Source organism: Humulus lupulus, chromosome 2, assembly GCF_963169125.1.
Source record: "Humulus lupulus chromosome 2, drHumLupu1.1, whole genome shotgun sequence".
In the NCBI taxonomy this organism is placed as follows: Eukaryota; Viridiplantae; Streptophyta; class Magnoliopsida; order Rosales; family Cannabaceae; genus Humulus; species Humulus lupulus.
This window is the reverse complement of record NC_084794.1, coordinates 261,699,084-261,771,172: the sequence shown is the minus strand read 5'-3', so window position 1 is coordinate 261,771,172 and position 72,089 is coordinate 261,699,084. Positions and strand designations below refer to the sequence as shown.

The following is a 72,089-nucleotide window of genomic DNA, read 5'->3' as shown; positions in this document are numbered from 1 at the left end:
ACCTGCTTCAATCTATTAGGACACAACCTTTGAATGCGGTCTTCTTTGTGGCAATGATAGCATTTGATGGTGCTTGACTTTCTTGATATAGCTTTTGATCTAGACCTTCCTAATTTCCCATGTTTCTGATGTTCCTTCTTCTATAATCTTCCCTAACAGTGAGACCTTCACCGTTACTTTGTATATTAGCATACTTTCTTTGAATCAATTCTCTTGAATTCAACGCAGGTTCTATTTCATATAGAGTTAAAGAATCTCTTCCATACAACAAGGTTTCTTTGAAGTTCTCATAGGACTTTGGAAGAGAACTCAGTAAAATCAATGATTGGTCCTCATCTTCGATTGACACTCCAATATTTCGAGATCAAGAATTCAACTTACTGAGCTCATCAAGTTATTCATTAATTCATTTCTCATCATTCATCTTGAATGAGTATAGAGCCTGCTTTAGATATAGCCTATTAACTAGGGACTTCTTCATGTACAGCCCTTCAAGCTTCTCCCATACCCCAGACGTAGTTGTCTCCATCGAGATTTTCCTCAGAACCTTATCACCAAGATTCAAGATTATTGCACTATGAGCCTTGTTCACCGTGTCTTTCTTTTCCTTTGCAGTCAAGGTTTATGGAAAACCTTTCTCACTCAAAAGTGCCTCTAACAAGCCTTGATGAACAAGCAACGCCTTCATCTTGATCCTCCATAACCCAAAGTCATTTTGACTAGTAAACTTCTTAACATCATACTTTGTGGATGCCATTGATGCAACGGTAACCTGGCTTAGGTACCAGTTTGTTGTGAAAGATCAATACTTCTCAGCTCAAAAGAACAGAACTCATACAACCCAAGAACCACCAAGAATAAGTTAGATCAAAACTAGTTTAACACAACAGAGAACACTAATAAGAATAACACCAAGATTTTAACGAGGTTCAGTCCAAGTGCAATAACTTACATCCTCTGGGAGAAAAACATTTCTCTTTATTCCTTTGAGCTTCAAGTTACAAACAATACAAGCTACAATCTTCCTCAAAGATCTCTCTCTCTATCTCGCTCTATTTCTCTCTAGTGTACTCAAAGAATTATAGAAAACTTACAATTATAAAATGAACTAGAGAGCCTATATATAGCTTAAGGACAAATAATTAACATAATTGTCATACATGTTACCTAATTACATAATGGCACTTGGCAAATTTTTTTAATCATACTCTACAGTAACTTTACTTATTGAGCTTTACCTCATAGTTGTCTTATGTTGCAGGTAAAGTTCTAGATTAGTAGATGGATGGGTGAGCTGGACCATAGTCCTGACCTTGGTGATGTAGATATGGATATTTTGATCATGTGGGAGGTAGGGATGTGCAAAAAATCCAAAAAACCAAATAAACCACTCAAACCAACTGCCTGAACACCGAAAAAACCGAAACCGACGAAACCAAAAATCGTTGAAACTACCTTGGCAAAAACCGACATTAAATCAGCCAATTTTATAAGTTGGTCACAAACCGACCGCACAAACCGAAACCGACCTAATATGCTTAGGTTCCAAATTTGTGGATGTACATTATAACCATGTGTTTTGGTTTTCAAATCTTTAAGTTAACAAATTAAATGAATCAATTTTATATTAAAGAAAAAGCTAAAAAAATGGATTCCAATAAACTACATTTATTTAAATTAAATTTCCTTAAAAATTATTTAAAAAATTACAAAAAATCAAGTTAGGTTTGGGCGGTTTTAACCGACCGAACCACGCTATAAATCGGTCGGTTTTTGGATCGCACCAATCCGACCTGAAAACCAAAATCTGGATTTTAGAATAAAAAAAAACCGCTCAAACCGACCGATGCTTAGCCCTAGTGGGAGGGTCTAACTTTCTAGTTTTGATGCTTGTATTTAGTTACTCAGTGTAGACATTTATTTAGTATGATTTTGGTGTGCTTTTGTTCTGAAGTGTTGCCACAGACACTCTATGTATATGAAATAAAAAGATAAGAATACTATGAGGTCTTGTGTTTTAAATTAAAGTTCAAATTAACCTAAAATTTTACTGGTGAATTAGAATTAACTCAAAGAGGTAACTCATCATTATATGAGAGTCTATCATATTTATGATTTTAGTAAGGCAACATGAGGGCGCTACATTTCATTCATTTGTTTGGTTGCAATTTAAAACTTTCTAATTGTAACGACCCAAAACATACAAGACCAAAAATCATGCGGAAATTTAAAACTTTCACTTTAACTCATCATACAAAAAATCCATATAATTTTTTTTTTAAAAAAGGTCGTGTAAGCAAACTTTTAGTTTAGCAGACAAAAAGACAAATACTCCTCCACAGAGTTATAATAAAGTAATCATCCTAAAAGTAATTACGAGCTTTCAACTTTTTCTTTTCAAAATGGTGATCCATCAAAAACCTCCCCAGGTCAAGCCACATGTACATATCCGCAAGCAGACTCTGGCGCTCACTGATACACTTTTCCTTTGCACTTACCTACAATATGAACAACTAGATAAGCGACAATGCATAGTAAGAATAGCCTTACATACAAGTATACTAAAACCTAGTAACGAGTCGACCTAAGGTAGATATAGCTACCTGTTACTAGGGTATTGGATAAGTTCCAACCCTATCATATAATTTCACAAGTAATAATCATAACAGAAAATTCCAAGAACATTTAATATATATAACACATATCATATTATCCTACACTCAGAAAATTCCCTTAACATTCAAGATATATATAACACATACCATAACTAATTAATAGATTAACAACAATGGATCTGGGCCTCAACCCGGTTCCACCATTAATGTCTTGGCTCCAACTCGGACTATATTACCATTGTCCTGGATCCAACCCGGACTATATATTTTTACCATGTCCTGGCTCCAACCCGGACTATATTTTTACCATGTTCTGGCTCCGACCCGAACTTTAGCTTATCGTGTCCTGGCTCCAACCTGGACTATATTATGCTAAGGTTCTGGCTCCAACCCGAACCTACTTACCATTTAGCCGCAAAATGCAAAAGCATTGTAAGAGTAGGTATTAAGCATACCTTAGTCTTAACGACCCAAACAAAACTAGTGTAATCTACTACTACAAGCACACACTAGTATATTCATATGATAGCCAAGAAGGGAAAGGCTAACTTACTTGGAGTCCTTATGTAACGCCCTAAACTCCAGGGATCGTTACGGTGTGCCTTGTAAACAGTGCTAAACTCGCTAATCGAGTCATTTGGCCAAAATCGTGTACTAAGTATGATTAGCGGTTTAGGGATTAAAAATCTTGGTTAAGATGTAACGTTTCATTAGAATGTTTAATATATATATGTTGGGATCCCAAAATTATAATTTCAGAGTCTACTACAAGAAAATATTTACAACAGGTTGTTCTATGCGGCAAAACAGGGTTTAACCCTAGTTCCTTCTCAACCTCGGCCGTGGTGGACGAGCAGCTGCATATGTACACCTCATCACCTAAGCTCTCCAACTCAAGGATGGTCCAGCTTTCTTTTGCCTTTACCTGCACCACATAGCACCCATGAGCCGAAGCCCAGTAAGAAAACACAATAAAGCACGGTATAATATCAGCAATGATCGTAATAATCATCCAGGACTCTCAGTCCAAACAAATAGGTGACAGTCGCAACAGTCACAAAAGTGGGTACAGCCCCCTCTAGCCATGTGACGTTAGGGTCACTCGGGCTTAACTGATAAGAGAACCTTCATAAGTTTGAACAGGATAGGTGCATGATGAATAGTCACCAACATAACCTTCCCCATGACTTACAGTCATAACCTTGGAACAACGTTCCCTAGCCATGTGAAAAACAGTCACCGGGCCATATGCCCTGGCTCTAAATAACTAGTCTCAGACTAGCCAAGCGCTTATAAGTTCATTGACCTTAGGGTCGGTCCAGCGTTAATACCCCATATGAGTCATTCATTGCTGATATCGATTAGATCTAATCTTCATTTGGCTCGGCGTTCATGATGCTATGCCATTTCTGACTCTTAGGTCAGTAAAACACGACCAGTGTTCAACCCATTGTGAACTTGACTAGTAAATCACAGCTTCACACATGGATCTAACACCATTGCCGATTCTGGCTAATAAGTCAGTGCCACACACAAGTAAGCCATGCCACCAAACATATATCACATATCCAATATCCATAAGCAAGGTATTCAACATGCTTACTTAACATGTACTAGTACAATTAGGACTATGCACGAATACAGAGGCTCAAGCTCTGAACAATATCATACTCAATATGTAAAGCATGTCCTAATCACATGTTTCTTGTGCATCATATGCATTATATTTAACAATCCAACATGCACCAATAATAGCCATGCATGTCACATATACACAGGGTGCAGTTTTCTTACCTTGGGTTCGAGAAAGAATTAGTAAAAGAATGACCCTTGAGAACGATCAACCCTTTGATCCTTTAGTGGTCACCTAGTCATAACCAAATATAGAATCCCATCAATAAAATAAATTATAAAAAGGTTTATAATCTAAAACCACACTCCCGGGATCCATCTCGCACTCTCGGGAATCTTAATATACTCAAACTGGGCAAAGGAACCAAACCCCAATCCTTAAAAGTCATTCCGAGCCCTAAAATAGGCTTGCTGAAAAATGACCCAGCGCTGCAGCCCTATTAAATGGCGCTGCTGCGCTATTTCCAAGTCAGAGAGCCCTGCCTAGCGCTGCTGCGCCAATTACAGACCAGAAACTTTCTGGTTCTTCTTCCTTGCGATTTCTCTTAAAACAAACCCTCCAAATCAATCTCAAACATCACCCAAACATCCAATTCAACCCTAAATCATCATCTATATCACACCCTCATCAAAACCCACTCAAACTTACACAAAAACTTCTATGAATTCCCACCACTAACACCTCAAATTCTCAACTGAAAACCATAAGGAAAAACAGAGTATTGCTTATATTCAAGGATGAAATCTTACCTCAAGCTGGTTTTGGGTCCTCTTCAATGGACGAACTAAGTTCCTAAGCTCCCACCTTTGATTTCCTAGCTTGGTTCTTCAATTTGAGGTCAAAAATCAGAAAAGGAAAAGAAGAGAAGGAGAGGTACGGGAGAGAAAGAGATGAGGATGATGATGCTCTGTTTTGGTCTGAAGGTTTCTACAGCCTTGAGTTGATATAAATCTTAGGGGTGAAAAGACCATTTTGCCCCTAGGTTAAATAAAGGCTTCTAAAGACTCCCAAGGGTATAATCGTCCTTTCCCGCCTATCTCGTTAATTATAATTAACACCCTCTAATTCCCGCTACTCTCAATATTCTCAAATACCAATAATTCATATCCCGTTACCCTTTAATTCCCGACAACGTTCTAATCACCAAATTACCCCGAGACTCACTTCGAGCCCCGAACTTAAACCCGTTATGACTAAACCGAAAACTTGCATTCCATGATCGTCTCATGCCGAATGGCTCGAACCAATCCACATATAATGTGGTATTATTTATAGTTCACCCACATGCATGAAAATACACAATCACGCCCTCAACGGGCCAAATTACCGAAATGCCCTTATAATTAAAATTGAACCCATATGCATGCATTTACCATCATATAATAATATAATTCACATAAACATTCATATAATCATTGAATATCATAATAAATCAATTATGGCCCTCACGACCTCCTAATCAAGGTCCTAAACCCTATTAGGAAATTTGGGGCATTACACCTTAGTTCCCAGCTCAATCCTTAATACCGCTATTCGTTTTTCCCTTTGGCGGCTACTGTAATTAGTACAGTGTACTCATATTGAACTATGGCATTTACTTATAGCTAATATTCTACAATAGCTGCATGCAATAAACTCTCAAAGACTCTATATTGTAGTCTCTTATACACTTCATAGTGTATAAGGTCGGGTTTTCTTTTTAGTCTTTAAGTTATCGTAGGAAAATCAGTCTCACGGTAACATGCTCTCCATATCGTGTGTTTTAATATATATTTTTTTTGTTGAAAAGGGAATATATTGAAACTCAACAAAACAAGTACAAAACAAGATCACAAGGAGCACCAACAGACAAAACAAATTACAAATGACTTATCATCTCTAACACAGCCTTCTCTTTTTTCCCATATTTCTTCCTAGAAAGACTTAACAATCTAGTTTTCAAGCAAGATTTAATCAAGTGATCTACTCTAGAAACTGACAAAGCAGAATATCTAAAAATACATGAGTTACGATTAAGCCAAATAAAATAGACTGATGCCGCAAGAGCTGCTGCTGCAATTTTTTGCACTAGACCTTTCAGTCTCCCAACCATCCAAGAGGTCCAGTCATCGAATTTGGGAGGCCAAATGTCTTCTCCCAGCCAAGAAGCGACCCTGAGCATAACTTGTTGAGAGTAGACACAGTAAAAAAAAAAAGGGCATGAGTAGATCCTCTCTGGGTGAAATGGGTTGATGTTCTTTATCTCAAAGGGTAGAGTTATTGGGAGTACAATCTCAAGGCTGATATGAGCTTGTATTGAAGGAAGTTAGTTAATCTGAAAATTTTCTTATCTCTTGCTTATCTTGAGGCTGCGGTTACCAATAGGAAGCTCAATCTGAGTTTGTTGTATAATAAGTTGCTGAAACAGGAGAAGGTTAACTTAGCTAATGTTGTTTGGTGTAATCTCTCTATTCCTAAACACAGGTTTATTTTATGGCAATCTATCCTCAGTCATTTGCTCACTCAAGATAAACTTGTTCAATGCCATATTTTTCTTGACTCTACTTTGTGCCCTGTTTGTGAGCTTGAGTTGGTGTGTTTTAATATTTCTTCAAGAAAGAATTATCTTATTTGATCATTTGGTACTCTGGTTCTAAAAAAAAGGAGTTAACAAAATCGCATCTTTAGAAAAATACCATAATTTTCATCCTTTTATGAAGTTCACCATTTCCTTTCATAATACAAAAATACTCCTTTTAGAATCTTTAATTATTATTATTTTTTAAAAGTCACCCTTTGTTTATAAAGATCCTTTTTAAGCTAAAGTTCTATTTTTACCAAGTTTAATGATAATCTAAAACCTCTTTTGTGGTATTTTTGAAAAGAAGGACAATTGGACCCTTAATTTATTAAAATGGTAAAAATAATATTTTATTTAACTCAAGCTGATTTTGGATTGGTTAAACCTCCAAATCCTTAGTTACCTTTGTAAAAGAACAATTTTTCCCATTTCCAAAATTTTACTTTCACTATTTGATTTAAAGTGACAAAATCCCATTTTTAAACTTTTGCCATAAGTTGAGCATTTTGGCGAAATCCCATTAACTATCATTCACGTATTCTGTGTCACAAGGATGGGAACTAGGCGAAAATCTCGCGTCAAAACTCGTTTGAGGTTAGGAGAACTAACCTCCCCAAAATCACTTTTTGTTATGGTCAGAAATTACTACTTTTCAAATTTTAGGGCAAACATAGAAAATCTGTTTCTCTTAAACCGTGACACAATTTTCTGTTAACATTTACAAGAGTCCTGATACATATCTTAACTAACTTCTTTCAAAATTTCATAATTTTTAGGATATTAAAACTCATTCAAATAATTAAAGCAATATGGGCAGTGCTTGTTGCCCATAAGTTTTTTTCTAGATTTTAGGGAAAACTTTGAAAATTTGTTTCTCTTAAATCATAACTTATTTTCCTCTAAAATTTTACAGGAACCCTTATACATGTATCAAATAACATCCTACCAAATTTCATATACTTGAGATTACTAAAACCTGTTCAAAAGATAAAGAAATTTGGGCACTGCATGCCACCTAGAATTTTTCCAAATTTGCATCACAATGCCAAAAAGTGCATAACTTGGGCTTAAAAAAAATTACATTTTTGTGATTTTCCAAAGCCTAACATCAAGTACTCTCAAAGAACTACACAACTCCACAAATTATTTTCACAAATAGATGCAATAGGGTGCAATCTGACCCGTTGGAAGCCAGACCACGAATTTTGGCAGGATGTATTTTTACTCACACTTAACCACAACAAGCATTTCTAGCATAAACTCTAGTCGCATACATGCATGCAATTCATCATATCACACAATCTCATTCGTATGCATAAAATAGGCTCCAAAAACTATTGAAATACCCTATACAACCAGATCTACAAAAATCATCACAAAACTCAAAGAAACAACCATAGATTTCTACATTTTGAAGCCTGAGCATGAAGATGTATTCCTTAGCTCTTCAAAAACTTCCCTTTGTGCTCTACACTCTCAAAACTGAGCCCCAAGTCCCACATGCAGATTTTTAAGAAAGGATTAGGGTAGGAAGAACTTAGATGAGGGACCAGAACATGCAAACTTACAAAAATTACCTTGCTTTATTTGATCACAAAGGTGCTCAATCTTTGAGATCCAACTAGTAAAAGCTTCTCTTGAACCCTAGAACACAAGATCAATGACATGCATTGTTATTAGATTACATGCATGCACAAGGAAACCCCCTAGGGTTTCGGGTTTGAAGGGAAAGAGAAGGAAATGCGGAAGGAGTTTTATACTTACACTAGACAATGATTTCTTCTTCCTTATCCAATGGAGAAGAGGAGTACTAGCTTTCTAGGATTTGAATTTTTGCAGCAATGGAGGATAGAGAGGGAGAGTGTATCCGTTTTGGGAGAGAGGGAGAGCTAGAGAGAGAGCATTAGAAGAGAAAATGATTAAGCTTTAACTTGTGTAAAAAGGTAAGAGACTTTTCTCATTCCTTAAATTTTGGGGAATGTGACCTTGCTTATGAGAGCCCTAGGGCCTACCCCTAGACCATGTCGCTGTTGGGAAAACTTATACATGATCTTGTTTATTTTCATGTAGATCTTATATTAAACGAATTAATATAAGAAAACCTAAAACATGTTTCTAAAAATGAATTCAAACAGAAATAATGATAAGAACACTTACATTATATGCAGCGGAATGATAGAGTCATTCCTTCCGTTTCTCTAACCCTTGTATCCTTTCTATTGCAGAGTATTACCAAGAAACTGAATCGTTCTTCAATTTTCTTCACAGCCTTCCAAAATATCCTTAGAATCACCTAGACTAGGGTGGGAAATTCTCAACACATGAGATAGATACAGAGAGAAGAAGAGAAAAGAAAAATGAGGCTTAGAAAATGACTTATGTTTGTAGAGAGAATCTAAAACCTACTAGATCTTCTGATCTTCTCAGATGCTTCTGTCTGTCATCTCTCACTTGGCACTCCTTTTATAGACTCAATTAGGCCATTTAATTTAATTAAAAAATCAATAAAATAATAGATAATATCAGCCCTAGGTAAAATTATCATGGGCTTTAGGCCCGTGAAATTTCCCATTTAATTATAAGCTCGTTGGACTTAAAATTAAGGCATGTATTATTTTCTATTGATTTAATTAATTAAATAATTATTTAAATCCTTTTATCAAATTAATTATTTATAATTGGAACATTCATTTAAATTTATTTATTAATTTAGATATCAATTTATCTTAATTAATAAATCTGTCATAATTTCTCTTTTCTTCTCTAAATTACATAACCCTGTGAAACTATCCAAAACTGACCTGGTCAACTTTGATAATTCTAATTGATAATTAAATCAACTAATTGAGACTATCCAGATGATTTTATCCAAGGTACAGTGGGGACCATGGACCTATGAAATCAAGCTCCAATAAGGTATCCTAAATCTAACAAATAAATTTACTAACTTATTAAATCCTCATGACTCTACTAAATACTCGGAATTGCACTCTTGAATTCATAGAACACTCTATAACAAATATAGATACGTTATTAATTATTCATTGTTACAACCATAATTTTCACTCAATCCTCTATAGATGGTCTATAATGAGATGGGACTAAAATACCATTTTATCCCTCATTGTATTTTATCCGTAAAATACTTAGTTCCTTGTAAATGATATTTCAATAAACTAATATTAAATACTGAAATGAGATCTCTATCATTTAGCACCTTGAACCAAACTAAAAGGAAACCATCGTTTCACTTCTTCATCAGAAGCTATAGATGTTCATATCTATGATTAACACTCTCACTCAATTATACTACCGAGTTCCCAAGATGTAAGTATGGGCTAGTCCGTAGGGTAAGCTGGTAACGAACAAGTCAAAGAACTCAAATAATACAATCAATTAGAATACTAACTACTTAGAATTGAGATTGAATTGACTTATGGTCAACTATATGATATAACTAGAATATATAATAATGGTATGCTTACTTATCCTATCTACTGTCAATATCGGTCCAGTCCGATGTAACATATACATCTGATCTTATCTTCTTTGCTAATATTCTGGAAAGAACATAATACTGCGATGTGTAAGTAAATCATATCATATATTGGCAAGTCAATGTAAATCTTGTGCACTGACTAATCTTAGGACTAACTTATTTTGAACATATAATCATATTTATATTCCACTGTGATTACGTCACTATAAATATGATTAGCTATATGCTCGAGATTTAATAGAAGTTTATATTAAACAAATAATCAAGAAAATAAAACATGTGAGCAAGGTGAATGACCAAGTCAAAAAATGATTTCTATTCTTTTATTGATCATAAAATGAGATTACAAAGAAATTGAGTTTTAATTAGGGCATAAAACCCCAACAACCACCCACATCTCTCTCACTTCCCTTTTGAAATTACCTTTGTGCATCCTAATTTCAGCACGAGTCTTTTATTCAGCTCGTGTACAACTGGCAAGTAAAGGCACGAAAAAAAAATGGCCAATGAATCCGTGTATTCTCCACAAAGACAGCATGGTCCCCAAGGTGATGGCACGAGCCAGGGTGTATAAAGCGATAAGTACGAACTTATAATACGTATAAGGCATAGCATCAATGGCGCAAGCTCATGGTTTATTCAGCTAGGGGCACGCTAAAGACCTAGCGTGTCCTTGGATCCCTGAAAATCCTGACACGTTAGATAACCGTGCATGGCCAGACATGGCATGTCCGCGGATCCCTGAGGATCCAGGATCAGTTTTATTTCCTGATCAGACCATGCCTTAGGATAAATTGGAATATTTATAATAAGTGTAATACATATAAAAATAGGTGTTAAGTCACGTGATGACCCCAAGACCTGTCCAAGGATTTTCTCTATAAATACTGAGATCTTGGATAGAGGGAGGGGGAATTATTCAGCAATACTAAAACTCTGTCAAAATTAAGAGAGAAAAACAGTAATAACATAGACTTGTGGACCAAGTTGATTTAAACCACTGAACCACGTAAAAAGATGAGTGTTCTTGGGAATTTCCTTTCGAGAATTCTTGAGAGTCCTTTTCTTATTACGGTTTATCATTAAGCACTAATTCATCCCAGTTATTTTCTTAATTCATTGTTGGTAAAAAATTGCGTCAATAGTTTGGTGCTTTCATTGAGAGATGCAGATTAGTGCTTTCATCAAAATCCCAATCAAAGTGCATCATGGTGGTCACTCGATCGAAGCACGGCAATGAGATGGAACAGCCTGGTGGGCAGGAGGCTCACCATGCTGCTACTTTCAGTGAGCATAGCCCTAAAATCCAAGAACGACCGGGAAAGAAATCGATGGGCCACGGTGACATTGGGAGTTCGTCGTCATTGTCGCCGAATCCGAACCTAGATTACTTGACTGCGGCAGAACTGGAAAACATGCAGTTAAGAAGCCATTTGGCCAAAGCAAACAAGCAAATCGAGGAGGTTTTGGCTCGTCTACCCCCTCTTGCAACTGACATTAATATCGGAAAGAAGCAAAGTGGGTCTCATGAGTCCTGCAGGAATGAACGATCCAAACCAAGTCAGTTCAGCAAAACTGCCACCCCAAGTTCTGCGCCCATGGCACAAGATCACCAAAATGCTTAGCCTAATGGCCCTCCCAGAGGTCGTCGACAAGTCAGCTGGTCGGTTAGGACCTCGACCCCAAGTTCAGTACCACTGTCGTATGCGCCTGGAAATGCCCATGGCAACCCATGGGGAAAGTCTGGGGCAAGCTAGCAAAGACAGCACGTTTCAGCCAACCCTCCTACGTCACGATCAGATCACCAGACGTAGAGAGTTAGAAATGGTGGAGCAAAACGACCGCGGGCTAATTTGGTTTGTCCTGATGGGACAAGAATTGCCTCGCTAGTCAGGCATCCCCCATCACCCATAAGACATCCAACACCACCTCGTTCTATGCGAAATGTTCCTGCTTATGGGGACAGCAGGAGAAATCCTCCTCCCACTGCCCCTACTCATGCCTTGTGGACGCGCATCAATGATCCAGTTCCTCAGCCTCAACCACGAGCACTGATTTTCCCTAATGGGAGTTATTGGACGGGGAGCCATCGAAGTGGCAGGTCCAATGCGGACCTGAGAAATCACCTGAGTTCGACTCAGAGCCCTCGGTTCGATCCACAGCCTGATTTGCGAGATCGCCTAAACTCACAGAGGAGAAATTCAGTCCAAAATGAAGGAGCCAGTTACACTCGTCAAGAAGGAGGTCCTATTGAAGTACATGATAACGAGAATGTCCCACCAAACCAAGCTCGAACTTGGAGGGACAACAACCCGCCGAACACGTACAGTAGGACGAGAGCTATTGAACAACCCTAGAATAACCAAGGAATCAATGACCAAACTCTCGAAAAGTTAGCCCAGATGGATGAGTTGATGAAAAGACTCCTATCAGAAAAGGAAAAAGATGAATATGATTTAGGGGATGAGCTTGAGCTTTTCGCCCCAAACATTGCGACAATTGCATACCCGTCGGGTTTCAGGATGCCCCATTTATCAAAATTTGATGGAGATGGAGATCCGTCTAACCACTTGGAGATGTTCAACACCTTGATGATGGCCCACAACATCAGGCCCGAGCTAAGGTGCCTAATATTCCCCTCGAATCTGATTGGGGCGGCTAGGCAATGGTTCAAAAAGTACAAAAAACACTCTATCAGCTCGTGGAAGAATTTCTCAGCTGATTTCAAGAGAGCTTTCAGAGCTTCTCAGGCAGCTCGGATTAAGGTCGACTCCCTTGCAAATGTATAGCAGCAGCCCAGAGAACCTTTGAAAGCATACCTGAGTAGGTTTTCCAATGTTGTCGCACGAGCTAGAGACGCCGACGAGAGTTCTAGGCTCATGGCAATGAGGATGGGAATCCTTGTGGGAGGCGACCTATGGTAGGAACTACAGAGAAAGGGAGTTAACACTGTGGATGAGTTCCTGAACCGAGCTCAAAGGTGGATTAACCTAGAAGAGGCACGAGCTTCTGTTGTAGGAACCAGCCAAGCCCATGTTCAACCCGTTGGAGCGGCAACAAATGTGGCTGGTGCTACAGCTCAAACCGTTGCCCAGAATAACCAAGGGGGTAATAAAATAAAGGGAAATGGTGAGGGCGACCAGAGTGGGTTAAAGAAAAACAAATTTGTGGAGAAGTTTAAACCAGTCTATGTAACCTATACCGACCTCATGGATACTAGAGAGCGCATCTTCTTGGCAAATTCTGGTCACCTTCAGTGGAAGAAACCGGAGTCGTTAAAGAATTAAAGGGCGAAGAGAGATCCCTCGAAATTATGTTGAAACCACAATGATATCGGTCGTAATACTGATGACTACAGACAACTAAAGGAAGAGATCAAGACTCTCATCAGGGCAGGACCCTTGGCTCAATACGCCCGGAATCGAGTGACTTCCAAACAGCCCGCTGGACAAAACATTCCATCAGCTCCGGAGGCTCCATTGAATCAAAATGAAGCTCAAGTGATTCAAGACAACCCTCCTCCGATAACGGGAGGAGATATAACAACCATTTCTAGAGGTCCTCATTTGGCAGGCACGAGCAGAGGTACCCAGAAGAGGTATATCAACGAGCTATAATCCCATAACGGAGTGGAATTTTTTCCGGGGTCACGACCATCAAAGCATCAGTGATTGGAGAAGCAACCAATCACTTTTATGGAGGAATATGCCAGTCATGTCTAGTTCCCACATAACGACATTCTGGCCGTAACAGTCCAGCTCGCCAACCGGAGAGTTAGGAGGACACTAGTAGATAAAGGGAGTTCTGTGAATGTACTCTTTAGGTCCACCTTAGAAAAAATGGGGTTGTCTGTAACAGACCTGAAGGCAACTTCCATGATTTTGTATGGATTCTCTGGTGAGGGGTCAGCGGCCATTTGGACAATCAAGTTAGTGGTAATGTTGGGTGAAGGTCCACGAACTGTCTCCAAGCTCCTGGAATTCGTGGTCATCGATTATCCAGCGACCTATAATGCGATCTTGGGCCAACCTGCGCTGATGGAATTTGAATCCATAACCTCTATCCGTCACCTAACAATTAAACTCCCCTCCTCTACGGGAACATGCACTATTAGGGGCGATCAGCTCGCTGCCAGAGAATTATATAGCATTTCAACTAAGGGAAAATCACAACCAGGCAGTAGGCAATGACAGTAAGCGACAGAGGCGAGGAGTCCCCAGAGACGGAAGCTGCTTCCGGGACAGAAGAACCTCAAAAAGCCAAGGATAGATACATCACCCTAAGTGATGATATCGACCCCCGAATAGGCGAGGACAAGTCAGAGCTTCAGGCTATCGAGGAGCTCGAGGAGGTAAATATAGATCCCAAGGATGCCTCGAGAATTGTTAAGATTGGGAAAAATCTCGATGATGGTAGAAAAAAGGAGCTTGTAAAATTCTTGCAGGAGAATCTAGATGTATTCACCTGGTCTCATGAGGACATGGTGGGGATCAGCCCGAGCGTGATCATGCACACCCTGAATTTGGATAAAAGTGTGCCCGCCAGGTCCCAAAAACAGAGGCGTCTGGGAACAGTCCGAGCTGAGGCATTGGAGGAAGAAGTAGCTCGGTTATTAAAGTGCGGGTTCATTCGTGAAGCAAAATATCTGATCTGGGTCGCGAATCCTGTCCTAGTCCCGAAGCCAAATAGAAAGTGGCGGACCTGCATCAATTTCTCTGACCTGAACAAAGCTTGTCCTAAGGATTGTTTTCCATTGCTGAGAATTGATCAGTTGGTAGATGCCATCGCAGGGCACGAGCTTATGTCCTTCATGGATGCGTATTCTGGATGTAACCAGATCGCAAGGAATCCTACGGACCAGGAGCATACTAGCTTTATGACTCCAACAAATGTATATTTTTATAAAGTTTTGCCCTTCAGACTAAAGAACGTCGGGGCTACCTACCAACGGTTAGTTAACAGAATGTTCATTGGCCAGATCGGAAAAAATATGGAAGTGTATGTCGACGACATGCTAGTCAAATCCAAGACTGCCGACGACCATGTGTTCGACCTAAATGAATGTTTTGAGATCCTGTGGAAATACAATATGAAGTTGAATCCCCAGAAGTGTACTTTTGGTGTGGCGTCGGGAAATTTTCTTGGATTCATAGTCAATACAAGGGGGATAGAGGCAAATCCAGATAAAGTCAGGTCGCTATTGGAAATGCCTTCGCCCAGATCGTGTAAAGAAGTCCAGAGCCTGACTGGAAGGGTGGCAACCCTAAATCGGTTAATTTCAAAATCCGCTGACAAGTGCTTGCCATTCTATAACTTGCTTCGAGGAAATAAGAAATTTGAATGGACTGAGAAGTGCGAACATGCATTTCTCGATCTAAAAACACATTTGGTCGAGCCCTCAGTATTGTCTAAGCCAATGGTAGGGGAGCCCCTATTCCTTTATTTGGTTGTGACAGAAAGTGCAGCCAGTGCCGTGTTGGTTTGGGAAGAAGACCGGGTTCAAAAACTGGTGTATTATATAAGCAAAAGACTTCTCGGAGCTGAATCACGGTATCCCCTCATGGAAAAGATGGCGTTTTTCCTGATATTAGCCTCCAGGAAACTTAGGACGTACTTCCAGACCCATTCAATCCACGTCATGACCGACTAACCTCTAAGACAGGTATTGCAAAAACAAGAAGCGTCGGGACGTCTCTTAAAATAGGCAGTCAAACTCAGCCAGTTCGTGATACTGTACGTACCACGGATCTCGATCAAAAGCCAGACCCTTGCTGATTTCATGGCTGAATGCACTGGATTTCAAGAGGATCTTTTGAAAGAACCGGTGAAGGAGTTGTGGAGAATATTCGTGGACGGCTCCTCTAACGAGAACGGGTCCAAAGCTGGGATGATATTGATCTCTCCAGAGGGGCATCGATTCCATACTGCGCTACGATTCAAATTCGAATCATCAAACAACGAAGCCAAATACGAGGCTTTGTTAGCTGAGCTTAGAGTGGAAAAGGAATTGAAGGCAAGGGTCGTCCAGTGTTATAGTGATTCCCAGCTCGTGGTCAATCAAGTGTTAGGGGAATACCAAGCGCGGGGTACCAAGATGGCAGTTTACCTAGCCAAGGTGAAGAAAGAGCTATCAGAATTTGAGTGTGGCATCGTCGAGCAGATCCCTCGTGAGCAGAACGCTAACGCAGATGCTTTGGCGAGGCTCACCACCTCCAAGGAAGCTGAGACTTTGAACGTAGTACTGGTGGAATTCTTGGAAAGTCCAAGCGTGAAAGGAAACGCGATGGAGGTCGAGATGATTGACACTAGGCCGACCTGGATGACCCCCATGATGGAGTATCTTACAACAGGGAATCTACCTGAAGAGAGAAAAGACGCGAGAAGGATACTCTATCAAGCTCCAAGATATGTAATAGTGGATGGAATATTGTATCGACATAGCCATTCCTTGCCTCTTCTACGGTGTGTTCTGCCGGAGGAGGCTAAAACCATTCTACAAGAGGTTCATGAAGGCTTCTGTGGGGATCATGCTGGAGGGCAAAACCTAGCCTTAAAAATATTAAGGCAGGGTTAGTTTTGGCCCACTTTAACAAAAGATTATATCTCCCATGTTCAGAAGTGCGACAAATGCCAACGCTTCGCCACAGTCGCACGAGCTTCGCCAGTCGAGCTAACGATGATCTCATCCCCATGGCCATTTGCAGTATGGGGAATTGATTTGATAGGAGCTTTACCTACAGGAAAAGGAGGATTTCGTTATGCAGTGGTGGCCATTGATTATTTCACGAAGTGGGTAGAGGTCGAGCCTCTGGCAACCATCACCTCAAAGAGAGTCCTCGATTTTGTGGTTAAGAGTATTGTGTGCCAGTTTGGGCTTCCCAAGAAGATCATGTTAGATAATGGAACTCAGTTCCACAGTGATATATTCACTGGGTTCTGTGAAAAGCATGGCATAATTAAAAGTTTCTCTTTGGTTGCGTACCCACAGACCAATGGCCAGGTCGAGGCTATGAATAAGACCCTCAAAGCGAGTCTTAAGAAAAGGTTAAATGAGGCTAAGGGAGTCTGGCCTGAGTAGCTCTCGCAGGTACTATGGGCGTACCGGACTTCCCACCGGACCTCCATGGGACACACCCCTTTCTCCCTGACTTTCGGAAGTGAGGTCGTCCTTCTCGTCGAAACAAAAGTAGCCACGCACAGGCTACAGACATTCAGCCAAGAGCATAATGAGGAGTTTCTTAATGCGTCTCTCGACTTGATTGATGAGAAACGAGAGGATTCAAAACTACAGCTCGCACATTACCAACAGAAAATCACTCGTTATTTTAATTCCAAGGTCAGAAGACGTAGATTTTGTTTGGGCGACCTGGTTCTCCGAAGGATCTTTTTGGCAAACAAGGACCCTAAAGACAGCGCTTTAGGTCCGAACTGGGAAGGGCCCTATCAGATTGTGGAAGTCATGCGTGAAGGAACTTTCAAATTAGCCCGACTTAGTGGAGAAACAATCCCACGGACCTGGAATGCCATGCACCTAAAGAAGTATTATCAATAGTGATACCATCCATCTATGTAAGGCTTAGTTATAAAAGCCATTTGACTGAGAAATGAAGGGATCGTCATGTGTTTCTTGTTTTTCGTATAGATTTAAGCTTTTCCCTTCGCAAGATTATTTATATATTAGTTCATGTGATAACATATGTCTAAGTAACCGAGAAAGTTCACATTCTGGTTACTTGGGGGCATATAACCCGAGATAGATTAAAATTAGATATACAAATTAAGGATGAGTTTGAAATACTTAAAATCCTGGATATAACTAGGTACAAAACTATCCTGGATACAACCAGGTCCTAAACTTAGAAGTTGGTAAAATTGATTAATCGAAGTTTTTCTTTTAAGAAAACACGAGGTGTCAATAAACCTAGCACGAACTAAGTTTAAATCATTTAAAATCCTGGATATGACCAGGTCCAAAATTTAGAAGTTAGCAAAATTGAAAATTCGATGGATTTCCTAGAAGCTCGAGATATTAGTAAACCTAACGTGAACTAAGTTCGAAATATTTAAAATCCCAAATATAACCGGGTCCGAGGCCTAACACTTAACAGGTATGATATAAATTAACACATCAGGTTCGAATGTAACCAAATTCAAAATATATATCCCGATCTAATAGTCGAGTCCTAAAATCTCGAATGTGAAAATATAAGAAAGCATAAACATGAGAGAATTAAGGAAAAGATTAAAATTAGATATACGAATTAAAAAAAAATTATCGAGGAGAAAAAAACCTTGAACTGGCCCGAAGGCGATCGTTTACAAACACATAAAAAAAACAACAGATTGGAGCTCCGCATCAGACTCCTCTAGGACGCTTCGAGGAGGTGACCTCCTCAACCTCCTGCTCACCCACAACAGAGGCTTCCCCCGTCTCCGATGGCTCTTGTAGGATCCAAGCCTTGAATTTCTCAAGATAGGGATCCCACAGCTCGGATGCCATGAAAGAAAAGTTGTCATCTTGGTTGAATGCCCAGCAATGGTACAACATATCTTCCATGGAGGACAGGGAGGCCGCCTTCTCCTCATTCACCGCAGCCTCGGCCTCTTGCAGCTTTGCCTTGGCCTCAGCGACCTCGACCTGAAGAGTGGCCAAGGTGGCTTTCGCGGCCTGCTCACTTTCTTGGGACGATGCAAGGGTGGCCTTGGCATCGTGCTCGCCTTTTTCCGCGACTGCAAGGGCAGCTTTGGCAGCCTGCTCACCCTCTTAAGTTGTGGTCAGGGCGGTCTTTACGTCCTGGAGCTCGTTTTGGAGCTCATCATTCCTAGCTCGAGCTCAGGCTATGCTGCGGTGCTGAGCCAGGGTCGCCTACAAAGTACAAAGGGGATAGTTAGGCGCACACTGGGGGAAAAATTGAAAAGGAAAAATTTCACTAACTTAAAGGAGAAGATCTTACAGTGAGGGTCATCCCCAGAGCTGACTCCAGGACGTTCTTCGGGCTGTGCTCCTCAATCATCCTGAGGTCCCTTAGGTTAGCCTTGTAGACATGCTCCACCATGTGGTTAGCAGTCTCATAAAGGGTCCCCCTGAAGGTGTCGGGGGTTTTCTCCAGGTCATGGGGATCCATGGGAATACGAATGGTGGTGGCAAGGGTAGCAGGAACTAGGGGATTGGCTTGTATGACTTGATCCCGAGTAGGTGCAAACCGAGGAGGAGGGGGAATCCTTTTCTCCATCACGGTGGAGGCCAGAGCTGCTGATCTTGTACCTTTCCCCTTAGCAGGGGACTTGGATGTGGTTCCTGCCACATGAGGCATTTTCTTCGTACGTCGGGGCCTCTTCATGACAAGACCCGAGCTGGACTTCCCGCCCTAGAAAGCGGTGCGGAGATCCGAGTCACTCCATTTCTTCATCTAAAAAGAATTAGAAGGGAGTTAGAACATGGATAAGTCAGAAATTTGCAAATATATATATATATACGTTATAATAAAAAGTCCTACCCTCCGGGCTGGGGGAGGAGCCTATTATCACGACCTCTAGCCTCAGGACTACTTGGGGAGATGGGGAACCTAAGTCTACAATTTCCTGAATTAGGGGAGGTTCAGGCTCACGTTCTATTTCGGGGTTGGACTCCTCTACGTCCTGCCTAAGTCCAGAGGCAAGGGTGCCCTAGAGCATAGAGGGCCACGACCTAAGATTGGTCCTATACACTTTAAAAAGACCGACCTAAAGGATAAGGTATTATCTACGACAACGGTACCCTTAGGATAGCCCATGCCATGGCGTAACACTAAGTGGTCCACGCACTGGAGCATGGTTATATTACGGTCGGGATCATTAGGGTGGCGATGGATGAGCTGGTTTGGATTAAACCTAACTAACCTAAGGTCAGTGACAGCCCTATCTAATTCCCTATAGGGGTATGGGTTACCTTGGCCGGAGGGGTCGGCTACTGCCCCCGATGAAGCTCGCTCTAACTTAGGGTCCCGAGCAGCCTCGGGAGCCCGCCTCTTCCGCACGAGAGGTTCTTCGTCTTCTTCTTGCTCCTCACCTTCAACGGCCTTGGTTTCCCCTTCATGGGTAGGCAGGAGCTCACAGGCCACCAGGAGAATAGCTCGTGTTCTTCTCAAGGCCAGAGTCTGGCCTTTAGCGATTAACTTACACGCTAGCATTGTGTCATTGATCACGAGCTGGAAATAGTCCTTCTCACTAGGCAGAAGCCTAGACAGCGTATCGTATTGATCCCTGAGGGTCACATATTTTTCCGTCCTCGTGAATATGGCTCCACAAAAATAATACTCAATTAGTATATACACGAGGCGTAGGTCCAGACACAAAGAGAATGATTTCACGAGCTAAGAAAGGAAATGAGACTTACGAGGATGGTTAAAGTATCAATGTTCACAGTTGCGGAACCCATTCAACGTAAATAATTGATCTTTATAGTCATTGGGGTGGCTGGGGAGCTCGATGACCGAGCGAGATCGAGAATCGGGTTAAGTAATAAAACCCATCACCCCGCCCTCGTTGCTCCGGGCTGGCCTTGAGGCAGAAAAAATAAAGGATGTCCGCCGGAGTAGGGACCTCACACTCGTGCTTTAGAAAAAGATACTGCAACCCCACCAATAGTCGGTATGAGTTCGGGGGGAGATGGAATGGCGCCAACTTCACGTAGTTGAGGAAGTCGGCGAAGTACTGGTCCAGAGGAAGGAAGGCCCCTGCCTTCAGGTGCTCATCGCTCCAGGCCACGAAGTCATCCTTGAAGTCATCCTAGAGAGGGGCGCAACTCCTTTCCCCTTCATACGGAGGTCGGGCGATGAGGTCCCCGGACCCGACCTCAATGTTGTGGGACAACATTATCTTATTGACCCTTCCTTAGGTCGTGATCTTGGAAACGATCGTCTCCGCCTCGTAGAAAGCATTGGGATCCACCAAGATCTCCCTCTCCACCATGGGGCCGAAGTGGGGAAGGGGAGACTCAGAGGCGATCTCCTTCCCCTTTCTGATTTGCTGGGCAGAGGGACCAAGAGCGTCTTTCTTTGGTACATTCTTCTTTGGTGCGCTTTTCTTGGGCGCCATTAGATCGCCTAACTAACAAGAAGGATGAATCACTTAGTAGGCAACCTAATATTTTATAAAGATTATGACACGAATGAGTGGGAAAGAAGGGTATCCGTGATATACGAGCTGAGTTGGTCTCAGCCTGTTGCATCATCACACGCGTTACCCTATGCTACGCGCCTCGATTTTTCAACAGACCCCCGATATTTCGGGATCCGTGTGCAAAGAATCCGACCACTACTGACCTTGGGAGGCGGTTTAGAGAAAAGACCACCCAAGGAGCATGTTCCCTAAGCAATCTAGTTTTTGAACCCTAACCTTTCATCTTCTACATCTCAAATGGGTATTTCCTAAAAGACTTACAATGAACTCCCAAATCTACCCAGAAAATGCCCAATTTCATGATATCATTATTTTGGGAGGGGTTCTAAAACCTTCTCTATAAGCCTAAGGTTGGAGCCTATATGCCAAAAAGGTCAAGGAAACACCCTAATAGTGACTACGGAGAAGCATAAGTGGACATGGTAAATAGAACTCAGAAGTCGATAAAAAATAGAGAAGAGTTTTAGGTGAAATAATAAAACTTACAATGTGGACATCGGTGAGAGAAGTGTATTCCACAAGGATGGGAGTGCTCACTCCTGAGTAGTAGTATGACTTGGTGTTGAGAAGATCTCGCAACAAAGAGTTTCGGGGGTTTTCTTTTCTCTGAGAAAGAAGGAGGTTTGAAGATGCAAAAGATGGAAGACAGAGAAAATTTTCGAATAAAAGGTGATGAACTGTAGGAATTCTCTATCCCTTTTATACGTAAATGACATAAATCAATGTGAGCCACCCGATTTGGCCAGTGCAAAATCCGAGGGTTGCGGTTCGAAAGACGAAACGACGGCAAAAAGTTGACAAGATAATTATTGTAGTCCTCAGAACCCGAACAGATGCCAATTATAGTGTTCCATGTGTCCAGTACTCGAGTAGTGGGCAAACATGGGTAATTGCAATGGAAGTCTAAAAGTCCCTACTGTGTAGATCAGAAGATGACATCATAAAACACGAGCAGGGGCTTGGGGGACAAATGTTCACCCTAATTTCAGCACTAGTCTTTTATTCAGCTTGTGTACAACTGGCAAGTAAAGGCACGGAGCACGGTCCCCAAGGTGATGGCACGAGCTGGGGTGTATAAAGCGATAAGCACGAACTTATAATACGTATAAGGCATAGCATCAATGGCATGAGCTCATAGTGTATTCAGCTCGGGGCATACTAAAGACCTGGCGTGTCCTTGGATCCCTAAAAACCTGGACACGTTATATAATCGTGCATGGCCAGACATGGCATGTCCGCGGATCCCTGAAAGCCCGGACACGTAATATAATCATGCATGGTCAGACAGGGCATGTCCGCATATCCCTGAGGATCCAGGATCAATTTTATTTCCTGTTCAAACCATACCTTAGGATAAATTGGATTATTTATAATAAGTGTAATACAGATAAAAATAGGTGTTAAGTGATGACCCCAAGACCTGTCCAAGGATTTTCTCTATAAATACTGAGATCTTGGATAGAGGGAGGGGGAATAATTCGGTAATACTAAAACTCTGTCAAAATTCAGAGAGAAAAACAGTAATAATATAGACTCGTGGACTAGGTGGATTTTAACCACTAAACCACGTAAAAAAGAAGAGTGTTCTTGGGAATTTCCTTTCCAGAATTCTTGAGAGTCCTTTTCTTATTACGGTTTATCATTAAGCACTAATTCATCCCAGTTATTTTCTTAATTCACTGTTAGCGAAAAACCGCTTCAACAACCTATATGCTCTTGCTTAAGTTACCTCACACATAAAGAACTCAAGGGCCCTATGGTAATTTTGTGCTCTTAATTTTTCCTTAATTTTTAACCTATATTTTTTAAATCTCCAAGCATAATTAAAAAAAATTAATTTGTGACCAAAAAAATAAAATTTGTCACAATATCACATATTTTTGGCAATTTATCTCATATTAACCAAAATGCCCTTAAAGGCCCGAGCAAGAAATTTTCATTCTTAAGCCTGGTTGATTGGAATTCAAACCTCAATCAATTCTCATAAAATTTATTGGCTCGACTATAAAGTCCCAGTTGCCAAAAATATTTTTATGCCATAGTATTCCCCATTTTATTTAAAACCGAGAATTTTCTACCACTAGGGTTTACCCCTTGGTCCGAGACCAATCTTTCTTTGCATAAGCCTAGACCCTTTACCAGATCATCACAACGGCTATAAAAATTCACGAAATAACACAATTTCATATAATATCATTTATCAAAATAATATTCCACATAATTCTTCACCGACTCGAATCGGCTACTAACGTGTGTTCAAAACACGGGACGTCACACTAAGGGGATGGCTTTTTCACTATTTTGGTAGAATAATTAACCATTACAAAAGTGAGAAGAAAGACTAGTGCAATGCATAGTAAAAAAATAATTTTTATTCTATTTCATTCTTATTCTCATTTGGGCAAACTTCTTGGCTGCAACCCTAGCCACTCCTTTTCTCTCTCATTTTCCTAAAAGTTGTGGGGTTTTGTTGTGTTTGCTGGAGTGTCTCTGGCAAAAATATGCATGCCTCTGGTTGAGAGGGCCTTGTTTCTATGCTTGCATGGTGTCCAACGAAATTCTTGACTTGAGAGGAATTCTTGCCTCCTTCAGGCAGCGGTTCCTCAAGTGGCAATTCAGTCTTCCTCCTTTTTGTAGGTTCTCGTTTCCGGTGGGTAGACTGCAACTTTCCCAGCATGGTTTGTCTAAGCAAGAGAAGATCTCTGTGCAGACGGGTTTTGAGTTATTCTTCGTTCTCAGTTGTGCGTGATGGGACGTCGTTCTCTTTGCCCAAATCTTGTTTCGACTCATGTGATTTTCTTCAATGACTTTGGTGTTATTGTTGCTTTTGGGAGAATTCATTTGGATATGGTGGATCTCAGGGTTATGTCAGAATGAGTGAAGGGTCGTTCCACTATTGGGGGTTCTCCACCATTTTTAAGATACCTTACCTTTGTTTTAGATTTGTTCTTTGTTATTCTAATTCAACTATGTTTTTGCTTTGTTTGGTTGTTGTTATGTGTTTTTGGATTGTTCTCTTATGCGGGATTGGCAATAAGTACCCTAAATTTATTTTCAAATAATTTGGCTTATGTTAACGACTATGGTTTGGTGTATTTACTGTTGTATGATGGTCTATTAGCATTTGTGCTGCTTGTTTGCCCTTCGAGGAAGTGATTTGCCATTAGACTTGGTCCTTTGTTAAATGAAATCTGGGTCTTACTTTTGAAAAGGAAAAAAAATCACTCCTTGGCTGCCTGTGGGACATGAATTTGCTCCTATCTTCAAAGAAAATCGTTAATATCAGCATAGGTTGATTACTCTCTCAAAAAAAAAAAATAAAAAATTGGCTGGCATTACCATGTACCATCCTTGCTATCAGTTACCTGGATAAGCCTTTGAAGATGCTTAATAGGGTTGAACATGTAGGCCTCCCCAGACTCTTTGGCTTTTGTCACTTTCTCGGAAAAGAGGGACAAGACAATACAATACCATCTTGTTCATAGAAACCAAGTAATTTCCACTAGCTTCTAATTATTTAAAAAAAAAAAAAAAAACCTAAACCATTCAAAACTAGAAATAATTCATGCAAATTTGTCAAGGAAATGAATACAAGTAAAATTTAAGGCTACACTCCATCAACTTAACCATTCATCTAAGAAATGAGGAGATGAAGAGATCACAAACAAAGTTTTGAAATTTGTACATCGTTTCTTACAGAAATTTATTGTGGTAAAACATACAGCATTACTTGTACATTCTACTACAACAACTAAATGGATGGTGGATCATCAACATCCAACCACCTCCCGTGAGAACTTCCTTATGAGTTATGGCTCTCCAAATTTTATTTCCATTTCATTCATCTACATCATACTTAGATTAGTGGAACAAAGGCTACAGCTGAAGGAGACCATTTTGTTCCCCTTAAGGCCATATCTAGAGCCAGAAACCGTGTGATAAGTAACATTAGCAACGCTGCACTAGAGATTAGTGAAGATGTATTTATGTATGTAGAAAAACCAACGGCTTTCGCCACCACTCAACTGCACTTCTAACCCACATCCTGTTCACAAGCCGAATTACGAGTCAGTATTTTTCTCTCTTCAATTCTTCAACTCATGGTAGCTGCATTAGATTTTTAAGGAAACTTAAAAGGTGCGAAAAGGGTACCTCTTAAATTATATGTCCAAGGAGATGTGAAGCAGCTTCATGAACACCTCTAAATTGAGTCACTGTAGTAAATGGTGATAAAGAACAATTCCACAGTCAAAAATACAGTTTTAAGAGGCCCACCGCCATATCATACAGAACATATAGAAACAGAAAAGCATAAACAAAGTTTGAGAGACCCACCACTTCCAGGGGCCTTAGACATGTCGGTGATGGAACAACAATGGCTGGACTTCGATTCATTGAAACATGATAATGACAGGATTGTAGATCTGAGAAATCATTTCTTACCGAGCGATAGACTTCTGACCCTGTGGTGGCAGATGTCTCCAAAGTTCCTTTCCCTTTTCTTAATGCAGATCTACCGTTGATCCCACTTGATCCATCTGCAGAACCAGTTGCTGACTAAAGCAAACAGAACAAGAATTAGCTATTCAAGCCAGCAAATGGAAAGAGACAGGATAACAATGCTCCAACAACTGATTATTCGCTTTTTAAAATTTTTACACTCATGGAATAGACAAGTAACTACTCGGCAATTAGTGTGAATATTACACAATTTCTTATTCTGTATATAATAAAAAAAGAACAATTGTTGTCCAATACATCAGTAGACTGTGCCACTTGCCATCTTGTGGGAAGAAGGCAACTAATCAGATTTAAATGAAACTATACATATACATATACGAGGTCAAAACAGCACCTCATAAAGAGAAATCATTTAAACAGGGTCCAATTCATAGCATTAGTCCCCAAAGTGAAACCCTGAATTTGTAGGCCATCATAGAAAATGGACCAGAGAGCATTATAATGACATACAAACAAATCAAAGTAAGTCATGGACTCAACCCAGGGCAGATAAAAACAGAAGGCATCAAAGTACGCGACCAAATAAAATTTACATAAGTCATACATTCAAGCCTTTGATGTGAACAATGATGATTGTTATATCATCTGTCCGACTTTCATGTTCCAACCATAGCTTGTAAGACTCTCCAGCAATGGCAGCACAAGCATCCCGAGGATCTGTATATCTCGCCGCCTAAGCAAGGAATGTGATGAGGAAAACTTAAATTTCAATGAGAGAAACATGTAGATACAATTCGAAACCAAAAAACTAAAACATTACCAGTTGAACAAGAACAAATGAGACAAACCCAAAGAACAGACAGGCACACAATAGAATTTCAAAGCTCAGGCAAGAAACTTCAGCTATGCATATCATAGAATCACACTATCCCTGTAGACTAATATAACCCGAACATAATAGTCAAAACCTAAACTCTACAGACGCCAACAAAGTTGTCAAATTGACTTATTGTTACTCCCAACCTAAAATGATTCAACGAGTTCATTTCATTTCGAGACATTACTCATAAGTCATAACCCACATATGATATGCTCATATAACCTCACATTAAAATGGCAATTATAAATGGAAGTACTGATAAGGAGCCTCCTAGTGCAGTTACATATATCCTCTAGATCCAGATGCCATACATATACGTGGATGTGTATCTTGTTATGATCTTTACTTCTTTTGAAACTAGCTCCCTGCCTAACCCTGCAATATTTTGGGACCAGAATACTATGGCAATGCTATGTAGGTGCCTAAGGTAGGGACTTGAATCTTTTTGAGCTACCCTCGGGTTTGTTATGATCTTTACTTGAACAGAAAACCAACTGGATAATCGAAAGGAAAACGCTTATAATGGATTCACCGGAATTAAATTAGGGAATTTGGCATATACCATGTTTACAACAGCTTGACTTGAAAGGAACTCGAACACTCCATCACTTGCAACTATAAAGAAGAGATGATTTGGTGTTAGCTGAACCTTTGACACCTCTGGATCAGCTACAACACCAATTCTCTCCGCCGTACTATCCCCCACACTCCTTGTAAACGCAGTCCCGGGATACATTCCATTCTGAACCCACAGCCTCGGCGGATCACCGCCTTCGCTCTCTTCATTTCCCCAACTCTGAATATCAGGATCCTTAAGCCCTTCCACTTGGTCAACACTCAGAACCCTCGCTCCACAGAGCTTCACTCTTTCATACTCGTCTCTCCTAAATGGAGTCTGATCATAAGACAAGTCCTCCGCAATAATTTGATTCCCGTCTTTAACAGCGATAACAGCTCTCGAATCACCCACATTGGCGACGAAAAGGGTGTCGCCGATGACAAGCACGGTGATCGCCGTGGTACCGCTCATTGAATCGTCTATATCGCTGTTGTTGTGTAACTCGTTGTTGGTCGTTTCAAAAGCCGAATTGAAAGCTTTTTCAGGATCATCTAGCAATGCGGGATCGTCTGATAGTAATTCGACTACCTTGTCCTTGACGAAATTGGAGCACTGAGCACCAAATTGACCGTGCCCATCAAATACACTAAAGAAATGGACATTTGGATCACCTTGAAGCTGCGTTTTGATGGAGTAACAGTCTTGGTTTTCTTTATCAAGTGAGTCTGGGTAGTAACCTCGTTGAGTGAGAGCAGAGTACTCTAAATGGAAGTTATGAGAAGGAACAAGAACAGTCTCTAATGATCTCTGTGCGAGCATGTGTTTTCTCTGAGCACCGTACGGATCAGCTTCCGTGAAGTCTCTAGGATCGTCGTTAGAAGATGAAGGGTAGCGACTGCAACACTTTCCATGGATACAACCCATGTTCTCGTTCAGGCAGTAGACGAAGAAAGTGCTGAAATTTTTCTTCAGAACAGGAGCAATTTAAGTGCAGCCAAAATGTTTGAGAAAATGCCTAGGAGACACAAAGCATAATTGGCTGAAAATGGTGAAATAGGTATTCCTGAAATTCAACATTGGGGTTAAATTTGGAAGCGGAACCCATGTTACAGAACAGAAATTAAGGTCACAGCAGCAATTAAAACCTAGAATGAAAATCAACGAAACGATACTTAAGAACACGTCTTTATACCCCAAAGAAAAGGCATTCTAGGAAAATTTTCTCAAAGGCAAGAACAAACTCCAGAAGAAGAAATGTTACTTTTCAAGAAACGCATCAGTATCAAGAGGGTAAAGAGAAACCCTAAGCAAAACCAGAGGAATAAAGACAGTATTTTATTTTAAAGCTGGAGACCTTTTCTTTGATAAAAAAAAAACACAATGAGGTTTCTCAGATAGAAAAGGAACACATTACTTGACAAAAAGGGTTGTAAAGATAAAATTAAATAATAAAAAAAGGAAAGGAAACAAGTTTGGGACACATGAGCAGAGAGAGATTTCAGAGCTCAAGAACAGAGCAATAAGAGCAAAAGAATGAAGAACACGAAACCCAAAGGAACTGTCTAAAAACAATACAAGAGAGATGGGTGTCTATCTGTGTCTGTGACTGACTCTGAAAATGGTGACGAAGATGGATTTTTTGCATTAAGAGCTAAAGATTCAACAATACGAAACCCCAAGGAACTGTCCAAATAAGATGTGTCTGTGACTCTGGAAATGGTGACGAAAATGGGGTTTTTTTCAAGAAATGGAGATAGGAACAAGATTCAATATGTGCATGGGTGGGTTAGTCTGAAAACAAAAAAGTCAGAGAGAGAACAGAAATAAAAGAAGAGAAAACTAAAATAAATAAAAAAACCCATGTTCCAAGAACACAACTACCCACACAACACTGACTAGAAAGGTCAACATTTGATATTTTGAACTACTAATTTTGTCAAGGGTATGTTAGCAAAAATCTAGTGTGGAAAGTTAGAACAACTAGCTACCTATGTTGAAAATCTAAAACCAAGTATTATAGATAATATTTTATTTAAAAAAAAGCTTATCTTTTAAAGAAAGATCCGTTGTAATGAATATGAGTAATGCATTCTAACATGGACAACATAACTTGTTATAATTACTAAATAAATAAACATTGTTATGAGTTAACTTGGTGTGACTAGAAAAATTTACATAATTTTTTTATCTCCACTACATGCTCTAATTTTAAACATACAAAATAATGAAGGTCATGACTCGTTTGGTTGTATGAATATGGGAGCTATTTATTACTATTTAATGCAAAACTGTACATTGGATGATTAAATTTAGATGACTATTAAGATACTCCTTTCTTATACAAGTGATATTTGAATAGTAATTGAATCTATTTTTCGTTTTTATTGTTGCAAAATTCGAAAACCATGTGGCTTGTGTGGCTCAATTTATCACAATCCTCTATGTCTAATTCTATCAAGTCGGCTAGTTTTATCTTTTTAGTTTGTTTTTTAATTTGTTTTGGAAGTTTCTTTTCGTATGAGAATAGAAAAAAATATATTAAGAGTTCTCTCAAACACCTAACCCCCCCTCTGTGTCTCTCTCTCCAATTGAGAACCTAATTCTACCAATGAAATTCCAAGTTGCTTCTAAAATAAAGTAAATAAAATAAAATAAAAATTGTGAAGGCTTTTAGATGGATTGGATGACAAATTTCAAAATGGAGATAGTTGGGGGTCCCAAAAGTATGTCTTATATGGCTTATGAGCCCCAACTAGGATTCTCTCAAACACATGTGACTTTGAAGTTTGATCCCTTGCAATCTCTTCTGTACCTTAATATGCAATTTTATATTTGCATTTTGGTTATAAATTAAGGAGTACCAAAAGTTGATCGCTTTCTTTGATCTGATTTCTTAGCTTTATTTAGATTTGGTGTACACAAAAAATGTAAGAAGAGAAAACCATAAAAATAAAGGTGTCACTATCTTATTAGTCATCGGGTTTTGAAACTTATGATTTTATAGCTCATTATAATAAATAGTTGTGGGTAGCTACGTGGTGCATCCAAAAAGAGTACAACAGTGTTTGGAAATATTTTTGTTTGTAATTTTTTGACGGTAGAATATATTGTAGTTATTTAAAATAATTATAAATTTTAAAAAAAATTTGAATAATTTACCGTGCTAAAAATAATATTCAAATAAGTTATTTTCTATGTGCATAAAAATAATAGTCACGAATGCAACAAATTATTTAAATTTTATTTTTCGACACTATAAATTATTTCAAATTTTCTAAAAATCTACAAAATATTCTAAATAACTACAATATACAATGCTACAAAAATTGTATCAAAAATAATTTTCTATCCAAAAATAAAAAATTAGTGCACTAATATGCTCCTTTTTGGGTTGCACCCTGTATTTTCAGTAGGGGTTTGATAAATAGAAATTCATAAAAGAAAGTAAAACTAGATTGGTAGTTTCCCAACTTCCCAAAAGTTCCCACAGTAAAGTGTGGATGTATTATTCATTGATGAAGATTGAAGACTCGAGTGATTGTAGGACAGCATTACTAGTACTACTCATTCTGACATTTTTCAAAATTTCGCTTAATCAACACTTGTGTAGTACCATTTTTATTAGAAAAATAAATATATTAAATCCAGGACGAGTCATGTAGATTGATTAATAATAGGCTAGCCTGATATGCTTTCACTTTTCACAGGATTTTAGTGTACTATGATCCTACCAGAGGGAAAATAATAAAAGTAAAAATATGACAAGTCAAATTGGCAACCTAGCTAAGAGCACTCCAACAGGCTACTTTATTTTTCAAAACATATTAGTAAAATTTAGGAGCAAAAAATCTAAAAAACTGAATAAATTGCTCAAATTGATTGTCTGAACACCGAAAAATCGAAACTGACGGAACTGAAAACTGATGAAACTGCCTTGGCAAAAACCGGCATTAAATCGGTCGGTTTATAAGTTGGTCGCAAACCAATTGTACAAATCGAAACCGACCAAATATGGTTAGGTTCCAAATTTGTGGATATAACATTGTAACCATGTATTTAGGTTTTCAAATCTTTAAGTTAACAAATTAAATGAATCAATTTCATATTAAAAAAAAGCTAAAAAAGTGGATTCCACTAATCTATATTTTTTAAACTTAAATTTCCTTAAAAAAAATTAAAAAAAATAAAGTTCGGTTTGGACGGTTTTAACCGACCGAACCGCGATCTAAATTGGTCTGTTTTTTTTTGGTGTTGTAAGTAGGTTGGTCGGTTTTTGGATCGCACCAATCCGAACCGAAAAATGAAATCTAGATTTTAGAATAGAAAAAACTGCCCAAACCGACCGATGCTCGGCCCTAGTAAAATCCCACCTTTTTTATTTACATTATAACAAATATCAATTTATAATATTATTTTAAATAATATAATGTTAGATTAAATAAATAACAAATGTGATTTTTCACACATTGTAATATAATATTGAGAGTTACAAAATTGGACACATGTGTGCCTAAATATAACATATTTTGGAGTTACAAAATCAGTTACAAATTTGTAAATCTCAAATATCACTCAATAATGTGTAGATTTTATGATACACATTTTGATTTGAATTTATCAAAGTCATAACTGAAATAGTTATTGGAGACATGATTTTAACCCCTATAATGTGTATGGAAGTTACAAAGTCATATGGAAAGAGGGTAGAACCGTTTGGAAATGCAAAAGCTGAGTTTTGCTGAAATTGGAGCTGTGGCAGCAGCCTGGGGGACAGAGGCCAATGGTCGCGGCCAGGAACATCTCTGGCCGCGGCTAGGGACGCTGACAACCAACTCCAACTTCTTTTTTCCATCTTGAACGGTTCTAGCACCTTATGTAACTCTCAAAACTCCTTATTAATTTCATAAACATCCAATTAAACATTGGTAACAGCCATGAGTGTTTGTGGAATTTGAAATTCAAAGGGTGTCTCAAAACTCTATAAATAAAAGCTTATTGCTCACTTATAAGACAACACTATTTCTATCTACTAGAGCACTTGGCTAAAAATACACCAAAATGCTTTATTATTCCAGATAGCTATTTCCAATATTGAAAGAATCTCTTAGTGCTTGAGTGTAACGCCCTACCACCTTAGAGCCGTTACTAAGTGAGTTTAAATCGTGCAATCAACTCGCTAATCGAGGGTTTTAAGACAAAAGTGTAATTAAACTATAATCAGAGTCATAAATTTTGAAAATAAACCTTTTTATTGAAAATCATAAAGCGTTTAACACTTGGGATCCCAAAATAAAATATTGTTTAGAAATATTTACAACTCAAAAGTATAATCAGAGTCAGCAAAACGACAAAATAGAATTTGGTACGAAGCATCTCCCAAAAATATCCTTGGCTGTGGCAGCCAGGCAGACCAGACATGTACGCACCGCTCATCACGCTCACCATACTCAAGGTTGGTCGACTTTCCCCTTGCCTTTACCTGCATCATAGAGCACCCGTGAGCCGAAACCCAGCAAGAAAACTCTCACAAGCAGATAGTATATGCATACCAAACACTTAACATAAAAACAAGCCATCATCAGGCTATACACATACGGCCATGCCGACCCAGGTCCTTTACCAGGCCCTGGGTTCGCAGTCTACACCGTGATGATATCCCAGGTATCATTTGGGGTCTCACCTTGGCAACTTGCACTCCGCGTGCTAAACACTGCTCCCGGCCCCTTGTCGTTCTTGGCCTTCGCCGTTCCCGGCCATCGTCGTTCATTCATTTATATGTACACATAATATAACTAAACAGATACTTAATCACATGTAAATTCAATCAAAGGGCTACACCCTGCAACACAATCATGTAGGGTCGAGCCCTGCAACTCAATCATTAAGGATCATGCACTGCAAACTCAAGCTCTATGGGAATAGTAGTTTTCTTACCTGTGTCCCAAGCTTTCCAAGCACCGATGTCCCGAGCACAGTCCCCTAGTCCGAGCCTCACTGAATCCCTAGTCATAACGCATTAACAATTTCCACCCATCAAGTTCTAATCCATTGAATAGCTTTGGGTCATAATTCTAGTCTCTGGGACATTGAATTCTCTCAATCCGGGTGATAAAATCCATCCCGACCTTAACTATTGAATTCCTGAGCCTAAAACCTCTTTAGAACCCAAAAATGCACTAAGTGTCGCGGCCCTAGGAACTCATGCCACAGCCCCCAGCTCAACCCGGGGCCCTACCTCAAATCAGCCTACACGTGCCGCAACCCTTCTTGAAGGGCGCCGCGATGCGCCCCAATTCCAGACGCCCCTATGTTCAGGGGAATCGCGGCTCAGTAAGAACAGCGCCGCGACCCGACCCCTCGAGCCTAGAAAAACTCACCATTTTTACCTCAAAAACCAATCCAATTAACCTCAAAATCAAGCCAACCATCCAAACTAATCATCACAGAGGTTATACTATAGATTCAGCAACAAAACCCAACAGGAATTCAAGCTAAAAACCTTATCAAACTCAAAGTCAATTCTTCACTCAACACACATGCATTACTCCAGAATTTCAGCTTAAAACTAGCATAATTCACTAAGATCAAAGCTTACCTTGAGCTAAGTTAAGTCTTTGAATTAGGTCCTTAAGCTTCAAGCTTCTAGCTCCCAAGATTCCCAGCCCAATTCCTTTGTTTTGAGTAGTTTCCACCAAAATTTCCCTTGCTAAGACTTAGAGGAAATAAAGAGAGAGAAGAGGCAGAAGGGAGGGTCGGTTCCTTCTTTTTCTAAAGGCTTCCATTAGTTTTGTTTTATTTAACTCAAGTTCCTAAGGTTACCTCAAGGCTCGGGGTACCAAAAACGTCCCCGAGGGCAAAATGGTAAATTTCCCCAATATTCCCTCATAAACATTCTAACCTAAAATATATCTCCAAATATTTATTTCCATAACCCGATAACCCCATAAAAATGTCTAATACCTTAATTCCCCTCGACTCGCCCCGTTCGACCCTGTTGTGACTTTCTAACTAACCGCTCCCTAGGACTGTCTCGGATCGTGCAACACAGATATATCACAAGTATATCACAATTATCACATTTATGCCCTTAACGGGATAAAATTGTAAACATGCCCCTAATTACCAGATGGGGCCCACATGCATATTTAATTCACCTAAACATGCATCTCTAATCACATATTCATACAAATTCACATATTATAACAATAAATCACTTATTGCCCTCCAGGCACGCTAATCAAGGCCCTAAGCCTTATTAACAAATTTGGGTCATTACAACTATCCCCTCCTTACAGAAATTTCGTCCTCAAAATTACCTGAACAACTCGGGATACTGCTTCCGCATCTCAGATTCAAGTTCCCATGTCGCCTCCTCGACCTTGCTGTTCCTCCCCAGCACTTTCACCAATGCGATGGTCTTGCTCTGCAAGACTTTATCTTTCCAGTCAAGAATCTGAACTGGCTTTTCCTCATAAGACAAATCCTGATCCAGCTCCAAATTCTTATAACTCAGAACATGCGTTGAATTAGACACATACTTCCAAAGCATGGACACGTGAAACACATCATGAACCCCTGATAAGGCTGGAGGCATCGCCAACCTGTAAGCTACCTCTCCAACCCGTTCTAGAATTCGAAAGGGGCCAACAAATCTAGGGCTCAGCTTGCCCCAAACACCAAATCATTTCACTCCCCTCAAAGGTGAAACCCTAAGGAACACATGGTCACCAACCTGAAATTCCACGCTCCTGCGTTTTAGGTCCGAGTAACTCTTCTGGCGACTCTGGGAGGCGAGCATTCGAGCTCTAATCTTCTCAATCGCTTCATTGGTCCTCTGAACCATCTTAAGACCTAAGTACCTCCTCTCACCGGTCTCATCCCAATGGATAGGTGATATGCACTTTCTCCCATAAAGCATCTCATACGGAGCCACTCCGATAGTTGCCTGATAACTTTTGTTGTACGAGAACTCAATCAAAGGAAGATACTTACTCCAAGATCCCCCAAAATCCAGCACACAGGCTCGTAACATGTCCTCCAGTATCTGAATTGTCCTCTCAGTCTGACCATCTGTCTAAGGATGATAAGTAGTACTAAATTGTAATTGTGAGCCCATAGCCTTCTGCAGACTCTCCCATAACTTGAAGGTGAAGGTGGGGTCCCTGTCGGATACTATCGACCTTGGAGCCCCATGGAGTCGAATGATTTCCTTCACATATAACTCAGCATACTGCTCCACAGTATAAGTCGTCCTGACTGGTAAAAAGTGGGCGGACTTGGTGTACCTATCCACAATCACCCACACCGAGTCATGCTGTCCCACGGTTGTAACGCCCTGGATAGCCAAGACCGCTACACTGTGTACTTATAAAGGTGCAAGACTTGCTAATCAAGTCATTATTTTAAAAACGTGTCATTAAACATGTAAATGCTAGGGATAAAAAGGCTTTGGTCTCAAAAGACTCATTTTATATAATTAAACTGTTATATTCATGGGATCCCAAAAGAAACAGTGCTTAAAGTAAATTTACAGACTCCCAAAGATACATGAGAAACCACTAGCCATTCTAAGGCAAAACAAACAGTCTTTGGGTCACGCGTCCCTACCTAAACCTCAACCGTGGCGGCTGAGCAATTGGCTATGTACATTCCACTCGCTGAGCTCTCCAATCAGGGCTGGTCCAACTTGCCCTTGCCTTTACCTGCACCACGTAGCACCCGTGAGCCAAGGCCCAGCAAGAAAACATCATATACAACACAATCAATGATAACAGACAGTTAATTTATTATGCATGTACTCCCATCAAATAATCCACAATAAACATTCAGCACATATATTTAGATTCAAGATACAATCAATCACATATTTCACTCATATCACATAATATTTAGAGCCGACGACTTAGGCCGCACCCTCTGTTTAACCCACTGACTCCGGCCCGCTTAAACCGAGCTTAGTGCATAATAAGCTGTCCTCGGCTACCAGTGGCCGAGCCACGCCCTGTGCGCTAGTGAAACCCTTGGCACCCTTAGGTCGTTAGTTCACTAAATAGATTGCATGGCATAATACCATCATTTCAAGCCTTTACAATAGGGAACCCTTAGTCCCGTCACATATATTCAACCAGGTGCAGTTTTCTTACCTTTAATCTTTACAGTTGTTGAATTACGAGCAACACCCCTCAAGCACGATCCGTTCCTGAGCCTAAGCCTTTATCACCTAGTCACAACCAAAGTATAGGGTTCCATTAATATTCAAATATAGGTTTTCGGTTACAAAACTAACTCCCGGGAATCCGAATTCCACCAAGCTCGGTGGTGAAACCAATCCCGAGCAAACTAAACCACATTCCCATGCCTAAAATCCTCAAAAGTTCATGTGCACAACCAAGGGCTGCGGCCCTTGAAGCTTAGCCGCGGCCCTAGCCTCAAAACAGAACCAAGGCCAACCTGAACAAAGACACGCGCCGCGACCCTTGCTTTGGGTGCCGCGGCGCCCACCCTTGACCGAGCCTCCTTGGCCTTTCTTCATCCTAGGGCCGCAACGCTCTAGAACAGAGTCGCAGCCCTTCCCTTCGTGCCCAGAAAACCCACCATTTTAAAGCTCAAAACCTCAACCAAATCCACACCTAAGCTCCCTACTTCAACACCCAATATCACCAAAGCTTACAAACCAACTTAAGCCACAGAATTCAACAGAAAATCCAGCCCAACACACACTAGAATCCTCTTTTTAATCTCTGAAACCCAAGAACATAAACACCCAAAGATAACCAGTCAAGAACCCAAATTCAAACCTCTAATTCATGGAGTAAAGCTTACCTTAATACAGAACCTTCCCTCTATCCAAAGTCCAGCTGATTCCCAATGATTTTCCCAGCTCAATTCCACCTTAAACAACAATTGGACAGCACCTCAATAACCATTTGATACACAAAGTTAAACTTCAGAAAAACACATGAATTAACCCTTACCTTAGTCTTGATTTAGTTCTGGATTGTTCACTGAGCTAAGCCTCAAAATTACCCTTGAATTCCTCTGAGTTCCCAGAATTCTACAGCTTCAATTTCTCAAGAATTTTCCTCTATTTTCCCCTTGAGTGTTCCTTGAGAGAAAAGTCTAAACCGAGGAAATAAAATAAGGTCGGTTTATATTTCTTCCAAGGGTTTCCTTATGTTTGTCGTATCCACTAAGTTAATTCCCAAAGCTCGGGGTGCCGGAACCGTCCCCAAGGGCAAAATGGTAAAATCCCCCAATATTCCCGCCTAGACATCCTAACCTCAAATATATCCATATATTTATTTTCATAACCCAATAGTCTAAATAGCTACCCGATACCTAAAATACCCCTGACTTGTCCAAAGTCATATTTTAAGTCCCGTTGTGACTTTTCCCGCTATCTGACCCTAGGATCGTCTCGAGTCGTGCTCTGCGGACCTACCCACATAATAATGTGGTTCTTACATATATCACATGTTTATTTCATATATCATAAAAACATTACTAAACATATAATTACACATTTAATTCACAATTAATCCATTAATGCCTTCCTGGCACACTAATCAAGGCTCTTAAGCCTTATTACCGATTTTGGGTCGTTACAACGATCTTCGGCAAACCAACCACGAAGTCCATGGCGATATCTTCCCACTTCCACTCCGGAATCCCTACAGGCTGCAACAACCATGCTGGCCTCTGATGTTCAGCCTTGACCTGCTGACAAGTTAAGCACTTGACCACATAATCAACCACATCCATTTTCATGCCTGATCACCAATACAAAGCCCTCAGATCTTGGTACATCTTCGTCGTACCCGGATGTAAGGAATAGGGAGTGGTATGCATTTCATCTAAGATCTCTCGCCGGATATCTGAATCCATCAGAACACAGATCCGACCCTTATACTTTAGTAACCCCATCTTCGAGATAGATAAGTCCTTAGCTTCTTCGACTAAGACGTTCTCCCTGTGACCCTTCAACTGGAAATCATTCTCCTGCGCTTCCTTGATCCTCTCAAGGAACGTAGACTGAAGGGTGATGTTGGATAACCGGCCAACCACCAACTCTATACCCACTCTAGCCATCTCCTCAGCTAGCTTATCAAATATCAGTCTCGAACTGAACAGCTGTCCTGGGCCTTTCCGGCTCAATGCATCAGTAACTACCTTAGCCTTCCCAGGATGGTATAGGATGTCACAATTGTAATCCTTAACCAACTCCAGCCACCGTCTCTGGCACATACTCAGATCTTTCTAAGTAAAGAAGTACTTCAAACTCTTATGGTCGGTGTATATCTCGCACTTCTCACCATATAAATAATGTCTCCAAATCTTAAGTGCGAACACCACCGTTGCCAATTCTAGATCATGTGTGGGATATCTCTGTTCATACTCCTTTAACTGCCTCAATGCGTAGGCTATCACCTTCCCAGATTGCATTAGCACACACCCTAAACCCTATTTGGAAGCATCACAATAAACCACGAACTTCTCGTTGTATTTCGGCAGACTCAACACTGGTGCAGTGATCAGTCGTCGCTTCAACTCTTTGAAACTGTTCTCACATCTGTCTGTCCAAACATACTTTTTCAATTCTGTCAATGGCATAGCTATCATGGAGAACCCCTCAACAAACCACCGATAATACCCTGCCAATCCCAGAAAACTCCTCACTTCAGGAACACTTCTCGGTCTAGGCCAGTCTCTCACTGCCTCAATCTTACTTGGGTCAACCAGAATCCCCTCCTTACTGACAATATAGCCCAGAAATGTAGCTTGCGGTAACGAGAATTCGCACTTGCTGAACTTAACATATAGCTTATGCTCCATTAACCGCTGCAGTATCAAACGTAAATGCTGCCCATGCTCTGTCTCTGACTGAGAGTACACCAGAATGTCGTTGATGAACACAATCACAAACTTGTCCAAATAGTCCTTGAAAACCCTATTAATCATGTCCATAAAAGATGCTGGGGCATTGGTTAATCCAAAGGACATAACCAAAAATTCATAGTGTCCATACCTCGTGCAGAAAAGCGATCTTTGGTATGTCCTCCTCTTTAATCCTTAACTGATGGCAACCTGATCGGAGATCAATCTTGGAAAACACTGTTCTTCCCTGTAGCTGGTCAAACAAATCATCAATCCTAGGCAGTGGATACTTATTCTTAATGGTCAACTTGTTCAGTTCCCTGTAGTCAATACACATCCTAAGTGATCCATCCTTCTTCTTTACAAACAACATTGGAGCACCCCATGGCGAGAAACTCGGTCTGATGAACCCCAATTCCAGTAACTCCTGCAACTGAATCTTCAACTCCACCGAAGCCATTTTGTAAGGTGTCCTAGATACTGGCTCCGCCCCTAGTACCAACTTGAACGCCCTAAATATCCGCGTACTTCGACGAGCTATGAAAGGGCTTAACTCGGTCTGCCACGTGTCAACCGTCCACCTGGAGCTGTTTGCTACCATCCCCTAATTTAACCAGCCCGAGCTGGTTAATCATTTAGCTACTCCTTGGGGCCGTTGTGTCGACATGATGAGAACTATGAGCTAGCACCACATTAAGCTCATAGTGCATCAGAGGCCTGACACCCCCGAATCCTTGTAAAGTCAACCACGCAATATAAACGTGCATATCAAGACGTCACGTGTCTATTCTATTCCTGAATTCTCGGACACGCAGTATAAACATGCGTGTTCAGACATCTCACGCCTGATTTGGGCCATGCGGCCCATTATCCCTCCTTACCTATTGATTAGACCACACTTCACTGCAAGGTTTAGGAATTAATCAATAATGTCACATAAATGATTTGATGGATGAGGATATCACGGGATGACCCCAGTACCTACCCAGATATCATCTTCCTATAAATACCAAGACCCTGGGTAGTGCAAGGGGTTGGGATATTTTTGTAACGAAGCACTTTGTAAGAAAATAGTCAAGAGATATCAATACTATCGACTGGTGGACTAGAGGGATTTTAACCTTCGAACCACCTAAAAAGAAAGGGAGTGACCATCTTTCTATTGCTATTAGTCTCCCAAAGTCTAAATTACAATTCTTTTCATATTACAGTTTACCAATTTGCACTAATCCATCCTACTTATTCGTATAATTACCTGTTGGCGAAAAACCGCGTCAACAGTTTGGTGCTTTCATTTAGAGGATTTAGATTGGTGCTATCACAAAGACCTGATCATGGTGGTTACTCGGTCGAGGCATGGTAACGAGGCGGATCAACATGATGGGCAGGAGGCCCACCATGCCGCCATATCTGATGAACCAAACCCCTAGGTCCAGCAGCGATTGGGAAAGCAGTCGATGAGCCAGGACGACACTGGGAGTTCGGTGCCCCGACCGCCAAATCCGAACCCGGGTTACCTGACGGCGGCAGAAATGGAGAACATATAGTTGAGGAGTCATCTATCCAGAACAAGTAAGCAAATTGAAGAAGTCTTGGCCCGACTACCCCCTCTTGCAACTGACGCTAACGTCGGAAAGAGGCAAAGTGGGACTCGCAAGTCCCGCAGGGATAGTCAGCCTAGACCCAGTCGATCAGTCAGAACCTCAACCCCGAGTTCTGCACCCGTATCACACCATAACCAGGAAGCTATGTTTGAGGAGTTTCCCAGGGCCAATCTGCAATTCAGCTAATTAGTTAGAACCTCTACTCCTAGTTCGGCTCCACCTTCGGGCGTGCCCAGAAGGGCTCGTGGCAGCTCGCGGAAGAGGTCCGGGGAAAGCTCGCGCAGACAACCTGCTCCGGCCAGCCCTCCCATGCCGCGATCAGAACGTCTGGCATAGGAAGCCGGAGACGGCAGGGTAGAACGACCGTGAGCTAGTTTAATCCGGCCAGACGGGACGAGGATCGCTTCACCAATTAGGCATCCCCCTTCACCGATAAGATACCCATCCCCCCCTCGTCCTACTCAAGATATTCCGGCGCACGAGAGCAGCAAAAGGAATCCTCCTCCCGCCGGTCCTTCCCATCGCTCACGAGCACGCAGGGAGATCCCGGATCCTCACCCCCGGCAGCAGGCTCCAAGCTTTTCCAACGGGAGCTACTGGACCGAGAGCCACCAAAGTGGCAGATCCGGTGGAGACCTGCGTAATCGCTTAAGTTCGGCGCAAAGCCCTCGGGCTGCCTCGAGGGCCGACCTTCTAGATCGCCTCAACTCGCAGAGAGGGGATCCGGCCAGAAATGAAAGTCATGCTCGCCGAGAGGATGGTCTTTCTGAAGTATGTGACAGTGGGAATGTCCCACCTAACCAAGCTCAAGATTGGAGGGACAATAACCAGCCTAATGCGTACAATGGAACTGGAGCTGTCGAACAGCCCCAGAACAATCAAGGGATTAAGGACTAGACCCTAGAACGGCTAGCTCAGATGGATGAGCTAATGAAGAAACTCTTGTCAGAAAATGAGAAGGACGAGTATGACTCAGGGGACGAACTCGAGCTTTTTGCCTCCAACATAGCAGCCACAATGTACCCGTCAGGTTTCCGGATGCCCCACCTGTCTAAATTCGATGGAGACAGAGATTCGTCTGATCATTTTGGTATGTTCAATACCCTGATGATGGCCCATAATATCGGCCCCGAGCGGAGGTGCTTGATATTCCCTTCCACCTTGATTGGGCTAGCTAGGCAGTGGTTCAAGCAGTGTAAAAAGCATTCCATCAGCTCGTGGAAGAATTTTTCTGCCTATTTCAAGAGGGCATTCCGAGCTTCTTAAGCTGCCCGTGTCAAAGCTGACACCCTGGCGAACGTGAAGCAACAGCCCGGGGAACCTTTAAAAACTTACCTGAGCAGGTTTGCAAATGTCGCAGCTCGAGACAGGGACGCGGATGATAGTTCCAAGCTTATGGCCTTGAGGACCGGAATCCTCGTTGGAGGCAGGCTATGGAAAGAGATCCAGAGAAAAAGTGTCAGCACTGTGGATGAATTCCTGAATAAGGCCCAGGAATGGATAAACCTGGAAGAGGCGCGAGCATCGGTCGCAGGACCAGCCCAAACCTTGATCAGCCTGTTGGAGCAGAAACGGATGTCGTGAAAATGACTCAAACCGTTGCCCAGAATAACCAAGGGGGTGGAGGCAAGAGAAAGGGGAGCGGCGAGGGCGGCCAACACGGTCTGAAGAAGAACAAGCCTACAGAAAAGTTGCCAGTCTACGCGGCTTATATCGAGCTCACAAACACTAGGGAGCACATTTTCCTAGCAAACTCTGCCCGTCTCCCCTGGAAGAAGCTGGAGCCTTTGAAACACCAGAAGGCTAAGAGGGACCCTTCCAAGTTCTGTCGATTCCACAACGACATTGGCGACAACACTGACGATTGTAGGAATTTGAAAGATGAGATCGAGACACTCATCAGAGCCGGACCTTTGGCTCAGTATGCACGGAATCGGGTTCCTATTGGTCAACCAGCCTCGGATGCTCCGGTAAACCAACCCGGGCCCCGGATAAATCAGGACACCCCTCCTCCTGTAATGGGAGGAGAGACATCCAAAATCTTCGGAGGCCCCCATCTGGCCGGCACGAGCAGAGGTGCCCAGAAGAGGTATGTCAATGAGTTAAAGGCTCATAACGGAGTGGAATTCGTTCCGGAGCAGCATTTACCCAAAGAGCAGCGATTGGAGAGGAAACCAATCATTTTTACCGAGGAGGACGCTAGTCACGTCCAGTTCCCCCATAACGATCCTCTAGTCATAATCGCCCAGCTCACCAACCGAAGGGTTTGGAGGATACTAGTTGATAATGGGAGTTCGGTGAACTTGCTGTTCCGATCTACGCTGGAGAAAATGGGATTGTCCGTAACCGAGCTGAAGGGCACCTCCATGATGCTGTATGGATTTTTCGGAGAAGGGTCGACAACAATAGGAACAATCGAGCTAGTAATAACATTGGGAGAAGGACCCCAAACTGTCTCAAAGCTCCTTGAGTTCGTGGTTATCGATTGTCCCACCGCGTACAATGCTATTCTGGGCCGGCTTACATTGATGGCATTTGAGGCTATAACTTCTATCCAACATCTCGCAGTCAAATTCCCCTCCTTTACAGGGATATGTACGGTCCGAGGTGATCACCTCGTTGCCAGGGAATGCTATAGCATTTCCATGAAGGGAAAGTCACAACCCAGGCAGCAGACGATGACCATTCAGGTAGAAGTGAGGAATCTCAAGAAATAGGATCTATTCCTGAGATAGAAAAATCTCAGGAAGCCAATGGGGAAGGTATCACCTTGAATGATGATATAGACCCCAGGGTAGGCAAAGATAGATCCGAGCTCCAGGCCATCGAAGAGCTCGAAGAGGTGAACATCGATCCGAGATACCCCTTGAGGGTGGTGAAGCTCGAGAAAAACCTGTGTAATGAGAGAAAGGCGGAGCTGCTGAGATTTCTACAAGAGAATCTAGATGTGTTTGCCTGGTCTCATGAAGACAGGATAGCAATTAGCCCAAGCGTCATCATACACACCCTAAACTTGGAAAAAAAAGTGCCTGCGAAGTCCTAGAAACAAAGGCGTCTGGGCACGACCCGAGCTGAGGCCTTAGAAGAGGAGGTAGCTTGACTCTTAAGGTGTGGTTTTATTCGCGAAGCAAAATATCCAATCTGGGTCGCCAATCCTGTTTTGGTCCTGAAGCCTTACGGGAAGTGGCGAGCTTGCATCGACTTTTCCGATCTGAATAAAGCATGCCCCAAAGATTGCTTCCCCTTGCCAAGAATTGACCAATTGGTGGATGCCACTGCGAGGCATGAGCTCATGTCCTATATGGATGCATACTCGGGCTATAACCAGATCACCATGAATCCTGCGGACCAGGAACACACTAGCTTCATGACTCCAACTAACGTTTATTGTTACAAGGTCATGCCCTTCGGGCTGAAGAATGCAGGAGCTACATATCAAAGATTGGTCAACAGGATGTTTGCTGATCAGATTGGGAAAAACATGGAAGTGTATGTTGACGACATGTTGGTCAAGTCGAAAACTGTCGATAACCATGTCCCCGATCTAAAGGAATGTTTTAAGATTTTAAGATAGTACGACATGAGGATGAATCCCCAAAAATGTACCTTCGGGGTTGCGTCAGGAAAATTTCTGGGTTTCATAGTCAACACCAGAGGAATAGAGGTGAACCTCGATAAAATTAGGTCGTTACTCAAAATGCCATCACCCCGGTCGCGGAAAGATGTCCAAAGTCTAACAGGAAGGGTGGCAGCCCTTAATCGGTTCATTTCCAAATCAACCGACAAGTGTTTACCATTCTATAACCTGCTTCGGGGAAATAAAAAATTCGAGTGGACCGATGAGTGTGAGCGTGCTTTCCTCGACCTAAAAGCACATTTTGTTGAGCCACCCATGTTATCTAAACCAATGGTAGGAGAGCCTCTTTTTCTTTACCTAGCTGTAATAGAAGATGCAGCCAGCGCTGTGCTGGTTCGTGAAGAAGACCGATCTCAGAAGCAGGTCTACTACATTAGTAAGAGGCTCCTCGGAGCTGAATCTAGATATCCGATGATGGAAAAGATGGCATTCCGCCTTATCACGGCCTCCCGAAAGCTCAGGCCGTATTTCCAGTCCTATTCAATCCACGTCATAACCGATCAACCTTTAAGGCAGGTTTTGTAGAAACCTGAGGCATCAGGACGTCTTTTGAAGTGGGTTATTTAACTCAACCAATTCGAGATACTATACGTGCTGCGAACTGCGATCAAAAGCCAAGCTCTGGTTGATTTTGTGGCAGAGTACATGGGATTCCAAGAAGAACCAGTGGAAGAACCGGTACGTGCCTTGTGGAAAATATTTGTGGACGATTCATCTAATGAGAACGGGTCCGGAGCTGGAGTCATTTTGATATCCCCAGAGGGACATCGTTTCCACTCCGCATTACGGTTCAAATTTGAAACGTCCAACAACGAGGCCGAGTATGAAGCTTTATTGGCTGGGCTAATGGTGGCCTGAGAGCTAAAGGCCAGCTCAATCCAGTGCTATAGCGATTCACAGCTCGTGGTAAACCATGTATCTAGAGAATATCAAGCACGGGGAACCAAGATGGTGGCCCTATCTGGCTAAGGTAAAGAAAGAGCTGTCCGCATTTGAGTACAGCCTAGTTGAACAGATACCTCGGGAGCAGAATGCCAATGCTGACGCCATAGCGAAGCTCGCCACCTCTGGGGAGGCCAAAACCATGGGCCTGGTACCGGTGGAATTCTTGGAAAGGCCAAGCATAGAGGAAACCGCGGGAGAGGTCGAGATGATCGACGCTAGGATGACCTGGATGACTCCCATAGTCGAGTACCTCACCACAGGAAAGTTACCTGAAGAGCGAAACGACGTGAGGAGGATACTTTACCAAGATCCAAGGTATACAATGGTAGAAGGGACGTTGTACCGGTGTTGCCTTTCTTTACCTCTTCTGCAGTGTGTTCTACCAGGCAAAGCCAAAACTATTTTGCATGAGGGATTTTGTGGGGATCACGCTGGGGGGAAAAATTTGGCCTTGAAGATATTGAGGCAAGGATATTATTGGCCTACTCTATCAAAGGACTCGATTTCTTACGTCCAAAAGTGCGACAAGTGCCAGCGGTTTGCCATGATCGCCCGAGCTCCGCCCGTCGAGCTGAAGATGATCTCGTCCCCATGGCCGTTTGCGGTCTGGGGAATTGACTTAGTCGGTGCCTTGCCCATGGGAAAAGGAGGAGTTCACTATGCAGTGGTGGCTATTGACTACTTCACGAAATGGGCAGAAGCGGAGCCCCTGGCAACGATTACATCAAAGAGGGTCCTCGACTTTGTGGTTAAGAATATTGTCTGCCGATTCGGGCTACCAAAGAAGATCGTGTCAGATAACAGAACCCAGTTCGATAGCGACCTCTTCACTGAATTCTATGAAAGGCATGGCATAGTTAAAAAAATTTCATCCGTGGCCTACCCCCAAGCTAATGGGCAGGTCTAGGCTGTGAACAAGACACTAAAAGCGAGCCTTAAGAAGAGGTTGGATGAAGCCAAGGGAGTTTGGCCTGAACAGCTACCCCAGGTGCTATGGGCATACCGGACCTCACACCGAACTTCGACAGGGCACACTCATTTCTCCCTGACTTTCGGAAGCGAGGCCGTCCTTCCCATCGAAACAAAAATAGCCTCGCATAGAGTTCGGGCGTTTGACCAAGACCAGAATGATAAATTGCTCAGCGCATCCCTCTACCTAATAGAAGAAAAATGAGAAGATTCGCAGCTGCAGCTCGCGCATTATCAACAAAAAATCACTCGGTATTTTAACTCAAGGGTCAAGAAATGCGTCTTTAACGTAGGCGACCTGGTGCTCTGAAGGCTCTTTTTAGCCGGTAAGGATCCCAAGGACGAAGTTTTGGGACCAAACTGGGAAGGACCTTATCAAATAATAGAGATTGTGAAGGAAGGAACCTTTAAGCTCGCTCAGCTTAATTGGGAAACAGTCCCACGAACATGGAACGTTGTGCACCTAAAGAAATATTATCAATAGTTGTGCTTTTGTAAGGCTTAATTATAAAAGCCACCCTGTTTTATTAAAAAATGAGGAGTATATTTTTTGTATCGTATGTTTCCATGTGCGTATAGGCTTAAAAGAGCGTGTTCAAAGTAACCAAGAAAGACCTCCTTCTACTTACTTGGGGGGCATATATCCTGGATACAACCAGGTCCTAAAACTTAGAAGTTAATTAAATTGATTAATCGGTGTTTTTTCTAAAAGGCACGAGGTATCAATAAAAATTAACGCGAACTGAGTTTTTAAATTAAATATCCTGGATACAACCAGGTCCTAAAACTTAGAAGTTAATTAAATTGATTAATCGGTGTTTTTTCTAAAAGGCACGAGGTATCAATAAAAATTAACGCGAACTAAGTTTTTAAATTAAATATCCTGGATACAACCGGGTCCTAAAACTTAGAAGTTAATTAAATTGATTAATCAGTGTTTTTTCTAAAAGGCACGAGGTATCAATAAAAATTAACGCGAACTAATTTTTTAAATTAAATATCATGGATACAACCAGGTCCTAAAACTTAGAAGTTAATTAAATTGATTAATCAGTGTTTTTTCTAAAAGGCACGAGGTATCAATAAAAATTAACGTGAACTAAGTTTTTAAATTAAATATCCTGGATACAACTAGGTCCTAAAACTTGGAAGTTAATAAAATTGATTAATTGGTGTTTTTTCTAAAAGGCACGAGGTATCAATAAAAATTAACGCGAACTAAGTTTTTAAATTAAATATCCTAGATAGAACCAGGTCCTAAAACTTAGAAGTTAGTTAAATTTATTAATCGGTGTTTTTTCTAAAAGGCACGAGGTATCAATAAAAATTAACACAAACTAAGCTTTTAAATTAAACGTCCTGGATACGACCATGTCCTAAAACTTAGAAGTTAGTTAAATTGATCAATCAGTGTTTTTCCTAAAAAGCACGAGGTATCAATAAAATTAACGAGAATTAAGTTTTTAAATTACATTTCATGGGTACGACCAGGTCTTAAAGCTTAGAGGTTGGTTAAAATTGACTGGCGGTGCTTTGGAGTTTCAAAGAAAAAGTCGATAAACTAACACGAACTAAGTTTTCACCAAACACATCATATTAAAAAGAAAAATAAGTGATGAAATAACCAAAATTATAAAATTGTCTCGAGGAGAAAAACCTCGTAATAAATAATTACAGAAGATAAAAACAAAAAAGAAAAATCCTAGGCCCCCCCAGATCGCTCCGAGGACATCACCTCCTCAGCATCCTGCTCGCCAGCAACAGAGGTCTCCCTGGTCTCAGTCGCTCTTGGCAACTCCGATTGTAGCCGAGCCTTGAACTTCTCCAGGTAGTGTCCCCATGCATCAGGGGCCATGAAGGAGAAGTTTTCGTCCTGGTTGAAGGCCCAGCAATGGTACAGCATACTCTGCATGGAGAATGCTGACGCTTCCTTCTCCTCCCGGACGGCCGCCTTGGCTTCCAACAGCTTTTCCTTGGCCCCCTCAAGCTCGACCTGGAGAGCTGCCGAAGTAGCTCTCGCCTCTTTCTCGCTTGCTTGGGTAGTAGTGAGAGTGAGACTTCGCCTCCCGCTCACTTGCTTGAGCCGCCGCCAAGGCAGACCTGGCAGTCTGCTCATTCTGTTCTGATGCGGTGAGAGCAGCTTGGGTCGCGGTCAGCTCATCCTTGATCTCATTGTTCCTGGACCTAGCCTGAGAGATGCTGCGGTGGAGAGCCCAGACCGCCTGCAAAAAAAAAAAGGAACAGTTAGACGCATTCCCGAAAAGTAAGATGTAAAAAGTGTTCGGTGTAAGTACGTACTGTGAGGTTCATCCCAAGAGAAGATTCCATCACGTTCTCAGGGCTCCTCTCCTCAATTACCCTCAGATCGGTGGGCTTGGCTTTGTAGAAGTGTCTCGTAGACAGTCCCCTGGAAAGTGTTTGGAATCAGCTCTAGATCCTGAGAGTTGACGGGGATGCGAACTGTGGTAGCAGGCACCACCGGAGCCTGGGGACCAACCGGTTCCCGAGCAGGAAGAGGCGGAGGGGGAGGAGGGTGAGGAAATGTCGCGGTAGCTACAGCACCAGGTGCAGCTCCGAGGCCCGAGCTTTTCCCCTTGGCCGGGGATTGAGAGGTGGTTGCAGCCAGGGGCGGCGTTTTCTTAGAGGAAGGCTGAAGCCTCTTGACGAGGGGACCCTTGAGTGCCTTCCCTCTTGGGAACATCGAGTGGATATCAGGCCCTCCCCTCTCTGCCATCTCCTCGCCTGAAAAAGAAGAATGAAAAAATCACGTTAAGGATACATGCACATTCTTCAAAAGAAAATTATTAACAATAGCACAGTAAAGAAATTTTTTTCCTACCCTCCGAGCTAGAGGAAGAGTCTAATTCCACGACCTCCGGCCTCGGAGTTGCTACAGGGGAAGGAGAATCTAAAACAACCACTTCTTGGATTGTGGGAGGTGCCGGCTCAGGCTCTACCTCGGGGCTAGATTCCTCCACGTATTGCCTAAGTCCAGGGGCAACTATACCCTCTAGGAGGGAGGGCCACGACCTAAGGTTGGTCCTGTACTCCTCAAATAAGGTCGACCTAAAGGACAATGTATTGTCTACTACTACGGTACCCCTAGGACGACCCGTGTCATTACGTAGTACTAACTGGTCTATGCATTAGAGCAGGGTTACATTGAGGTCTGGGTCATTTCGGTGGTGGTGCATGAGCTGGTGTGGGTTAAACCTAACTAACCTAAGGTCCGCGGCTGCCCTATCTAGGTCCCAAAAGAGATAGGGGTTACCTTGGACGGAGGGGCCGGCTGTTGCCCCTGATTGAGCTTGTTCCAAATCGGGATCCCGGGCAGCCTCCAGAGCTCTTCTCTTTCGCACAAGGGGCACCTCAGGCTCATCTTCCTGCTCGTCGCCATCGTCAGCCACGACCTCGATCTCAGGAATGGTCTCCATCACACGGTCTATTGGTTGATTGGCCCGCATCCTCCTCAAGGCCAGAGTCTAGCCTGCAGAAATCAGCTTACATGCCAGCATTGTCTCGTCAGTCATGAGCTGGCGGTAGTCCTTGTCACTCGGTGGAAGCCCCGCCAAGGTGTCATATTGACCCTCGAGGGTCACTGATTTGGCCGTCCTCGCAAAGATGGCTGCATGATGTTGTTCCAGTCAGTATACATGCAAGAAGAAAAAGGAAAGAAAAAAGTTTTTAACCACGAGCTGAGAAGGAAAAGCTTACGAGGATGGTTGAAGTAGTGGTACTCACAGTTACAGAACCCCGTCGACATAAAGAACTGGTCCTTGAAGTCGTTGGGGTGGCTAGGAAGCTCGATGACTGCGGGAGAGTTTGGGAAACGGGTCAAGTAGTAGAACCCGTCGCCTTGTCCCCATTGATCCAGGCTAGCTTTGAGGAAGAAGAAGTAAAGGATGTCTGCTGGAGTAGGGACCTCCCACTCCTGCTTTAGGAAGAGGTGCCTCAGCCCCGGCAGCAGACGGTAGGAGTTCAAGGGCAGTTGGAAGGGGGCCAACTTCACGTAGTTCAAGAAATCTGCGAAGTACTGGTCCAGAGGTAGGAAGGCCCCGGCCTTGAGGTGTTCATCGCTCCAGGTCGCAAAATCCTCATCAAGAGGCGTGCAACTCCTCTCGCCCTCGAGGGGAGGACGGGCTACAAGAGTGCCTCTCCCAACTTCGATGTTGTGGGACAGCAAAATCTTGTTGACCCTCCCCTGGGTCGTGATCTTCGAGACTATCCTCTCTGCCTCAAAGAAAGTGTCTGGTCCCACCTCGACCTCCTCCTCTACCGTGGGAGCGAATTGGGGGATGGGAGACTTCATTTCAATCTATTTCCCCTTGCGGGACTGCTGGGACGACGATCCAGCCATGCTTTTCTTGGGCGCATTCTTTTTGGGTCCCATCTGGTCGCCTAACGAACAAGAACGAGGAAAAGCTTAAATAGGCAACCTAAAAATATAAGAGGGAAAACAGCATGAGAAGAAATGGTTCTCATACACGGGCTAAGGTAATCTCAGCTCGTGGTGTGTGAAGCCACGCGTTGCCTTAGTCACGCGCCCACATTTCCAATGGATCCCTGATCTCCAGGGATCTTTGTGTCAGGAAGGGCAGATTATTGCTTGCCTTTGAAGGGAAGTTTTGAGAGCAAAACCACCTAGGAAGCGTGACCCCTAAGCTACCCAGTTTTGCACCCTAAAAACCTCTGACCTTCCATGCTCCAAATAGGCATTTCAAAATTTACCCAGAAATTAACCCGAAAAATTGCTCAGAAATCCCCTAGTTATGAACATTACATTCCTAGACATGTTTCTAAGTGTAATCAATATGCCTAGAATTAGAACCTACGCACCAAAATCCCAGCCAAAAACAACCTATTGTTTATGGCTAAGAAACACATTTGCCTATCAAATAAATAGGGAAATCGAAACATGCAAACGGACAGGAAACTTACAGTGTATTTTTTCGGATGAAAGTTGCAGAAAACGTAAGGGTAGGAGTCCTGGTTGAATCCTTAAAGCTGGACTTTTGAGAGACTCTTGTGGCGAGAGCGTGGGGATCTCTGGGATTATGACCAGAAGAAGAACTTCTAAAGCTAAAAAAGAGAATAATGAGAAAAAAATTTCAAACAAAGAGTGACTAGTACTGAAGATTGCCCTCCTTATATATACGTAAGAGGCATGACGAAACAAGGACCGTCCGATCAAATTAGTGCGAGATACGAGGGTCATAACTCAGGAGGCGAAACGATAGCAGAAAGGTGTCTAGGATATTTAATGCAATTCTCGGAATCCGAACAGTCGCCAACCACGGTGTTCCACGTGTCCGGTACCAATATAGTGGGCAGGACATGAAGAGTCTAAAGGGAAGTTTAAAAGCCCCCGCTGTGAAGATCAAAGGTGACATCATAAGTCACGAGCAGGGGCTTGGGGGCAAATGTACGCCCTAAATATCCACGCACTTCGGCGAGCTAAGAAAGGGCTTAACTCGGTCTGCCACGTGTCAACCGTCCACCCGGAGCTGTTTGCTACCATCCCCTAATTTAATCAGCCCATGCTGGTTAATCATTTAGCTACTCCTTGGGGCCATTGTGTCGACATGATGAGAACTACGAGCTAGCACCACATTAAGCTCGTAGTGCATCAGAGGCCTGACACCCCCGAATCCTTGTATAGTCAACCACGCAATATAAACTTGCATATCCAAGATGTCACATGTCTATTCTATTCCTGAATTCTCGGACACACAGTATAAATGCGCGTGTTCAGAGATCCCACGCCTAATTTGGGCCATGCGGCCCATTATCCCTCCTTACCTATTGATTAGACCACACTTCACTGCAAGGTTTATGAATTAATCAATAATGTCACATAAATGATTTAATGGATGAGGAGATCACGGGATGACCCCAGTACCTACCCAGATATCATCTTCCTATAAATACCAAGACCCTGGGTAGTGCAAGGGGTTGGGATATTTTGTAATGAAGCACTTTGTAAGAAAATAGTCAAGAGATATCAATACTACCGACTGGTGGACTAGAGGGATTTTAACCTTTGAACCACCTAAAAAGAAAGGGAGTGACCATCTTTCTATTGCTATTAGTTTCCCAAAGTCTAAATTACAATTCTTTTCATATTACAGTTTACCAATTTGCACTAATCCATCCTACTTATTCGTATAATTACCTGTTGGTGAAAAACCGCGTCAACACAACTCTATAACAAAATCAATCTCCCGCTGCGGCGGCAGCCCTGGCAGATCTGCTAGAAATAAATCTAGAAACTCGCATACCAAATTGGTCTCCCCCAGTCCAACCGAAACAACCCTAGAGGTATCCACAAAATTCACTAGGAACCCTATGCAACCTCCCTGCATCAGGTCTCTAGCCTTCAGTGCTGAAATCATAGGTACTCGCGGTCCACTAGTTGTTCCCACAAATACAAAGGGTACCTCCCTTTCCAGTTCAAAGGTCATCTTCCTGTTCTTGCAGTCAATCAGTGCCCCATACTTCGATAGCCAATCCATCCCTAGGATCACATCAAAGTCATCCATCGCAAGCTCAATCAGATCAGCAAACAATTCCTTACCATCTACCTCCCTGCATGATGAGAACTAGGACAATTACCCCCTGCTGCTCGGTCTCGGAGATTGAAGTTCCCCAACTAGGACAATTAAGGTGAGGGGTCTCATCTCTTGATCGCCTCCCAGGCCTAAGGTTTTAGTTCTTGGACCTAGGACAAGGAGCGACGTGTCAGTAGGAGCGATTTTTCAGAGTTAGAGGATCGTCTGACAACCTTTTTGGGCGATCCATCAATAGTGTTGTCGAGTGTATGACTAAACAATTCGCACACCTACTACGTCGCCTAACACGAGAATACATACAGCATGCCTTGACAGTCCCAAGGGCATGTTTCCCGTAAAGTGGTTACCTTTCTGCAATGGGCCCCGCAAATCTCGCCAGGGCCGTAGTCTCTATTCAATGCAGCCCAATGCATTAAAGTGTATTAATCCCCCAAATGTAGGAGTAATGTGTATTAATGACTGATGATTAATATTAATGACCCCAACCTCTATAAATAGGGTCGGGGGTCTCATTGTAAAAGGTTCGGTTTTTTGGAGAGAAAACAACTTGTACTCAGAGAAATCTAAACGCTACCTAATAATACCCCATAAAAGCTTGCAGTTACAAGCTTGCAATCCTCGCAATACTAAAGACTCGTGGACTAGGGTTCTTTTATAACCTGAACCACGTAAAAATCTTTGCATTCTTACAATCATTTCTTTAATCTCTCTTATCAAGGTTGATAGCGAAAAAGACAATCAATATTTTGGTGCTTTCATTGAGAGCTTGAAGGAAGCATTTGAAACATTCATGATCATGGTGACTACACGAAGAAACGTTACAGATGAAGTGCCCTGTAATGACCCAAATTTCCTAATAAGGCTTAGGACCTTGATTAGGAGGCCAGGAGGGCCATAATTGATTTATTATGCAATTAAATGATTATATGCATGTTTAGGTGTATTAAATATGCATATGAACTTATTTCTGATTAATTGGGTGATTTTTATATTTTGGCCATTTCGGGTATATTTGGCATATATGTGGTATATGTGTGGTACTTTATTATTATTTGGTTATGCTAGGGTTACTCAGCACGAGACGATCCTAGGAAGCAAGCTAGCGGGAAAGTCACAACGGGATTTATACTTGACTCGAAGTGAGTCAAGGGGTATTTAGCACATTACCAGGATATTTGGTAATGGGAATAAATATTTGATGATAAATTAGGAGTTAGTGAGATCAGGGGGAAATTCTATAAATTTTGACTATTTTACCCCTGGGGGCGTTTTCGGGACCCTGAGCATTAGGATTTGCTTGAGGTTACTTAAGCTTGAAGTAACCTATTAGAAACATAAAAAGAACGTTCTCTCTTCCTCTCATTCCCTTTTCGTCACCCGATCACATTTTCGAAGGAAACTTGAGTTTTAAGACTTAGATTCAAGAGAGGATCGAGGCATAGCGATTCTAGGGAAGATTAGAAGCTTATTAGCCAGAGGATTTAGTTGGGAAACAACTTAATCGGAGGTAATCCAAGTTTTAAGTTCTTAGTTTTTAAATTTTTTAAGCTTTGATTGGATTTTATGTTTTGATGAGTTTTTGGATGAATTGAAGCTTGGGTTTTATTGGTTTTGGGAGAGTAGGATGTTTGGGAACTTTAATGTTGAGATTTGGATAGGTTGGGGTCGTATTTGGAGCTTTGAAGCTTGAAGAACACGAAGTTAGAACCCAGAAATCTTGTTTGGGCGCTGTAGCGCTAGGTTGGTAGCGCTACAACGCTAGGTGCTCTATTTGGGGGGTTGAGGTTCTGCCTGTAGCACTGTAGCGCCCATAAGTAGTGTTGTAGCGCTACTCAGTCTTCAGAATGGGGTTTTTTGGTAATTTTTTGGGTTTTGACCCAAGGGCTCGGGGGATGATTTCACCACCCTGTTTGGTGGGATTGGAGGTCCCGAGAGCACAGGATTGGTCCCGGGATTTGGGTTTTGGAACTTGAACTCATTGAAACACCATTTATGGTTGTGACTAGGTTATCGCTAGGGGAATGGAAACAGGATCGTGCTCGAGAGTTGTTCATTGGTAACCTGCGCTTGGACCAAAGGTAAGAAATCTGCACCCAATATGTGATGCATGCGATACATGTGATTATGGCATGGCATGAATGTGAAATATGGAATTTGCCAAAGCTTGGGTCTCTGTAATTGTGCATGATTATAATTATGCATGTGATTATTGATTAAGCATATTCAATATCTTATATCTGTATATTTGACATATGATATATGTCTGTTTGCATTACCTCATTGAGGAAGCACTGACTTATTAGTCAGGGATCGGCATTGGTGTTGTATTGATTGTGAAGCTGTGACTTATCAGTCAAGATCAATAGTAGTACTGAGCACTGGTCATATGGTATTGGCTTATGAGTCAAGAATGGTATTAGCATGTTTAACGCAAGCTGAAAAGATTAGATCTAATTGACATAAGCATTATCATCATAAGCATGAAATGCTTGACCGACCTTATGTTCGATGAAAACTAAAAGCGCTTGTCTAGTCTAAAGGCTAGTTACATAAAGCTAGGGCTATAAGCTCAGGTGACTGAAACGTCACATGGCTAGGAGGGCATGGGACCTCAGAGATAGACTTATTAGTCATCTACCAAGAGATAGACTTATCAGTCCTCTTAACAGAGATAGACTTATTAGTCATCAATACAGAGATAGACTTATTAGTCATCTGTAAAGAGATAGACTTATCAGTCATCTACCTAAGGATAGACTTATTAGTCATCTACATAGAGATAGACTTATTAGTCATCTATACAGAGACAGACTTATTAGTCATCTATATAGAGATAGACTTATTAGTCATCTACATAAGGATAGACTTATTAGTCATCTACATAGAGATAGACTTATTAGTCATCTATACAGAGATAGACTTATCAGTCATCTATATAGGGATAGACTTATTAGTCATCTACACAGAGATAGACTTATTAGTCATCTATACAGAGATAGACTTATCAGTCATCTAAACAGAGATAGACTTAATAGTATTCTAAACAAAGTATGACTTATTAGTCGTCTATTCAGAGAGAGACTTATTAGTCGTCTACCTCAGAGAGACTTATTAGTCATCTACCTCAAAGTGAGAGACTTACTAGTCATCTACTCAAAGCGCAGAACTCCATAAATATTTATTTGGAGTTGTTTGCATGCATGAGTAGGATTATTACTGCTAGGCATGCATATTATGATTTAGTAACATGTTATTACCTGTTCATAAGCATATTGAGTTTTATTGCTGAGCTTCGGCTTACGGGTGCTATGTGGTGCAGGTAAAGGCAAAAGAAAGCTAGACCATCCTTGAGTTGGAGAGCTTAGGTGACGATGTGTACATATGCGGCTGCTCGATCACCACAGCCGAGGGTTTAAAGAGGAACTAGGGTTAAACCCTAATTTGCCGCTTAGGTCGGTTGGTTGTAAATATTTTATTGTAATTAACCTTTAAAATATATTTTCGGGATCCCAATGTATATGGTAAACATTATAGTGAAACGTTGTATCTTAACCAAAAATTTTAACCCTAAATTGTTAGTCATACTTAGTTACACGATTATGGTCAAATGACTCGATTAGCGAGTATAACTGATAACTCTACAAAATAGAGTTATTTTACCACTTTTTATGTGCTAATTGTTGCTTAATTCTTGAGTTTTTAATTGATTTATTAAGTTTTAAAGTAATTTTTATTTTATTGAGTTAATTTTGATTTTATATATTTTTGTGTGTTTTTATAGTTATTTTATTGTAAAACGTTGTAGTTAATTATTTGAATTATTATTGTTTAATTTGGGGTAAAAAAATGTTGTATTATTGAACTTAAATGTTAAATATAAATTAAGTTTTAATTAATATTTTCATGGAACTTATGCTGTATATTTGATTATTGAAAATATTTAGTTTTTAATTTAATTTATGTTTTTTTTATAGGAAATATGTTGTATTTTTGCTCTTGAAAAAGCAAGAAAAAATGAAGGAAAAATGGCATTTTTGAGAAGAAAGAAAGAGCCTCCATGGCCCAAGCTTCAGCAGCCATTCGACCCATCATCTCCTAGCCAGCCCGTTTCTCTCCCAGCTGCCTCTTGAAGCAGCTCCTTTGCCCAGCCCAGACGCCAGCCAAGCCCAAGCCCGAAGCACCGGCCCTGCCACCGTGGCCCTGCCTCAGCTCCATTTGGCCCAATGCCTTGCACCCCTGCACCATCGAAGCCTTCCTCCAGCAGCTCCCAGCCGTGCCTCAACTCTGCTCCAGCCGTACACCAACCTTGCTTCAGTCAGGCCCATACCAACCTCTTCGCCCATACCAACCTCTTCACCATTCAGCCCAGATATGCCAGCCCGAGCCCAACAATCCACAAGCCTGCCTGACACATGCAGCCTCCAGCCACCTTCCCATTTTCTTGAGCCCATAAATTGCACCTTGTCCCCTTGTCCCTTTTGTTTAAAAATACCATATTTTTTACCCAAACTTTTCTATACATTTTACCCCAAAATCATCATTACACCCTATAATTTACTCCTATTTTCCATATTATTATTAATTTAATCAATTTAAATTGATTATTTTAATAATCTCATTTTGGCTATAAATAGGGAATTTTCAAGACCATTTGAGAGTGCTTATTTTAGGAGGAGTTACACTACAAAGTTTCTACACTTGGAAGACCACTCCATTCTCTTCATCTTTTTCTTCTTTTTGGTCATTTTTTCTATGAGTTTTTAGAGGAAAAATTTGGGGGTTCCTCCTCCAAATTTTTCTATTTATGTTTGTAATTTTTGGTTTGTAATTTCTATGCTAGTTATGAGTTTCTAATCTTTTTAAGATTATTAAGGAGATGATGAAACAATATGTAACTAGATAGTATTTATGTTGTGTGTTGATTTCCCATTTTGTGCAATAAAGTTTATGGATTTTCTTCTTCAAATATTTTCTTTCATCTTAAATATCTTGTATTTTTTATTGTTAGAACATATTCACACTTTGTTCTTCATTAGTGCAAAAACATAATATTCTTTGTGTAAGATGTGTCATTAAATTGTACACATCCAATGCTTAGAACAAAAATATTATGTTTTACCTTATAAATAATGTTATTTAAGTTTTTGTTGTTTCATTAGGTGGATTCACATTAAATACTTTGAAATTATAGTTTTTGAAAAGTGAAGAAAAATCCTATCTTCTTAGAAGTAATTTGTGCTTAAAATTATAAATCAATTTGGAAAATGATAGTTTGATTTATTTTAACTATCACTAAAACTTGGGAATCAATATACTTATAAATATTATTGAACTTATATTTTGTGGATTTTAATACCTTAATAATCTTTTACCATCTTGATTTCTACTATTAATTTATTTTTATATATTGTCTCTAATTTCTTTATTATTATCTTTTATTTTATTTTCATGACACAAAAATCTCATCAATCTTTGGTGCTAGGTTAGAATTTATTAATTTTGATTTAAAATAATTTTATTTTTGATTTTAGACAACTCCTTTGGGTTCGGCATCCTTGCTTACACGATCATTATTCTATATGAACAATTTTTGCGTTTGCGATATACATATTTAAAACATAACTGTTTTGGGTCCATCAATAACACTGTTTAAAATGTACACCATAACGATCCCTGGGTAGTAGGGCATTACATGCCCCCTCCTACCGGAGTTGAAGGAGGAGAACCCAATAGTCAACCACCTCAGGACGTTCTTGAGATGATGGAGGACTACGATGATTATGCCGAGTATGACGGCGAAGTTAATGATGCTGACCAAGGGTATTATGAGGATGAATATCCTCAGCCCATGGAGGCAGAAGAGACGCTGGAGGTAATGGTGCTCCACGAGCAGGTGGCTACCTGTAACGCCCTGGATAGCCAAGATTGTTAGACTGTGTGTTTATAAAGGTGCAAGACTTGCTAATCAAGTCATTTAGTTAGAAATGTGTTACTAAGACTATAGTTGAACAAGTGTTAAAAGATTTCGGTCACAAAAGTTACATTTCATATATTCAAACATTCTTTTACATGGGATCCCAAAAGTAATAACGTTTAAAAGACAGTTTACAAAATCTCAGGTTAAAAGTGCAGCTACTAGCCACTCTAAAGGCAAAACATACATTTAGCTTTTTTTCCCGTCCCGTACCACTCCTCGCCCGTGGCGGTCGATCAGCTGACTATGTACATTCAGCCCAAAGCTCTCCAACTCAAGGCTGGTCCACTTTGCCCTTGCCTTTACCTACACCATGTAGCACCCGTGAGCCAAGGCCCAACAAGAAAACACAATAACAGAGCATAATCAACAATCAAACAATCAAATAATTCATATAGTATAACCATATACTCAACAATCCAAACCATTCATATAACCATGCTTTTAGCATACTAAGCTCATCAACTTACATTAATAACCAACGCACATATAATAACCAATTTACATATAATAACCAAGGTCCACGCCCTTAGGTCGCACCCCTTATTTATCCCACTGACTCCGCCCAGCTTAAACCGAGGTCAGTGAATATCAAGCTGTCCTCAGCCACCAGTGGCCGAGCCGCGCCCTGTGGGCAAATATTGATTTCAGCACTCTTAGGTCGTTTATCAAATGTCCCATGGCATAATACCATCTATGACATCATACAGATATAGGGAGCTCTTAGTCCTAATACAATCACATAACTGGGTGCAATTTTCTTACCTTTGATTCCGCTAGCTTTGTTCAATGAAATCAACTCTCAAGCACGATCCCGTCCGAGCCCTAGCATAAACCTAGTCACAGCCACAAATTAGAACCATACCAAAATTCAATTCCAAAACCTAGCCTAGTGACCAATCCCAAGCCCTCGGGAAACCCTAATTCCACCAAACAGGGTGGTGGAATCAAACTCCGAGCCCCCGGGCAAAAACCCTAAGAAATAACCCAAAAATCCTCTTCTGGAAATAGGGTAGCGCTACAGTGCTACAAAGAGGGTGCTATAGCGCTACAAGCAGAGCCAAAAAGCTCCCAGACAAATAAGCCTAGCATTGTAGCGCCCAAAGGCTAGCGCTACAGCGCTAGTCACAACACAGCCAAACCCAATTTTTCCTTCCTTTGATTTTCCCCGAGCCAAACCTCTACAAATCCTTCCAAACTTCAACCAAACACCAACACAAGCCTACCAATATGTATAACTCACCCCATATGACCCAACCACACAAAACTCGACCACATGCACCCCAAAATAAAGAAACCACCATGATTGACCTTGAAGCACAAAAACCCAACAGAAACTTAGAACTTCAAAGCCAGAAATGGTTACCTTCAATGGAGAAATTCGACCTTAGGTTATCACCATGCCCCTCTAGCCTTAAGCTCTTCAATTCCCAAAGCTCAAATTCCTTTAATTTTCATTCAAAGTTCAAAATCAAAATGAAGTTCCTCAAAATTAGAAAGTTCAGAATAAACTCTGGAAATTTTACCTGAATTGAGTATAACCTACAGCTGAACCTCTAGCCACCTCAAGGATCATAAACTCAAGTCTTTTCTTAGGCCCTCACTGAGATTCCAGCTCCAAAAATCCTCAAGAGATGGTGAAAAATGGCCAAATCGACAAAGAGAGAGAGAGTCCCTTGTTTTTCCTTCTTTCTGTCCTCCTTTTCTTTTCCTTTAGCTTCTCCTTGTTTCTAAACATTCCACTAAGCCAATAAAGCTGAGTAATACTTATCTCTGATTTTAAACCAAATGACCAATTTTCCCTCCCATAAATCCTAAGCCTTTAAATCATTCTAAGGGCATTTTGGTCATTATTCCCAATTCCGGCTAATTCCTCGAATGTCTCTAATATTTACCGTTTGCATCCCGACACCTGTCTATTCACCAATTATATTCCTTAATATCAAATAGTCTCCAATATACTCTCTAAATTCCCAGAAATACCGCCAGACTCCCACGAGCCAGTTATAAATCCCCGTCGTGACTTTTCCGCTAAACCGCTCACTAGGATCGCCTCGAGTCACAAGCTACAAATATATCCACATAATAATGTGGTCTCAACATTTTATCACAAATATTTACATTTATGCCCTCAACAGGCCAAAATTATGAATTTACCCTTATAACCTAATCAGGGCCTACATGCATACTATTGCACATAGTCATGCATCGCATTTATCCAAACAATCATATAAGCATGCTTTTCACATAATCATGCATTTTCACCATTAATTCACATAACTTCCAATTGTGCCCTCCCGACACACTAATCAAGGCCCTTAAGCCTTATTAGTAATTTTGGGTCGTTACAACTATCCCCTCCTTATAATAATTTCGTCCTCGAAATTTATTTGAACACGTCAAATTGTAAACTTCGTACCTCTGACCAAATTTCCCAAGGTCCAACACCTTTACTTTTACTCCTCGATAATACTCTTATGAGAGTAACAATCTTGTTCCATAAGATCTTGCCTAATAGCCATACTTTCGTTAACCCCCGCTTGCACCACAAACCTGCTAAAACATGAGGGTCTGCTTAGTTCACAATGATCACATTGTCTTATCCTTGATACTAGAAATATCTATGAGTCATCTCCCCTACCAGGGTGAGATCGGTATATAGGCCCCCGGCCTAACCCTTGGTACAACTTTAGAATTTCTGTCAAGTCTGGAGTCAGAACTTCCCCCTTTCTTTATCTGAATATCATACTTTTCCTTTTATGCACTTACTTGGAGAGATATCAATCTTTCATCCCGAAACTTTGTATTCCAAAATTAACAATTTACAAGTTCTTATGCCCTTTCTGATAGGCAGTCACTCCTGCCTTAAGAATTCCAACAACCTCTTTGGTTTTCCCCCTGAACCAATACTAATACCTCTTGCTTTTTATCTTACCATGTCCTATGTCGTGTCACCTTAGCTGTACTCCAGTATTCATCACCGTGACTATCTCATCAAGGACCACACTTTCCTTAACATCTCAAGTATTCGCATACTCAATGCTTAATTCCTTAAAATAACTGTTAAGCTTTCAGATTGCCATTCCATCTAAAATCAACCGATAATTCCAAGTTCCCACTCTGTTCTCTTCGTTCTCTAGTTCCTTTCCAAAACTTGGAACACTATAGGATCTCAACTCAGCACCATCAATGTTCTGCCCCATTACCAGTTCACCTGAACCAATTTCATTAACTCATTCCGCTGAGTTATAACTTTCCCTGTCCAATCACCTTACTTATAATCTAATGTGGTCCATTCCTATGATCCACCACCGTATCACTTTACCTTTCTATATCCATGTATACTAGATTCTTTCACCCGCTCAAAGCAATCGGTACAACATACCCTAGGGGGTGGGACGATATCCATTTAGAATTCCCACCTTCACGCCAAGTTTGCATCAGACCTCTTATCCGATCCTTGTGCCCTAACTTGTGTTACCTTGACAAGGTTCTTCCCTGTCTCCACCAATACCAACACTTTGGATTCCATTGTCCAAAGAATACGTACCTGTTCATCATCACACACTAAATCTATACCAACCCTAGTCGTTACCTTGTCCACTCCATTGTAATCTATGGCGTTCTTTTAATTGACACACACCTCTCAAGTAAGAGATCCGCCTCCATTTAGATCTTTTCCTCGTACAGTCGAGGATTTCTAACACCAATCATCCATCCATTCATTACGTTTCACTAAATCTTGGTCTCAAGGTTACCTTTCTTACAAATGATCAAATGCTCAAATACCTTACACTATGCATACACTGCCAACTCAACGTACTATGTATATTGACCATGTTCCCATTCTTTCACCTCACGTGAGGCTCGAACCATTTTCTCGTCAGTCTGAGCCTGGGCGTACCCCAACCTGTGATGCAACCCTCATAGTTCCTATCTTTATCAAAAGTTAGGTCCTTTATGACACCCTTCTGTATTCACCCATACACGCATATTCCTACCTCACCAAGCACTAATCAATTCTTACTCTATCTTTTGCACTTCCGATTTGACACTATCCATTCGGTCTAACTTCAAGTTTTACTGTCCTTTTAATCTCTGGTGTAGCTGTCTGCAAAGATACTTATGTAGTAGATGATGCCTTTACCGGTCTTGTTGTGCTCCCTATCCTTCAGATGTTCTTCAGTAGCTTCTCTGTGGCTTCAGATCAAATCTCTTCATACTTGTTCCCTATTCTTCTTGTAGCATTATTCTGAATACCCCTGGCAAGACCAAACTGACACTTCATAGAGCTTTACCTGTGACCCTGCTTCCTTAGTACTAACACCATCAGCATAGTAATTGTTCGTATTCCACTTCTAACTGGAAAGTAGCCCAATATACCACCAATAAACCCTTAAGGATACTTGTCCATACCGTTCCTATATCTTCTGCTTGTAGAACTCACCTGAGTTGCTAGCACTTGAATCAATTAAGAACCTTTGTTACCAATTCATCACACCCTACTCGGTATAAGTTGTAATTCTTGAAATGTCTCTTTCCTTGATCCTCAGCTGGTAATAACCAGATCGTAGATCAATTCCTGGAGACATTGTCCTGTCTTGTAACCGGGCATTTAAACTCCTTATTCTTAACAGACGATGCTAACAATTCCCGCAATACGACACTCTATCTGATCCACCTCGAGGTCAAACTTCTTCAAGAGCTTCAATAATTCTTTCTGTCAAACCATTATCATCTTCCATAATGTCCCTGATACCGAACCTATCTGTTGTCGAGTTATAAAGCATACCCAATCCTTCCTTGTATACCTATCTGAATCCTTACTGGTCAGCTTAGTTTCCATACAGTCCAACTAAAGTATTCTAAATGATATTCCCTATAATCTATGGTTGTTTCTTAACAAATTAACTCTCACTCTGACTCATGTCACAAGGATTGCCTCGAGTCACAAGCTACAAATATATCCACATAATAATGTGGTCTCAACATTTTATCACAAATATTTATATTTATGCCCTCAACGGGCCAAAATTATGAATTTACCCTTATAACCTAATCAGGGCCTACATGCATACTATTACACATAGTCATGCATCACATTTATCCAAACAATCATATAAGCATGCTTTTCACATAATCATGCATTTTCACCATTAATTCACATAACTTCCAATTGTGCCCTCCCGACACACTAATCAAGGCCCTTAAGCCTTATTAGTAATTTTGGGTCGTTACACTACCCAACAACAAAACTTGATGCTCAAGAAGCTAACATCGATAGCCTTCAGGATATGGTGCTTGCCATGAAGGCCACTCTTGCAACCCAAGGGTTGCGAGCGGATCCCAATTGCAATGTACCAGTTGGGTACCCAACAGGTGTGCCACCTGCGCACCTGGCTGCCGAGGCGCGGGATCCGCCAGCTAGGGTGCCCACTGGGCACCTAGCAGGAGTTGGAGCCTCCACGCCACCACAGCACCATGGTAAAGGAAAGGCCAATGATGACCCTACTTCAAAGCATAAGAGGGCCCGTCAAGAGCCCGAAGGCCACCAAGCTCCACAGCAGACTAGTAATGGCATTGAAACAAAGGCCTGAGAACTCCTCCAGGCAGACGACGCTCATGGAGCTTGGAGCCCTTAGCCCCAAAGTGCTTATACGGACTGCATGAGGCCTGGATTTGGTGCCCCTTCGGGACCTAACCTGTCCCACAGGAATTATCGCCCAAAGAATGCCCCACTGAATCGAAAATGGGGCATCAATATCTCGGTAAACAAAAATGAGTCTGGAGAGACTGAGGTGGCCCGCCTAGAAGATAACGGTGTATTACGAGGACAAGTTGACCTACGAGACAACCTCAATGCTCGGAGGTGTAATAAGGCTGGAGTACGTGAGCCTGCTGGTAGAGGCCCGTCAGATCTCCGAGACAATCTCAACGCTCGGAGAAGAGATTGCCCGACCCAGAGCATCAACCAAGATCGTGACCCACTTTGGGCGGAATTAGAAAGTCTGAAGCGAATAATGCTCAGAATGGCCAGGCGACACGGTCCCGCGTCTGACTCGAAAGATGGAGAGGTAGAGCCATGTGCTCCTCACCTTGTTGAGGCCTCGTTACCTCTGCAGTTTAATGGTTGGATTAGTAGGTCGGGAGGGCCATAATTGATTTATTATGTCATTAAATTATTATATGCACGTTTATGTGAATTATATTATAATATGATGTTAAATGCATGCATATGGATCCATATTTCATCATAGGGGCATTTTGGTAATTTGGCCCATTGAGAGCGTAATTGTATATTTGTATGCATGTTGGTGAATTATTGTTGAGGCCACATTATAATGTGGATTTTTTCGAGCCATTCAGCATGAGACGATCTTTGAGTACAAGTTAGCGGTTTGATCATAACAGGATTAAGTTTGAGGTTTGGGGTGAGTCTCGGGGTAATTTGGTGATTAGAGCATTGCCGGGAATTAAAGGGTAACGGGATATGAATTATTGGTATTTGAGAATTTTCAGAATAACGTGAATTGGAGGGTGTTAATTATGATTAACGAAATAGGCGAGAAAGGACGGTTTTACCCTTGGGAGCCTTTAGAAAACTTTAAATGACCTAGGGGTAATTTAGTCTTTTCACCCCTAAGATATATTTAAGCCATTGAAGTCTGTGGAACTTAGGCCAAAACAGAGTATCTAAATTTCTCTCCCTTACATCTTTTCTTCTCCTTTTTCATTTGGATTTTTTGAGCTTTTCTTGAGGATTCAAGCTAGGGAAGTGGATCTTGAGGGCTTAGGATTGTGTTCCACCATTGAAGAGGATCCTAATATGAGCTTGAGGTAAGTTTCTAGCCATTAAAACTCTAGCTTTGCTCTGTTTTTTGTTTGGTTTTCAACTTGGTTTTCTAGATTGGTTAAAGGGAATTGTTGGGAGATTTTGGCTAGGGTTACTTGGGTTGTGATGCCTAGGACATATGTAGATGGTTTTTGGGTTCATTTGGGACTTAAAATGAGGTTTGGAAGCTTTTGGTTCAGGTTGGAAATGGTGGAGTCGAAGGGGGAAAGTTTCAGGGCAATTTTGGCTGAGTGTAGCGCTACAGCGCTACTCAGGAGGGTTTCAATCTGTCTTGGGCGCTGTGACGCTAGGGGGGTAGCTTTACAGCACTACTACCCTGCTCCTTCAGATTCCTGTTTAGGGTGTTTTTAAGGGTTTTTGGCTTGGGTTTAAATTCCTAAGGCTCAGGATCGAATCTACTCACCGTTTGGGTACAATTCGGGGTCCTAGGAGTGAGGTCTAGGTCCAGACCCTTTTATTGTTGATTTTCATTAATGGAAGTTATAATTGGTTATGACTAGGTAACCGCTAAGGAATCAAAATGTCGATTGTTCTCAAGGGTCATTCTTTTACTATTTCTCACTCGAATTGGTGGTAAGAAAACTGCACCCCATATGTGACATGCATGGTTGCTCATGAGGCATGTTGAGTGTTTAAATGTGGACATTGATTGCATATCAAATGCTTAGCAAATATTGCTTACTTGTGAATAACACTGGCTTATTAGTCAGAATCGACAATGGTGTCAGAACTAGCTGTGACTTACTAGTGAAGTTCGACAGTAGTATTGAAAAATGGTCATATGTTATTGACCAATGATTCAGGAGCGGCATAAGCATCATGAATGTAGAGCCAAAAATATTAGATATAATTGATATCAGCAGTGAATGACTCATCATGAGCATTAATGCCGAATCGACCCCAAGTTCGATGAAAACTAAAAGCGCTTGCCTAGTTCCATGACTAGTCACTCAGAGCTAGGGCCAGAAGGCCCAGGTGACTCCATCGTCACGTGGCTAAGGGTACGGAACCCACACTAGTGACTCCATGGTCACTCAATTGGTTTACATTAGTGACTCGTCCATCAGTCACTCATTTGGTTTAAACTAGTGACTCGGTCACTCATTTGTAAAGGGTGTGGAACCCACATTAGTGTCTTACAACATCAGTCACTCATTTTTTTGGGGCTATAAGCTTTGGATGATTATCATGATCATCATTTGATATTATATAAATGCAGTAATGAGTTTTCTTGCTGGGCTTTGGCTCATGGGTGATATGTGGTGTAGGTAAAGGGAAAGAAAAGCTCACCTAGCCTTTAGTGGAGAGCTTAGGTGGTGATGTCTACATATGCGGCCGCTTGACCACCACGGCCAAGGAGTTTCTCGGAGGAACTAGGGGTTAACCCTATTTTTGCCTCTTAGGTCGACGAGTTGTAAATTTTACACTGTAATGACCATTTTAGATTGTAAATAACTTGTAAGCATTTTTATCGGCCCATGAACATTTATATGTTTTAAATAAAGTATATCATTTCCTTTTGATAGTTTTTTTTTACCTTAACCTCTTAATCACACCTAGATGCAAATTTATAACCAAAGAACTCGATTAGCGAGTTAAGCACGGTTCAAAGTTCACAGTAACTGTCTTGGAGTAACCAGGGCAGTACACCCACTCTGGGATGATCTCCTGCAAAGGGATGCCGACGTCTCGACGACTTCATTGGTTGGACACAAGAATACATCAGTTGGAAGGACGCCTAGATCGGGGTGTTTGGAGTTTCCACCCTTTTCCATGCCTCGGCCGCTCCTGGCCCCATGGCCTTGGGGATCCTATACTCCCCCTATGTTCACATTCAGCAGGGGTCATTGAGAGCCCAACCTAACCAGAGCGCCATTCCTTCTGGTTATAGTGCCATGTCTACTCTTGGATTTGGTATGTCTCTGGTAGGGTTCGAGGCAGTGCCCACTGGATATAACGTGTTTCAGCCTGCATTCAGTGCTGGAGGTGTTGCCCCATCCCATTCGGTTGAATCTAGTCGAGCTCCCAATAACATAAGGCGTGGAGGGAAGGGTAAGGGTCGCAAACCCAGGGGAGACATAATCACACAGCTCGATAAGGGAGTCACATCAAGCAAGAAGTACGTCTCGCAATATTCAGAGTATACTCACTTGGTGGACTCCTGAGAGAACATCTTTGTGGCTAGGACACAACACGTGCACTACAGGAAACCACAACCCTTCCGAAGAGACAGGGATAGATGGGACCCTGCCAAATTTTTTCGTTTCCATAACGACATAGGGCATCACACTAATGAGTGCCACCAGCTCAAGGATGAGATTGAGAACCTCATCAGGTTGGGACACCTCCATCAGTATGCTAAGGGTGGATCGCGTTAAGCACAGCCACTCGTGGCCAGAGCGGTGGTCCCGCCTGTCACACCATAGGTCCCGATAGTAACTCCTGTAGTTCCCCAGCATCCAGCAGCCCAAGGGCCTCCTCCAATAAATGGGCAGGTCGGAACCATCTCAGGAGGACCTCACTTGGGGGGCACCTCACAAAGCTCGCTAAATAGGTATGCACGAGCTTTGAACCACGATGATAAGGTAATGGCTTTGACCCAATTACTTGCCCAAATGTCGTGAATGATTGACCAAGTCATAACATTCTCCGAAGATGATGCTCGGAGAGTGCATTTCCCGCACCACGATCCGTTGGTGATCGAGAGTCAAATCTCCAACAAAATGGTAGACAACGGGAGTTCGGTGAATATCCTGTTTAAGTTAGCCTTCAAGAAGATAGGGTTGACTAAAACAGACCTACCCCTGTGCGCCTCGACATTCTATGGGTTCTCGGGAGAAGCCCTCATCCTGATGGGGCAGATAAAGCTTCCAGTGACGCTTGGAGAGGTACCTCGCCAGGCCTTTAAATACTGCACCTTCGTGGTGGTGTATTGTCTCTCGGCATACAATGCCATTTTGGGACGACCAAAACTGGTGGTGCTTGGGGTAGTCACCTCCATCCGTCATTTGTGCATGAAATTCCCCACGGATGTAGGAATTGGCACAGTCCGCGGTGACCAAAAAGAGGCGATACAATGCCACAATGTCTCCCTCAAGGCTCCCTTGATGATGGTAAGGGAGGAAGGCTCCGAGAACTTCGAGATCCCAGAGGTACGAGCTGTGTAGGAGTCGAGGCCTAACGAGTTAGACCCAAGGGTTCAAGAGGAGAGGTACATCGAACCAATAGAAGAAATAGAGGAGTTAGTTCTAGATACCTCCACCTCCGGCAGGAAGGTGAAAGTTGGGGGAGGCTTGAAAACAGTGGTCTACGGGGCGTTTATGGTCTTCATCCGAGAGAACCAAGATGTGTTCGGGGGGTCACATTCCGACATGACTGGCATTGATCTAAATATCATATGCCATGCCTTGAATTTTGACTCTAGCTTTGCTCTCGTCTAGCAGAAACAACAGACGTTTGACCAAACTCGAAAAGAGGCCCTCAAGGCCGAGGTTGACCAGCTCCTCTCCAATGGGTTTATCCTTGAATCCCAATATCCCAAGTGGCTGTCCAATCCTGTCCTCGTGCCAAAGCCAAATGGCACTTGGAGGACATGCATCAATTTTTCATACCTTAACAAGGTTTGTCCAAATGACTGTTTTCCACTCCCTTAGATAGACCAGATGGTTGATGCCACCTCTGGTTATGAGTTGCTATCGTTTATGGATGCATACTCGAGATATAACCAAATATCCATGCACGCCGCTGATTAGAAGCACACTAGCTTTTGAACCAACAAGGGTGTCTATTGTTACATCGTGATGCCTTTCGGGTTGAAGAACGTCAGCGCCACTTACCAAAGGCTGGTTAACATAATGGTCAAAAACCAGTTGGGGTGGAACATGGAGGTCTACATGGATGATATGTTAGTTTAGTATCAGACCACCCTAGATCATGTAGGCAACCTGGCTGAGGTCTTCATAGTGCTCTACCGGTTCAGGATGAAGCTCAACCCCCAAAAGTGCACATTTGGGGTAGCCTTCGGCAAGTTCCTAGGCTTCGTAAGTGCTTGGGGGATTGAGGCGAGCCCTGAAAAAATCAAGGCTCTAATCGAAATGCCTTCTCCCCAGAAGCATAAAGATGTTCAAAGCCTGACAGGAAGGATTGTAGCTTTAAGTCGTTTTGTCTCTAAGGCAACAGACAACTGCATCCCCTTCTTCAATGTTCTCCGAGGGAGTCAGATATTTGAATGTACAAAAGAGTGTGAACAGGCATTCCAACAGCTCAAGGTGCACATAGCAAACCCTCCAATCCTATCCAAGCCAATAGATGAAGAACCCCTCTACTCTACATGGCTATTTTGGATGACGCCATCAGTGCCGCGTTGGTAAGGGAGGAAAGCCGCGTTCAGCACCCTGTCTATTACATTAGCAAGAGACTTCTTGGGGCAGAATCTAGGTACCCATTGATGGAGAAGTTAACCTTCTGCTTGATGGTGGCCTCACGGAAGCTAAGACCTTACTTCTAGGTGCATCCAATTAAGGTCCTCACGAACCACCCGCTCAGACAAGTCCTTCAAAAGCCTGAATCGTCGGGAAGGATCTTGAAGTGGTCGGTGGATTTAAGTTAGTTTGACATCACCTACCACCCGAGGATCAACATAAAAGGTCAAGCACTCACCAATTTCATCACTAAGTGCACCGAGAATCAAGAGAGAATCGAGTGCACCCTAGTGGTTTGACCAGCATGGAAGTTGTTTATGTATGGGTCTTCAAACAAGAATGGTGTAGGGGTGGGACTTATTCTGGTCTTGCTTGAGGGGCATAGAGTGCACAGTGCTCTCCACTTCAGGTTTATCACCTCTAATAACGAAGTAGAGTACGAAGCCTTAATTGCTAGACTTCACGTGGCATTAAAGCTCAAGGCTGAAGGACTCGAGATCTTTAGCGATTCCCAACTCGTGGTGAACCAAATTCTCGGAGAATACCAGGCCCCGAGGAGCAAAAATGGCAACATACTTGGCAAAGGCTCAAGAAATGCTACACAACTTCCGAAGTTTCACTATTTGGCAAGTGCCAAGGGAGCAAGATTCTAATGCGGACACCCTGACAAAGCTGGCTACGACCAAAAACACTGAATTAATCAATGTGGTCCCCATCGACTACTTGGAGTCTCCAAGTATCTTGGCTCCAGACGAGGTGGAAACATTACAACCCCAAGATGGGTGGATGGAGCCGATAGTTAAATACCTCCTCTCCGGGGATGTTGCCCGAGGACAATAAGGCAGCCCGGATGTTGTTGTACCAACTGTCGAGGTACATAATTATGGAAAATAGGCTTTACAGGTGAGGCTATTCTTTTCCCCTGCTTCGGTGTGTGCCTAGGCAAGAAGACAATTTAATACTGCGAGAGGTACATGAATGTTCACGCTAGGGGGGGCGGGGGGCAAAGCCTTTCCAAGAAGATCTTAAGGCAAGGGTATTTTTGGCCCACCATAAATGGATACACGATGGATTATGTCAAGAAATGTGACAAACACCAGCGCTGCGCCAACATCCCCCGAGCGCCTCCAAATGAGCTTACTCAAATGACCAGCCCATGGCATTTTACCTTCTAGGGCATCGACCTTATCGGGTCTCTGCCTACAGGGAAATGAGGGGTGAAATACACCATAGTGGTCATCGACTACTTCATGAAGTGGGTTGAGGTCGAGCTGCTCGCCACAATTACCTCCAAAAAGGCTTTGGACTTCGTCATAGAAAATATCGTTTGCCGGTATGGGCTTCTGAGGAAGATAGTCTCCGACAACGGATTGCAGTTCGACAGTGAAGTGTACACAGACTTCTGTCAACAGCACGGTGTCATCAAGAGCTTCTCTTTCGTAACCCAACGACCAAGTGGAAGCAGTGAACAAGACACTTAAGTCCACTATGAAGAAAAGGCTGGAGCAGGAAAAATGAGCTTGGCCAGAGGAGCTACCTAGGGCATTGTGGAGCTACAGTACCACTGCCCAGACTTCCACCGACCATTTTCCCTTCTTGATGGCGTACAGGTACGAGGCTATGCTCCCAGTTGTAGCAAAAATCTCCACACACCAATGGGATATGTATGATCCAACCACGAACCATGCCTTACTTCGGGAGTCCCTGGACCTCATGGAGGAGCTATACGAAGCTTCTCAGCTACGAGTAGCGTCCTACCAGCAGAAGGTGGCCAGATATTTCAACTCCAAAGTGAAAGATAGAAAATTCAGGCTCAGAGACCTAGTGTTGTGAAGAGTCTTCTTAGCCACCCGAGATCTAGGTGCATGAGTGTTGG

At 41.9% G+C, this 72,089-nt stretch overlaps 1 protein-coding gene across 2 annotated transcripts; it reads right to left on the bottom strand.

Moving 5' to 3' along the window:
* Nucleotides 1-25,020: 25,020 nt before the first annotated feature.
* On the bottom strand, nt 25,021-29,234 carry LOC133819310 (probable protein phosphatase 2C 35). 2 transcript variants are annotated; one of them, XM_062252509.1, is made up of 5 exons: nt 27,371-29,225; nt 26,533-26,661; nt 25,803-26,024; nt 25,620-25,681; nt 25,021-25,512 (listed from the first exon to the last, which is right to left on the bottom strand). In XM_062252509.1, exons 1-4 carry the CDS (start codon nt 28,289-28,291, stop codon nt 25,679-25,681), a joined length of 1,275 nt encoding a protein of 424 aa, XP_062108493.1. In that variant the 5' UTR covers nt 28,292-29,225; the 3' UTR covers nt 25,021-25,512; nt 25,620-25,678. The 2 variants fall into 2 exon arrangements, with proteins under 2 accessions (XP_062108493.1, XP_062108494.1); XM_062252510.1 differs by lacking the exons at nt 25,021-25,512; nt 25,620-25,681 and having other exon boundaries at nt 25,809-26,020; nt 27,371-29,234.
* Nucleotides 29,235-72,089: the final 42,855 nt, after the last annotated feature.

Bases quoted from the DNA above. Each gene is read 5' to 3' on its own strand.
- LOC133819310 (XM_062252509.1), bottom strand. From the start codon at position 28,291: ATGGGTTGTATCCATGGAAAGTGTTGCAGTCGCTACCCTTCATCTTCT. The intron at 26,662-27,370 runs GTATATGCCAAA...TTCCTTGCTTAG, and splicing joins GTCAAGCTGTTGTAAACATG to GCGGCGAGATATACAGATCC. The intron at 26,025-26,532 runs GTATGACTTATG...TGTTTGCTTTAG, and splicing joins TTCACATCAAAGGCTTGAAT to TCAGCAACTGGTTCTGCAGA.